The sequence below is a fragment of the Vidua macroura genome, chromosome 6 (genome assembly GCF_024509145.1).
Source record: "Vidua macroura isolate BioBank_ID:100142 chromosome 6, ASM2450914v1, whole genome shotgun sequence".
Taxonomy (NCBI): Eukaryota; Metazoa; Chordata; class Aves; order Passeriformes; family Viduidae; genus Vidua; species Vidua macroura.
The window spans coordinates 4,069,719-4,140,690 of NC_071576.1; the positions used below are offsets into that span (position 1 = coordinate 4,069,719).

General features: G+C 47.3%; 1 protein-coding gene across 2 annotated transcripts; it reads right to left on the reverse strand.

The window, feature by feature from the left end:
- Positions 1 to 6,304: 6,304 nt before the first annotated feature.
- Positions 6,305 to 14,248, reverse strand: OTX2 (orthodenticle homeobox 2). 2 transcript variants are annotated; one of them, XM_053980429.1, is made up of 5 exons: positions 14,158 to 14,248; positions 13,872 to 13,962; positions 10,051 to 10,269; positions 9,516 to 9,667; positions 6,305 to 8,248 (listed from the first exon to the last, which is right to left on the reverse strand). In XM_053980429.1, the coding sequence occupies exons 3-5, from the start codon at positions 10,145 to 10,147 to the stop codon at positions 7,628 to 7,630; spliced, it is 870 nt and encodes a 289-aa protein (XP_053836404.1). In that variant the 5' UTR covers positions 10,148 to 10,269; positions 13,872 to 13,962; positions 14,158 to 14,248; the 3' UTR covers positions 6,305 to 7,627. The 2 variants fall into 2 exon arrangements, with proteins under 2 accessions (XP_053836404.1, XP_053836405.1); XM_053980430.1 differs by lacking the exons at positions 13,872 to 13,962; positions 14,158 to 14,248 and adding an exon at positions 11,872 to 11,898.
- Between the last annotated feature and the right edge of the window lie 56,724 nt (positions 14,249 to 70,972).

The window sequence follows — 70,972 nt, forward strand, 5'->3', positions numbered from 1 at the left end:
TGCAGTCACCTCTGCCATTGGTATGGGACACCATGAGTCAGGAAGGACCTTTGGCAGCCTCCAGCAGGACCTGCCAAAGAAGGCAGAGAGTTTGCACACCTGGAATGGTTGGTACTGTGTCCTCAGCCCCTCTGGCAGGGGGGCAGAGGGAGAGAGGGGAGGAGGGGCAGAGAGAGGGAGAGCGGCCAAAGGAAACCAAAAAGAGCAGAGGTGCAGCACAGAGCTGAGCCACACTGCTCCAGGAGATATTTCCCCATGCTGGGTTACCTTACCTTACCAACGTTTTTCCTGGATGAGGATCAGCCTGGAGTCCTCCCAAAACACAGATCCCAGCAGCACAGGCCACCTGCAGCCCTGGTGCCCTGATCCCTGGTGCCCAGCTCTCAGCCCTCTCCTGCACCAGCTCCGTTTGATTTTCCGTGGCCAGACATGATCCAGAAGCAAATTTCCCCAGGAACCATCTGGTGAACAATCCATCCTCTGAAAAGTCCTGCACAAAGCCCTGAAACAGCAGAGCAGCCTGGATGGTTGCCATAAATGATGTGACGTGTTGTATTTTAAGTAATTATGGACGAGGACAAGTACCTCCTGCACAGCTTTTAGAAAGGCACATGGGTGCTTGACTGTTATACTTAAAAATGCAGAGCTTCCCTGCCCTAAGAGAACTTGTTTCAGCTTCTAATTTTTATTTTTCTCAGATGGCCAATTTGGATTAATCTTATTTTAACTTGTCCACCTGGATAATCCTATGAAATGGGTAAGGACATGCTTTTGTCTTGCAGGTAATATCCTGCGCTCACTAAATGTACTCACACCATTTCAACCTTCCCTTGGATAACTCATATATGGACAGAACACCCCCAGGCAGGTTTGTGCCTCCTGCAGTTGCTCTCCTGGCTCTCCCTGAACCCTTCCTAATCCTCCCCTTTCAGTTCCAAAGCCAGGTGCTGAGACTGGACAGCACCATTTCAGTAGAGGTCTCCTCTCCCACACGACTTGGGGTGGATTCCAGAGTTTCAGGGGCGACACTCCAGCCCTTATTCCCCACTGATCCAGGGCTGATGCTGTTTGGATTCCCAGCAGACTCCATCACTCTTCTCAGCATTCCATCACCCCAGATCCTGCAACCTCGCAGCTGTCAGGGGGCTCAGGGCTCCTGCCTCCTCTGCACAGCAATGAAGGAACCTCCTCACAACCCAACAAACACCCTTACAACCCAATGAACACCCTCACAACACCATGAACACCCTTACAACCCAATGAACACCCTCAAAATTCAATGAACACCTTCACAACTCAATGAACACTCTCACAACACCATGAACACCCTCACAACCCAACAAACACCCTTACAATGAACACCAATGAATACCCTCAAAATTCAATGAACACCCTCACAACCCAATGAATACCCTCAAAATTCAATGAACACCCCCAAAATCCAATGAACACCCTCACAACCCAACAAACACCCTCACAACACCATGAACAATCTCACAACACCATGAACAATCTCACAACACCATGAACACCTCACAACACCATGAACAATCTCACAACACCATGAACACCCTCACAACCCAATAAGCACCTTCACAACCCAACAAAAACCCTCACAACCCAACAAACACCCTCACAACTCACCACATTCATTGTTTTCAGTCCTTCTGCCCCTGGGCAAACACCCTCAGCTGAATCAGCCTGCAGTAACTCCCCAGCCACTCCCTGCAGTGTGGCTCTGCATATTTTTCCTAATGGAGAGGAGACTGAATATCCCAAGGGATAAAACCTGCAGCCCCACATCCTACAGAGGAGCCTGTGGGGTCTCCAAAAATCAGTGAGACAGAGGGCACAGTTACCTGTCCTTCCACACCCGTGGCAGGGAGGGACAAGCTTGAAGGGACTCAGGGACACTTTGCTTTTCACAGCAACATCAGGAGATAAATCAGCTTCACCTCTGCTTGACTCTGCCTGAAAGCAAAAGCGATTTGTCTCTTGTGAAGGGAGTGGGGATGCAGGAGGACCCAGCTTTGCTCTCCCCTCTGGCAGGAGAAGGTTGAGAAATGCAGCCCAGCATGGGCACCTTCCCTGCATCCCAAGGGAGGTGCTTGGAAACTCAAGGCACGTGCCAAGCCTTACCAAAAAGCCACAAGTGAATCACAGCAGGCCAGCAGGAAAGTTCTTCTGCTTGGCACTGATATCCTGACCTCACAACCTCCTTTAGGAAAGCCAAAAACGCTCCAGGTCTTGAAGACTTTACTCCAGCCAAGTGGAGGTTCATTCATGCCCCAGCAGGCTGTGAACTGGTGCCAGTGGTGATGGTGCCTGTTGGGAAGGTTACAGTCCAGAAGAGACTTTTAAAATCTATTTTTAAAGATGCCCTGCTTGCTCCCTCATGCCCTCTCCTCCCTGTCCAGCCTGATCCAGACCCTCCCAGTGCCCAGGGCTCCCAGACTGGGTTAGAGGATGCATTTTCATCAGCAGGTCTCATGACCAGCATCCACATAGGAATAAATACCAGGGTCCTGTGAGGAGAAGCACAGAGAGAACCACCTCCTCCTTGAAAACAGAAAACAGCAGATCTACAGTCCAGTTTTCCCAGGAACTGGCTCTGCAGGGAGCTCTGGTTTCTGGTCTCATGGAGGAACCTCCTCTCCTCTCTCTCTCTCTATAATGATGCTGCCTCAGCTCTCCAAATTTAATTACCAGGCAATTATATATCACATTCAGTGGTTTGGTCCTGGCAAGGGCTGAGTGTCACCAGTGCTGAGACCAAGAAAAGTGTTTGCTCTGTGCACTGAGAGCCTGAAACCCCTCTGGTACCTCCAGCTCTGCATCTCTCACAGGAAAACCCAGAAACCAGGGACAAGCCCCATGACAGAGTGGGGACATCATGGCCACAGGGCATCCTATGGTCCCCAGACCACGGGATGCCATTCCCAAACCTGTCTGAAGGAAGAATGGGGAAGGGACCACCTCGAGGAAGGCACTTTCTTTTGACACATCCCTCACTAAGAGGTATTTGCTGATAAGCTGATAATCAGGTGGCCTGGCCACCCCCAGGACGTTAGACCTTGGTGCTTAGAGAATATTTGATCATACAATATCTCCATTAGGAGTTTGTAATCCGCTATCACAGCATTGGAGAGCCATCTGAGTATAAGGAGATTTTTATTAATGATTCATGAGCCTAAAAGTCAAAACTGACTCTCAGAGCAGATTTTAACAGTTCGTGTGGGATTTATATATTTATCTATCTCTTCACCACCTCTTGTACCCCCACCCCTCCTCTGCCATCACTCGCTCTGCTCTGCCCCAGCACTGAGGTGCAGCAGCAGGAACGGCAGCAGGGAGAGAACAGGCAGCCCCAGCAGCAGGAAATGGCATTTCTCCTTCCCTTCCCTTCCCTTCCCTTCCCTTCCCTTCCCTTCCCTTCCCTTCCCTTCCCTTCCCTTCCCTTCCCTTCCCTTCCCTTCCCTTCCCTTCCCTTCCCTTCCCTTCCCTTCCCTTCCCTTCCCTTCCCTTCCCTTCCCTTCCCTTCCCTTCCCTTCCCTTCCCTTCCCTTCCCTTCCCTTCCCTTCCCTTCCCTTCCCTTCCCTTCCCTTCCCTTCCCTTCCCTTCCCTTCCCTTCCCTTCCCTTCCCTTCCCTTCCCTTCCCTTCTTTCATCCTTTTCTCCCTCCCTCCTCCTTTCCCTCTTTCCTTCTTTCCCTCCTTCTTTTCCTCCCCTCCTTCTCTCCCTCTTTACTTCCTTACTTCCCTTCTTTTCCTTCCCTTCCATTTCCTTCCTTCCCCTCCCGCACCTCCCATCCCTGACACCTCCCCACGCCCAGCCCAGCCCAGCCCAGCCCTCACACCACGCCCTGACCCTCGGGAATCCCATCCCTTCACCCCAGCACAGCCCCGCATCCCAATCCTCCCTTTCTAACCTTCCCAAACCCAAACCCATTCCCAACCCACCAGCCCTACCCCCAGCACACCCCAAATCCCAGGTAAAAGGCGGTGCCAGGGGTGGGAGTGGGAGGTTGGGGCGTTCCTGTGCCACTCCACCCAGCACCAGGTGGTGAAGCTCCACTGCCTGTCCCTAAATCCGGCTTTTGTCAGCAAATCTCCCCTGTCTCCTTGGAAACTGGCAGCGCTCCCCATCCCGGGCTCCTCCTGCAAATGCAGCACCCCAAAAGTTGTCCCCGTTTCGGGGCTCCCTGGGCTGGCTCGGGCTGGGGTGGCAGCAGGGATGCTCTGGATACTGGGGAGCACTGGGAAGTGCTGGTGCTGGTGGGGAGCAGGCAGGGAGTGGACAGGAATATTGGGCACGGTGTGGGCAGGCAAAAGGAGAGGGAATCAAACAAGGAAAGGAGCAGGAGCAGGAAGGGGCTGGGACAAGGATGAGCAGGGAGCAGGCAGAGGCGCTGGAACCGGCATTCCAGGCAGTTCCATTGTGGTTACACTCAAGATTTCCCTCCTGTTTTTCTGCTTTTCCAGTTTTAGGGATTTTTTTTTTTTTTTTTCCCCTCTGGTGGGAAATGTCACACTGCAGAGCAGGCAGAGGATTTGCTTGTGTGTGTATTTTGGGGGGCTGGGCAGGACACCTCAAATCAAACACCCTCCTAATCAGCTCTTTGCCCCTAAGTCCGGCTTTCCAAGGCTAAACCAACGTGGTGTCCCCAGCTTTTCCCCAGATTTTATTGGATCCAGGATTGCCTACCGCAGCCTGAGTTCAGAGGAAATGAATTCTACCAGGAGATGTAAAACATTAAAAATTAAAAAGGAGTTAAAACACTCTTTACAAAATATTTTGTGCTTGCCAGCTCACCTTGGGATTTTGCCCTTTGCCCACGCACGTGCCCATTTAAATTAAACTCAGAAACGAACAGGGAGAGAAAACGTGGAAAGTACAAAAAGCCAGGGAAAAATCAGAGAAACTCCTGCCATGAATTAGCTTTTTCTGATAAAAATGAGCACTAGCTGGAGGAGCTCATCCCTGACAGAGAGGGAAATACTCAGGAAAGAAAAGTAAAAGATAAGATGGGGAAAGCTAAATGCAAAAAGAGGTTTTAAAGAGGCTTTAAAAAAAAAAATAATAATCAAAAGCTCAGGAAACAAAGAGCTTTTCCAGGCAGGTGGGATGCTGTGCCCCAGTTCAGTAAGGACTTGGTTTTCTTGAGCACAATTTGCTCAAGTAGATTTTTTAGGGAGGGAGAAGTGAACTTTGTTGATTTGAAGCAAACCAGTGGAGAAACGAAACTTTCCACGCTGCTGCTTGGGAGATGCCAGCAGCAGGGACACGGCTGGAGCTTCCCAGACCTCCCCTGCACGGATCCTCCCGTTCCACAAAAATAAATGAGAAAATCACCGGCTGACACGCGCTAACTTGAGGCAACACAAAAGCTCTCAGTCCCCCGGAGTGGTTTATTTTAGAGGCTGCTCCCTGCCCTGGGGACACACATGGCACTGCAGGAAGGAGCAGTTTGGAAGGGGTGGTTTGGGACGGGGATGCAGAGCCCAGGGATGGATGGGGAGGCACCCTGGCTGCGTCATCGCTCGTGCTCCGCGGTCCTGGGGACCAAGGCGTGGTGCTGGTGGCCCTGGGTGGATCACAGGGTGCTGGTGACAAGCCTGGGGGACAGCAGGTGACAGGGTGTGGGATGGTGCCGGGGGTTTTTCCCCAGGTCTCTCCCTTTCCAGAGATCCATTATTTTGCTGTGCTAAATTTTTAATTTTTATTTTGCTGCGCTGGATTTAGCACAGTGTAGGGTTCCAGCAGCCCCAGCGCTGCACACAGGAAGGAGAGAGGGAGAAAGAAGGAGACAGACAGAGAAAGAGCCACCAAGAAGAGGGATGCGTGGGAAAGGCCTGATCCTGCATCCTGGGGCTTCAGCCCGTGAGATTGTAGCTCAAACACTTGTCCCTCTCCTTCCCCAGCACCTCTGCTCAGAGCATCCTGCCTGATGCAGGTTCTCCCTTCTCCTGCCTGGAAAGTTCTCCCCAAATACACAACTGGGGACTCCATGCCCTGGGAAGAAGCCACAGAGCAGCCGCATCCCTCCCTCCCTCCCCACGAAGAGATTTGGCAAAGCCAGAGTGGGAAAGGTCACGTTAGCCAAGCTCTGCTTCTAATGGAAGTTTTTTGATTAAAGATCTCAAAAATAAAATAACGCCCCTCCTGGATTTTTGCTTCCTTCACGTCGGGGAGCTGCCAGCAGAACCCCTTTTGTCTCAACCCTGCAGAAGCAGCCAGACCCTCCTGGTCTCCCGTGCCCCTTCTCCGTCACTCGCCGGCTGTGATTAAAATGGAAGACAACCATCAAGTGTGCTAGAACCATTTTAATATAATTATACATATCTGCCAAATCCAGGAAAAGAAGGTTTATGCATATATATCTTTTTTTTTCTTTTTTTTTTTCAGTTAACATCTGCAAGCATAAACGACAATGAATTTCTTGGTTTAAATTCATCCAGGTCAGAGCAACTGCCCAAAGTCCTGTCGGATTTGACGGTTACTGCCGGCGTGGCCAGCAGTAAGTGAGCTCCAGAGGAGTTAAATGTCCTCGGGTGGGGTATTTTCGGTCTTTCCTCTTTCATTCAGAGACAGTTTGTTGTAAAAAGTTTCAGTGCAGTTCACCTCGGGTGAAAGGCGATCGTGTTTTTTGCGTTTTTCTTTTTTTTTTTTTTTCTTTTTTATTATTTTTTAAATATATATTTTTAATTATTTTTTTTAAAGATGATAATAGGTAACTCAGTTGCTCTGAATTTCACTTATAATTATAACCTATTTAAATCACAGCAGAACTCCCGCTGGTGCAGAGTTCATAGTTGCATACAATACAGGAGATCACAGTTTTGAAGTCTAGCACAGATTAAAAACCACAGATGTACCATTTATATAAGACACACACTGATTGTCTCTTAAAAACTACATATTGACTCCTTATGAACATTATCTTTTTTTTTTTCTTAATCTTTAAATAAAGTAGTGCAGCTAGGACAATCAGTCACACAACCCACACAGCCCTGAACCAAGTTCTCCGGGTGCCAACTTCAGCAAGTTGGGCATGAAACAGTTGGATGAGCTCGAGAGAGAAAGAAAGAGGGAGGGACAAAAAGAGGGAGAAAAAGAGAGATGTTGTCCATTCTGAATATTTTAACCGAGGGTTGGCTAACACATTGGAAACCTCTGGGTGAAGGATCATCTTTCCACGCACACACAAAAAAAGAAATAAAAACCTAGACTCTTTTTTTTTTTTTTTTTTTTTTTTTTTAAACTGGCCCGCAGGTGGGAAGGTCTCCCACCTCTTCCAAACAAAGAAACCCAACAATTGGCTAAAACTAGAAAGAACACAGATGGGTCTGTCTGGTTTCTGCTCACTAGATGATCTGTCCGTTTAAGGCCTTCCTCCTCCGTTTTTCCTCTTTATTATTCCTTTTCCAGAGCGTCTGAGCAGGAGATGAGTCTGAACGGGATCACCAACACTGTCCCCCTCTTGTTGCTGTCAGTTTTTTTTTTTTGTTCATTTGTTTGTCCATGGAGTTATTTTTCTCTTTAATTTAACCAAGACCTGACTAAAACTGGAGCACTCAGCCCAGCCTGTTCGTTCTCGTCGCGATTTCTCTCGGTATCACAAAGGTTCTTCACAAAACCTGGAACTTCCATGACGATGTCTGGTCCTTATAATCCAAGCAGTCAGCATTGAAGTTTAACTTCCAGGAGGCGGTTTGGTCTTTATAATCCAAGCAATCGGTGGTGGAGTTAAAGCCCAAACTGGAGGCTCCATAGCCCTGGGTGGAGAGGGAGGCTGGAGACTGGTTGAGGTGGCTGGTGACCGCGTTGGCACCCATGGGACTCAGGGTGGCCCCCGGCCCGGGGAGCTGGTGGTGCATAGGGGTCAAGTAAGATCCACAGTCCATCCCTCCGAAATAGGAGGTCGATCCAGCGTATCCTTGGCTGTAGCCTGATGCCTGGGTGTAGGTCATGGGATAGGATCTCTGCATGCAGGAGGAAGAGGTGGACAGGGGGTCTGAGAGCGGGGAGATGGACGCTGGGCTCCAGATGGACACGGGGGCGCTGCTGCTGGAAATGGTGGGGACTGAGGTGCTGGAGGGGGGAGTGAACTGCCCGCTGGTCCCGCTCTCCGAACTCACTTCCCGGGCTGGCGAATTCTTCTTTTTAGCCGGCCGTACCTTGTTCTGGCCCCCGTTCTGCTGCTGCTGCTGCTGCTGCCGGCACTTGGCTCGGCGGTTTTTAAACCACACCTTCAGGCAGAGACACAAGGGAGGGAGAAAAAGCCTCGGGTTAGGGATGCACAGGCAAGAGGTGGTGGCAGGGAGACCTCGCCGGGGAGAGAGACCCTAAACTGTCCCCCAAGAGCAGAGGGTTGCGGGCTGCTGCGAAGAAAAGCTCCGGGGCTCCCCCTCCCTGAGATCATTAGCAGTAATAACAAGTGGAAATCACAAATCAAACTCCTTAATAAGGTCACTTTTGGGGAGAAGGCATTCCCTCTTTGCTGTTTGCCAGCCGGGGACCCCCAGGAATCACTGTGTAAGGCCCATTGAAGTCGAGCCCTTAATTAGAAACAATAGAACATCAGAAAAGGAGGGAACAATTAGGGAAGCAGCGGTTCGGGATGGGGAGGGGAGTAAAGATGTCTCATTTACCCTCCAAACAGGCTCTCTGCTCTCACCCCCTCGGCCAGAGTTGGCCCCTCAGCCCATCTCACCTTCCCTTAGCAGGGCCCAAGGGGGCTGGCTGGCTCTGGGGAGGTTTTGTGGGAAGGAGGATGGGGTTTGGCATGGGGGTATCCCAATCCCAGCCACCATGCTCCACGGGAACACCACACAGCCTCGGGAAGCCTCGTCAGGAGGCAAGTGGGAGGGATGGCTTTGGAGATGCCCTGCCCCTGCTGCTGGGGTGTCCTAGGTCCCAGAGCAGCCAGGACCCTCCTGCCCTGCCAGCAGCACCTCCAAAATGCTGCCGGGATGGGCTCTCTGCAGGCTCCTGCAGAGCAGACACAGCCCAGCCTCAGGAGAGGGGTTCCCTCCACCAAGGCAGCCCCTCTCTCATCAAAGTGCCCTCAGAGGGGGAGGAAGCCCCCAGTCTGTACTGGTTTGATCTGGGATCCCAGCCTGACCCAGCTCCGGGGATGTGGAGATCCCTGGGGAAGTGGGGATCCTTTGTGGCTTTTGCAGGGCCCCCAAATGTCCGCAGGACAGGCTGGGATTTGGGGTGCTGGGGATGGGTGTGGAAGGTCCAAGAGCTGGGATTCAGGAGCTGCACAACACCCCCTCAGTGCAGAGGGAGAAAGGGGGAGCACACCTGGGGTTGCAAAATGCCACCACATCCCCTCACTGAACCCCCACCCGTCTCTGAGCCTCCTTCACCCCACAAGGGCTTGATTTGGCTTCAGGACTGAATCCATCCCCTAAACCCGTCCCCTCGTGTCCCTCCCTGTCAGGCACAGGCCAGTCCAAGCCCTTCACGCGGTACGGAGGGGGAGGGCAGGTGGGGCTCTCCGCATCCTACCTGCACTCTGGACTCGGGCAGGTTGATTTTCAGGGCCACCTCCTCCCGCATGAAGATGTCGGGGTAGCGGGTCTTGGCGAAAAGAGCCTCCAGCACATCCAGCTGCGCCCGGGTGAAGGTCGTGCGCTCCCGCCGCTGCTTTCGCGGGGTGGCTGCGAACGGAGCCAGAGGCCCTGGCTGTCAGTCAGCGGCCCCTTAGACCCCGGTGTCCCCTCCAGCCCCCTCCCTAGAGGGGCACCCACATTCTCTCCCCTCTCCCGGGGGTCCCGCACCCCCAGGATCAGCCGCCACAGCGCGGCAATCCCAACTCCGCATCTCCCCTGCGTGCGTTCGGAGCATCCCCAGCACGGGGGTCTGCCCTGTTTGCAGCCCCTTTCGCCGATAAAAACTTGGGGGTCAGGAAGAAGGGAGACCCCACGCCCTCACCCACCCAAGCCAGCGTGATCCCTGGGCATGTTGCGCCTCCAAAATCCCAGCGGCTTCTCCTCCGTGGAGCAAAAAGGGGGAGGGAAGAGGGAAGAAAAACGTGGCTTACCGGGATAACCGACGGACGGATGCAACAAATCCATGCCCGAGGTTGTGAGACTCAGGCCATTGACTGCATAAGGTGGTTGCTTAAGATAAGACATCATGCTAAAGTTGTGGCGGGGAGGAGAGTTGGCCGAAATCCGGGCGAGGGGGAGCCGGCCGAGCGCCCTGCCTGCCCCGGGCGGTGCCTGGGGGAGCCGTCGGGCGTGGGGGGGCCGCCAGGTGCCTGCGCAGGAGGAAGAGGAGGGAGCAATGCAGGGATGAAGGGGGAGTCAGGCCAGATCGCTGCCCCCCCGCCCCCCCCCTTCTCTTTTATCCCCGCTGCCTTCCCCCCCACCCCACCCCCCCACCCCGCCCCGTCAATCCTCCCGCTCGGACCCCAACCGGATTTGGGAGCTGGGAGAGACTGACTAGATAAACGCATCTCTCCCCAAAAAGGGTGAGGAGGGGAGGGAAGGGGGGGCAAACCCCGCCAGTAATTACTACCCGAACAAAACCCCCCCATGCCTTCAACTGCCCGCATTGTACGGCGGCCGGGGGCATTTGCATAGGATTCCCGGCCGGGCACCGGCTAATTGTCTCAAGCAAAACTTGATTGGGGCCATTGGCAGACACAAAGAACCCCTCGGCTAAATAAATAATGCAGATAACAAAGCCCAAGGGTGAGAAACAAAGAAACAATTCAAGAAACCTATCTCTCCACTAGTCTCTTGCAAGGACTTTAATTATCCCAGGTTTGGGCAACATTCAAACCTTCCCCCCTTCTCCCCCTTTTCCCCTTCCCCCCGACGTTGCTGCATTTCAGAGCTCAAATGCCCGCTCGGGAAGAGCCAAACTTTTCTGCTCTCCCGCCATCAGTCCACGTCTGCAGTAATTTCCACCGGCCATTTGCACCTAATTAGTACTCCGGGTAATTAGATTTGGAGGCAAGTAACAGATTTATTAGGCTTTCAAGAAACTCTTGATGACGGAGCTGAAGCTAAACAAACACCTCAGTGGTGAGCGGCCCCGGGACAGCCCCGGCAGGCGAGCGGCTCTCCCGGTCACCGCTCGGGCTACCCCGGTCCCCTCTCGCTGCCCCGACGGGACCGGGATCTCTGCACCGGGGAACGAGGGGGGACCCAAACACGCGCTCCGCCAAAAAAAAAAACAAAAAAGAAAAAAAGAAAGAAAAAAAAAAAAAAGTACGGGCCAAACCGGGACTCCCAGAAAGGTTTAGGCTGTTTTTTCCCACAGAAAATATTTTTTAAAAAAATCTTTTTGAGCGAAAGCTCGCCCTTCCCTCCATTCCCAGCGGCCGTCGGGAAAACCAACTCCAGCAGAACTTTCTTCCCGAAACAGCCCAAAACTCCGTGTTTCAGCCCAGCCGACTCCCCGGGAGGGCCAAGCGCTGCCGGGGGGGCTCCTGCCCCGGTGCACCCCCCGCCAGCGCCGTCGGTGCGGGTTCTCCGCGGCGCGGAGTTTCCCCTTCTCCCCTCGGGGAAGGGATTTGCCGCGCACAAACGCGCTGAGAAGCGGAGGGAGCGCGCATCCAGCGCGGGGTGCGCAGGGTCGGGCCCCGCTTTTAGCATCACCCTCCCGGGGGAAGCCGAGCGGGGACGGTTCTACCGAGGGGGGAGCCCCGCTCCGCGGCCGCCGCTCTGTTCGCCGCGCAAGACGCGCGGGAGAGCAAGGCGGGGGCTGCTGCCCGCTTCAAAACGAGCGGAAATTTTTTTTTTTTTTTTAAAGACAAAAAAAAAAAAAAAAAATTATTAAAAATAAAATAACAAAAAAAAAAAAAAAAAAAAAAAAAAAAAGCACAAACACCTCCTCCCCCAGAAAAACCAACCCTAAAGCTCCGTTCGGTTAAATTCGGCGGCATCCCACCGAGGCGCCAGCCCGGCGCGGCCGCCCGCGGAGCCGCTCGGCCGCGGCCGCGCATCCCGGGGCCGCCCCGCAGCCCGCGGAGCAACGGCTCCACTCCGCAATCTGTCACCTTTCCCCCTCCTCCTGCTCCCCCCCCGCTCCGCATAGATCCCGGCTACCAGTTGCTCTGCCCTCGCTCAATAATAATTACCCCGTCCGAGAATTAATTATAATAAATGTTTTCTTGATAAACTAACGAGATAATCCGGGCGGCACACGCTCCCTAATTACGAGCCACCGGCCCCGGCTCCGCTGCTCGCCCCGGTGATTAATGCGGGGCAGCGATCCGCGCCCGGGCGCGCAGCCTGCGCCCCTGCCCCCGGCCGCGCTGCGGGGGGACGCGGGGCCGGGGGGGCTCGGCCGGGCCGCGGAGCAGCGCGGAGGGGCTCCCGCGGAGGGCGAGGGGAAAGGTGCCAAGGTAGAAAAGGGAATTTGTTTCCTTTTGTTTTGCAAACGAGAGCCGCGTTCCCTGCCCTCGCCGCGCCCCAACGAATTTCTGACATTTTGAAAATTCTCATTAATTTAATTTTTTTTTAATCAAAACCTTTTTATTTTTTCTTTTTTTTTTTCGCACTGGAGGGGCTGTTTGAGGTGATATTTCCCAACAATCGAATTTTGCCACGGTGCAAAGGCGGTGGGGATGGACCCGACACTGGCTCTGCCGGGCGGTCCCCAGCGCTTCGCCCTCCGAACCTCCGCGCTGCTCCGCGGCCGCGGCCCCTCTCCGGGACCGGGAGCGGCAGAGCCGGGCTCGGCGGGCAGCCACCTCCGCCGCAGGCCCGCCTGCCCCGTCCCTGCCGCCCAGCAACACCCGGCCGCATTTTTAAAGTGCTTTTTTTCCCCCACTTCTTTCTATTTTTTTTTTTTTTAACTACAGTTGCACCTTTTTCAAAATAAATAAATAATAAGCCTCAACTTCTCTAAGCAGCCGAAATCGAAATAAACCTCAGCAGCCAAGGAGGGTTTTAGTTCTAAAGAAACTTGTGCCGGTGCACAAGGACTTTTCCCGAGTTTCTCTTTGTCAGCGCGGTGCAAATTCAGAGGAGAGGCCGGGGCGCGTTACTCGCGGTCGGTGTCTTTAGGAAGCGCTTTCCCAAGGCATAAAAAAATAAAAATGAAATAAAATAAGGGAGGTGGATACCAGCTCCAGCACCTCTCCGAGCTGGATGCCATTTCTGCCATCCGTTTTGCCCACACCAAATCGTGAAGCTCCGGCCCTAAATGCCTTGAAGATTTCTCTCCCTGCGCTTTCCAGCCCGGTTCTCCCGGGCCGTGAGTGCCCAGAAACACCTTTGCAGAATTACTTCGCTGAGTCTCCGCATCGCGAGGAAGAGGAGGAGGATGAAAGGGTTCTCAGGTAGGAGTCGAAAGAGGGGAGAAATTCTTCCCCGTTTGTTTTTTGTTTGGGTTTTTTTTTTTTTTTTTCTTCCCTAATTTTAAAAGTCCAGGTTGAGGTCAAGAAATAACTACAGGCCAAAGGAACAGGCCGGAGAAAAATCATGCACCCAACGAAAAGGCGGTGAAGCCCCGCGCCTGCCCGCGGAGAGCGAGCGGCTCCGCGCCCGGCCGCGGGGGACGAGGCTCGGGGGGCTCGGGCGGCGATGGGGAGCGCCCACGGCTTCCCGGTTTTGCCCTTCGCCCTCTCATCCTGCAGCTCCCGGTCCCTGCCGAGCACCGACCCGGGGCCGCCGGCTGTCCCCGAGCCGCGGCCGCCTCCGCCCGGCCCGGCCCGGCCTCTCCCGGGCAGCTCCTGCGGGAGCCGCCTGCTCCCCGCACAGCGCACCCCCACCGCACACAGGCTATTTTAAAATAATCATAATTTTAAAAAAAAAAATATATATATATATAATTTTAATTCTCCCTGCGTTCCTGGCCGCCCAGCGATGCCCCCGAGGAAGGATGGAGCCAGCGGGTCGGACTTACCTGCGAGCCTCGCCGGAGCCGCGGGCAGGGCTGGGGGGCGAAGGGGGAAACCTGCTCCCGGATCCTCGCCAAATTCAGAGCTCGGGCTGAGCTGGGAGAGAAAGCACAAAGCGGGAGGTTAGAGAGCTCGCCGCATGCACATGCCCACGACATCGGGGGGAAAGGGGGGGGCGGAGGGGGGGTGGAGAAAAAATGTTTGAAAAAGGAGAATAAATGGGGAAAAAAGGGGAGGGGACGGTGCAGGAGAGGGATGCGGGGATGCTCGGGGTCTGGGCTCGGTACATACAGAGCTGGCCGGTGCTGGAGCTGGTCAAAGTGATTTTATTTTTAATAATAGTGGCAGGGTGCGTTGGAGCTGAAGGTCTCTACCTCTCTCGGGGAGCTTTGCTGAGAAAGCGCCTCTCTGGCAACTTTTTGACGCAAACTCTCCAACCAATGGCAGGGAGAGAGTGATTGACACATCTAAGCCAGGGGGAAAATAATAAAAACACACACAGGGGGAGGAAAAAACAGGCCGCTGCTGTACCGGGGGGACAATCCAGAGAGAAATAACAGCCACCGAAATGACACCAGAATATACATTAAAAGAACCTGCTCGGTTTAAAAATATACATTATGGAGTGGAGCGGATGAAGTCATTGTGGAAATTAATGTGATGGACAGCGGAGATGGAATTAGCGAACTGCCCGGGGAAGGCGAGGAAGGGGGGTCAGCAAAAGGCTGGGGGGTGGCTGTAATAATAACAACAACAACAAAAGATATTAGTGTATAGGAGTCAATATTTGTGAAGGGGGGACACGGAGCCTACCAGGAGCCCTGGGCTGAGCAGCAGGAGATGGGTGAGAGGAAACCCACGGGGAGCCAAGGGGAGAATCCCCCCCAGCACAGAGCGGGGTGCCCCCAGCCCCGGGTCCCCCCAGTCGCACCCACGGATCGACCACACCCCAATTCCACCTCCTCGGGGCCAAGTCACCCCTGGAAGAGGGGAAATGGAGTCACCTGGGGGACGACGTAAATGCACTTTAAATTGTATTTTCAAAGATATATAGCGATGAGGGTGTAGATTGGGACTTAGCGGCGTGGCATTGAATTTGCAAACAGGGACGTGCACTTGTTTTTAATCGAAATAATTTGGGAGCAGCGACGGGCTGAGGGTGAGGAGGGCCCGGGGGGTTCCCGCTGCGGGGCACAGCCCGGGCTGGCACACCGGAGCCGGGCACCGGGATGCTCCCCTCGCACCTCCCGTCCTCGCTCAACTTCTCCCGGGTCACAGCACCCCGAAAATAAAGCTCTGGCAAAAGGCAGGAGGATGGAGGCGGCCGAGGTCGGAGGGAGGGAGCGCTCCCAGACTTTCCTCACTTTGTGACAATGGGGGGAAAAAACTGCAGCGGCTCGATCATTTTAACGGGGTGACCTATGTTAATGAAGTTATAGCAATTAATTCGCTTCTTTGTGGCTCTCTCCGAGCCTGGCTGCGTGCGATCCAACGTGGTTGTCCTTGGACTTTAGCGCCGGCGGTGCAGCCCGGGCTGGAGGTTTGCAGGAGCAGGTTTGGGATGCTCGGGGCTGGGCTGGGCGGATGGGTGGTGTGGCTTGGTTTTGGGTTGTGGGTTTTTTTTTTTTTTTTTAATCCTTTCCTCCCAGAAAGGAGGAGGAAGGAGGCGGCAGAAGGGAAGGAGGGAGGGGAGAGGAGGGGAAATAAAACAAACAAACAAACAAACAAACAAACAAACAAAATACCCCCTCGCCCAGAACCGGCGCAGCCCTGCCCGCCGGAGCCGCTCCCACTTTGGCCGCTGGGTTGTATTTTTTGGGGTTTTTTGGTTGGTTTTGGTTTGGTGGTTTTTTTTTTGTTGTTGTTTGTTGTTTTTTTTTTTTTTTTTTTTTTTTTTTTGTTTTGGTTTGGTTTTTTTTTTTTTTTTTTTTTTTTTTTTTTGCGAGGCGACTTCGTGGAAAGCTGGTACCCGGGGTACCCCCGCAGGTACCCCCTGGCCCCACGGGACTCCCAACCCTGCCCTTCTTGGAGTTGTGTTTTGATTTATTTTTCTCTCCCAGACCCACGAGAGTCTTTTGTGGGGACTTTTTTTTTGTGGATTTGTTTGTCTAGTTGAGTTTGGTTTGTTTTTTTTATTATTATTGGTGGGGGGGAAGGAGGTGGGGGTAAGGGAGGGGCAGCTGCATCCACCGTCCCTTTGCAGCATCCCCCCCTCTCTCAACCCTTGCCCAGAGATCCGCGCCGGGCAAATCCTTCCCTCACCTCCCCGCATGTCGGCACGGCCACGCCACCCCTCAGCCTCTCCTTCAGCAGAGCACCAGGAATAAATATCCCGATTGAACCCTTCCCCCCCTCCGCCCCCTCCGCCTTTGCCATCGTCTCCCGCCCCCACATATTATTTAATAACCTTAATCCACCTCGGAAGAATGAGAGAGATAATTCGTTCCCGTGTATCCTGACCAGGAGGGTATTTTCGAAATCGATTAAAAATAAAGGGGGGGGGGGGGGAATTAAAAAAAAAAAAAAAGAAGGGGGAAAAAAGAGGGGGGGGGAAGGAAAAATGGGGTGTCTGGGGGCTGGAGGCAGCCGGGCAGGGCTGAGCAAGGTAGAGAAATAAAATCCAGTGCCTGAAGACAATATCTGGGAGAGCAGGAGGGGAAGCAGAGCCCAGCCCGGCTGGCAGCCCTGCCTGCAGCTCCTGGCCCTGGGCAGCGGCGGGCAGAGCTGCTGCCCTGCCTGCAGCCTGCCACGGGAGCAGGAGCATCCCAGCCTCTCCCTCTGCCCCCTCCAGCCCGACAAGTTGGGAATAATTCCCGCGGCCAATAAAACAAGTGGCAGAGATGGACAGTGTTACTTAAATAAACAAGGGTCTCTTTAAAATTCTCATCCACTTCAGATGTCTAAAGTAAGATTGTGATGATTTTGTCACGGTTTGGTAAATTTACCCCTTTAAGAGGCTTTCATAAATCCCAGAACACACCTTCAGCCAGATTTGAATATAGATTTAGGTTTTAAAACCCAGAAGCTGGGAACACCGCTTTATCAAAGAGAATTTCCCTTTAGCTTAGCAATGTGTCGGAATGGCTCTTGCAAAGATTGGATCTGAGAGGGGGAAAAAGGGGGAACCTTCTTTCCTGGAGCAATCCTGCACACACTTTGCAGCTGCCTCTGCCTTCAACCTTCTGCAGCTCGGGGAAAAGTTACAAAAAAAATTTGATAATCATTGTTGCAGCTGTAGGATCTCGTTTTTTTTTTTTTTTTAATATAATTTTTTACTAATTTTTTAAAAAACTTTCCCATCTCTTCTGGTCCGTTTGGAAATCGTTGCAGAGCAGGTACAGTCCCAGAGATCCAGACTAGCTGGGGCTAACGGGGAGTGAGTGGAGATGTGGGATTTTCTGCCCTCTGAGAACTTTATGCTCAGAGATCCAAAATCTGCTTCTGGGATGAAAAGAAACTGTAACTTCTGCTTCTCAGTAAGTTCTCCAACTTTCCGATGCCAGTCGGGTTGCAAAGCCATTTTCTCTCTCTGCATAGCTGTCTCTCTTCTCTCCTTTTCTTCTTCACCCTCTCCACTTCTCCTCCTGATTTAATTTCCGACTCTCCTCACTATCGCGACCGGTCCGCCCGGGGTTTTATCGCCGCGTGTGTCGCTCCCAGGGCTGAGCTGCTGCCCGCGGTTGTGATGACCAAGGGTGGGGGGAGGAAAATAAGAAATCATTTATTCAGGTCGGGTGAAAGTTAAGGGAAAAAGCGGAAAAAAAAAAAAAAAAAGAAAGGAAAAAAAAAAAAAAAAGAAAAGAAAAAGAAAAAGCCCACCCCAAAAAGAACTGATTTATAATTTGTCATCTTTGTATCTCTGATCGGCTCCGGAAAGCGATGCATGCTACGCGCTTTTAAGCTTTTCCCTCATCGGATTTGTGTCTAGTTAAAATATTCCAGACTTTCCTTGAAGTTTATCTGCAATTCAAGTGTCGGTTGGAGTTTATTTTAGTTTAGGGGGTTTTGTTTGTTTGTGGTTTTGTGGTTTTGGTTTGTGGGTTTATCTTAAGTTCTAAGCTCCCCCCCACCCCAAAATCTCCCTTTCTGGGGGTGCAAAGCCAGAGGCATTGGTAGAGCTGTGTCAACTTCGAGAAAGGGTCAGATTCGTTTTAAAATGCCAGAATGAGTAAAAAAATATATATTCCCTTCTTTTCCCAAGCGTCTTGGGAGGGGGATGGAGGAGCCGTCACCTCTTTTGGGGAAGGGAAATAAAATGGAAAGAATAAAAAAATATGAAGGCAGCATCTTTGCCTAGATGAAACCAAGTTTCATAATTGGGATGGGGGGCCGGGCGAAGGAGAGGAGGGGATGGTGGAGGGATTTTGGGGGGATCTGAAATTTGCCCAGCTCCTCTTGGAGCCGGGCAAGTCCTAAAAATGTCACCCCGAGAGCAGCGAAAGTGAGGTCAGGGCTTGCACCTGAGGGAACGTCTCATGTGCAACGAGGCGGGGGTGAAATAACCCCCTTAAAAAAAAAAAAAAAAAAAAACACCAAAAAAACCAAATAAATGAAAGAGAAAGAAATGATGGGTGTTAAATAAATAAAGCAGCACTGGGGGGAGGTTTTGCGGGGAGGGGGCGCGGGCGTGGGGCGGCCCCCGGGGGCCGGAGCGGGAGCTGGGGCAGGGCTGTGGCCGAGTGTGGGGGGTGTGTGGTGATGAAAGGCGCTAATGCTGCCGGTTTACATAATTTTTCTCTCCAGGCCATGAAGTTACCTTGATGAGCAGCTCGCTGCAGCAATCAGATTATAGCTCCCAACCCAGATATTAAAATAACAGTTACAGTCCCGCGTCCCGCGTGTTGGCAAACTTGGGAGAAATGAAGGGGTCGGGGGAGCGGGGGGAGGGAGAGAAAGAGCCAGAAAAGGGGTTTTGTAAGAAAGAAGAAAAGAAAACCGCAGAGAAGCTTTAAACTAGTCTTTCGTTTGTAACCTTTTACAACCTTTATTTCCCGTATATGAAAAGCTCCTTTTATTGAGACCCAGAAAGAACTTTTATTTTTTTTTCCCCTCCCCCCACCACCTTTGGATTTTTAATTAGAGCCCCTCAATTGCAGCCATATATATAGGAATCGATATAAAGTAATCCGTGGAGATGGGCTAAGGTTTTAATCGAAAATCTTCTTTGCCATTCTTTGCAGATCTCCTTTAGCCGCTGGCTGGTGGAGAAACAAATGTTCATTACAAAAATACCCCCCGAACCCCCCAGAGCAGCTTCCCCCCAACCAAACAAAGCCACAATGCAGAAAGCTTGCGAAAGATCCCAAACCAACTGTTGTTACCACGTGAATAAGAAATTACTCCTATGCTTAACTTCATTCTCCCTTGCAGGCAGGTATTTTTTTCATATTGAAAAAGTTTAAAACCAGCTCCGAATACTGCAGTTAAATTTTTTTTTTTTTCTTCTTTCTTAAAAGGTGTCTGGGTGATGGTATTTTCCGTGCGGGAAGGGTCTGGCTTGTGCCGCGGGTGTCTGTCTGTCTGTCTGTCCGGCAACAAAGATCCCACAGTATAACACTGCGCTGAAATCCACATCCCGTCCTCTTGCAGCTTCTCAGACCCACAAATATCGCACTTTCTTGAATTCTTTTTTTTTTTTTTCCCTTCCCTTTCCCCTTAGTGTTTGGCTTCTTTCCCCCTTCTTTTCTTTTCTTTTTTTTTTTTCCTTTCTTTTTTTTCTACAAGTGCTTTTTATTATATAAAATTTAACTCTTTGCTTCCCCGCCATGAAATATTTCTTTTCCGATGTAAAAAGAAAGGAAGAGAGAGAAAAAAAAAAATTCCCAACTTCCCCCAAAGCTCCCCCAAGCTTCCTTCTTTCTAAAGAACTAGGGCTGTTTTTCTCCAGGGGAAGGTGGGGGGTGGAAGCTAAATATGAAACAATGCAGGCAGCTTCGGGTTTATTTTGGTAAATTAATTGTGAGACTGTTCTGGCTCCTATGTGTTTCTGCATGATTAAACTGTGCTATTTGTTCCCCAAAGCTGCACATTAGCAGAAAGTGCAAGTCTGTTTTAAAGCATCATCCTCAGGTTTAATGTAAGCAAACTGGGCTAAGTGAAAAGTTTACCCGAGTAATTGCAACTAAGAGTCCGCTGTAGTTGTTTTAATCATTATTTTCTATCTGATAAGTGCTTTTTAAAGAACAGACCCCGCATTTTTTTAATCTGAAGGAAGCGAATCTGGCCGTATTTGTACCCCAACCTCGCGTCTTATCTGTATGAAATTTCAATTTATTTAAAAGCCTGGTATTTAATACACGACACGGGCCACATTTAGTTTAGACAAACCCCCTCTTGTACTTTCTCCGTAATCACGCCTAATGAAAACGTGGGATTTTCCCATTATTAAAAAAAAAAAAAAAAAAAAAAAAAAAAAAAAAAAAAAAAAAGTGAAAATATAATGCATCTTCATTAGGAAAATTGACTGCTGTGCTCAAGACAGTTCTTAATTGAAAAGGCAACCTATTTTAATGGTGTGGTTGAGGAGAAGATTACATACTTTATCCAAACACAAAGACAATTAATAATGAGGACCAGGCTGCTGCCATTAACTCTAATGTAGTTACATCAATGTCAATGCAAGTGCTCGTACCTGAGAGGTGCTGGGGGATGCGCCCGCGGCCCCTCCGCCCTGCCCGGCCCGGCTCAGCCCCTCCGCCGCCGCCAGCCCCGGGCACCGCCGCCCCGCTCCTCCGGCACGGCCCGCCAGCACCGGCCCCGTCCGGCTTAGCGTTATTTTTATTATTATTTTGAGTTTGAACGGCAGCTCGACCCCGAGGAGTTGTGCGAGCGCGGCTCGCCCTCGCCGCTTGCTTTAAAGGGACTTTTTCAGAGCTGCCTAATTCAGGATATTTAAGCGCAGGACAATGCGGGGTGGTGGGAGCGCTTAAGCCGCAGTTTGCAAACGAATCCGTGCCCCACAGCCAAGGGAAAAGTCCTGTCCCCCCCGCTCGTCCCCGGCGCTGCCAAGCGCCAGCGTTCGCCCGAGCGACGCCTCCACTTTAGGCATTTATTTGGACTTTAAAAAATTTTTTTAAAAAATAAAAATTCAACTTTCGGTCGCTCGCTGCGCCGATCAGGTGCGTTTATACCGAGCGCTGGCTGTGGATGTTTTGCCTGTTTTTTTTTTTTTTTTTTTTTTTTTCCCCTTTCCCTTTCCCAGGAGGAGCGGCTGGGTGGAAGCCCCGCTCCCCCGCAGCCCCGCGGTCTTTGCGCGGCCGCGGAGCCGCGGAGCGGAGGAGGAGGAGGAGGAGGAGGAGGAGGAGGAGGGATGCGCGGAGCGCTGCGCGCCCCTTGCCCGTGTTAAACAAAGTCCTCTTCAAAGCCCCTTCCTCGGCAGTGAAGTCGATTTGATAATTAAAAATAAAATAATGAAACCGGAGCAGCCCAATTTCTCCCCCCGCCAATTAAATAAATAAACATCCGATAACTGATCCCTCCCTCCCTCCCTCCCAAAATTGATTCCCCCCTCCCCCAGCGCCATCCCCGCCAGCAACTTTCCCGCAGATCTTTGTCCCGCACCGGGCAAAGCGCTGCCGGTACTCGGGGGGGTCCCGGCCGCGTTTATTTTGGGGGGCGAGGAGCAGGATTCCCGGCCTGGATCCCGCATCTCCGCGCGGCCGGGGCGGTGCGGGGTTGGGAGGAGGGTTCCTCCTCTCAGCCACCCCCCCCGGGTTAAATTGGCTTTTTGGGGTGTCTGGGTGGGTGCGCTGGCAGCGGGGACAATGCGGCCGGGGGTGGGGGGCTCCCGCAGCCCCGGGCCTAATCCCGGCCGTTCCCCCTCCGGCAGCTTTTAATCTCCGCCGGGGGGAGGAGAAGGAAGGGGAAGGTGGAGGGCGGGCGGCGGGGCCGGTGCCGGTGCCCAGCGGCGCGGGCTGCCCGCCCCGGGCGCGGTCCCTCCCCGGCCCCGCCGCCGCCGCAGCTGCCGCCCCCGGCAGGGAGGGAGGGAGGGAAGGGGGTGCGGCCCCGCACCGGGCACGGCGGGGGCCCCGGAGGGCGGGACAGTGCCCGGCATCTCCCACCGACAGACAGACAGACGGACAGGGCAGTGCCCAGCATCCCCCCACAGACAGACAGACAGACTGTGCCCGGCATCCCCCCGCAGACAGACTGATAGGGTAGTGCCCTGCATTCCCCCCCACAGACAGACAGACAGATGGACAGGGCTGTGCCCAGCATCTCCCACAGACAGACAGACAGAGCAGTGCCCGGTATCTCCCATCGACAGACAGACAGATGGACAGAGCAGTGCCCAGCATACCCCCACAGACAGACGTACAGAGCAGTGTCTGGCATCTCCCACAGACAGACAGACGGATGGACAGGGCTGTGCCCAGCATCCCCTCACAGACAGACAGATGGACGCATCCCAGCATCCCTCCAGACGGATGGACGGACAGACAGATGGACAGACAGGGCTGTGCCCAGCATCCCCACACAGCCAGCCATGGCAGTGTATAGCTGCCCTCCCAGACAGACAGACAGAGAGACAGACATGGAGGTCGGATGGGCAGAGCAATGCCCATCCATGTCTCCCAGACAGACGGACAGACGGACAGACAGCTGTGGCCCAGCAGCCCACACAGAAGAGAGCTGCTCCGGCTGGGGCCACCCTGGTGAGCAGAGCTGGGGGCAGCCCAGGTGGGGCCAGGCTAATCCCCAGGCAGACAGACAGACAGACAGACAGACTGCGCCCCCTCAGCCCGCCTGGCAAGGGGATGCCCCGTTAAATCCCAGGCAGAGCAGGTGGAGCATGGCTAATCCCTGGCAGAGCCGGGCAGTGCCAGGCAGGGCTGGCTGGCCAGGGTTTGTCCCGGGAGCACCTGGACGGACAAACAGCCCCAACACCTCCAGCCCGGGCACCGAGCCGGTCCCACAGGTGGAAAGGAGTTATCGGGTCCGTGACCATCCCGGTGGGGGATTTTCTACCTGTGAACAAACATATCGATGCGATTTCCCTGCCCGTACCGGCGGGGAGAGGCAGAGCAGCGGGGGCCAGGCTGGCTGTGGCCTTTAGGAGCTATCCTGACATCCGCAATCGGAGATAAAAAGAAAGTTCCTGCTGGTTCCCTTCCAGACAAATGAGCCTGGCCGGGTCTCTTTGCTCTTTAGCAGCATCTGCCCACCCTCTGCACCTGATTTCTCGCAGGAGCCTTTCATCTCCCTCCCCTGCCTGCTCCCGCAGCCCCGGCTGCTCTGCCCGCGGCTTTAATGGGACGGGAGGATGCGAGTCCCCCGGGACGGGGCTGTGGCCACCTCCTCCCTGTCACCGCCGCCCGCGCTGCTCTTCCCACAGCTCCCGCGCCTCCTCGGAAGGATGACTGCAAAGGGATTTTTGATGGGAGGAGAGGAATTTCCGGCACTTTTGGATTCCTGTCTGGAGACAGCCATGCTAGGGGTTGTCACCTCCTTTCTCGAAAGGCTGTCCCCGCAAAGGGGACATTGGTAACACACGGGTTTGTGCCTGTGGCTAGAAAGCAGGAATGTGAGCCAGATGCAGCGGGGTTTTCTGTGGAAATGTGTCTGTTTGTCTCCCTGCTGTTGGTGGAGGTAAATCTGATATCAACAGGTTGTTGAGAAGCAAAAAATCCCTCCTTTCATGTGCACTCACTGATAAACACTGGGGTGAGGTGCTTTGGTGGCAGGTTTCTCGGGAAAATAAATGCTTTCTGGGTGGAATTCTCAGCCGTGTCCTGTCCCCACACACTGCTGTGGCACAGGACTCAGATCACTTTGCCTGCACGAGGTTGCCACGAGCATCCAAAATGCCCTCAGGTCCCTGAGACCCCCACTCCAGAGGACTTGCAGGAGATCTGTGCCCCCCTGGCTCAGCAGCTGTCTGCCAGCAGGGACACCCAGAGACATCTCAGGTGACAGGGGACGCCTGTATTCAGGCAACAAAGCCACGTTCACTGTCTGAGCTGCTCCAGCCTGTGACAGGCAGTCCTTCAGGTCCCTTCTGGTGTGAGGTGACACCTCTGTCACAGCTTTTTGCATCCACAAGTGAAATGCAGGAGCCTGTAGGTAACACAACCCTGCCCTAATACTGCCCTGTGCTCACTGTCCATCTCTCAGTGCCTTGTTCAGGTGGACCGGTGATGATGTGGCAACTTGATCGACACAGCAAGAGAGGTCTGAGTTCAGGAGGTGCTGACAACCCAATTAGTGAGAGCAAAACCCTCCTGAGGTCCTTTGGCTTGGTCATCCAAAGTGTATTCCTGCTTGTTTGTGTCTGCCTGGGGAGTATTTTGGATGGATGGATGTACACAGATGAGATCTGGAGAATGTTCTCCAAACCCTGAGGTTCTTCCCTTCCTGTGTGCAAACCCAGGGCCATCAGGATGAGATAATAGATAATATATACAATATAACAGATAAAATATGGTGATGGTTGATTTGCAGCTTGCTATGGCACGGATGGGTAAGGGGGGGCAGGCTGCAGGTGTTCACTGGAGGGAGAGGTCCAGGGTCAAAGCTCTGGCTCAGATTTCTGTTTCAGTTCTCTGGGATCAGTAGCTTGTGGAAAGGCAAACTTCTGGGAGAAGGGAAAGGGCTGAAACTTCTTCAGCCCTGCCTGTGGCTGAGAGGAAGAGGAAGATGGGGCAGTGATGGGGCTGCCATGTGTGGGAGGGTGTGTGAGCAGGAGGATGGAGTTGGAGAGGTTCAGATTGGACATCAGGAAAATTTCCTTCATGGAAAGGGCTTTTAAGCAGAGGAAGGGGCTGCCCAGAGAGGTGGTGGAGTCCCCATCCCTGCAGGTGTCCAAGGAAAAACTGGAAGTGGCACTCAGTGCTCTGGGCTGGGTGACAAGGTGGTGACAGTCACAAGTTGGGCTTGATGATCTTGGGCATCTTTTCCACCCTCAGTAGTTCTGTGGTTATTTTCACTTTGTCACTTCATGCTCTTATCTCTGGTGAAGCAGAGGAAAGCTGCAGCTTCAGCCCCATTTTGGTTCTTGTAGGAATTTTCAGCCCTGGCATATTTTTCCCGTATTGTACTTTGCCTTTGGACTACCTGTCAGATTTTGGACCACTACTCCAGATTTCCTACCTGTGCATGCAGCTGGGAGTAGACTCCTGTAACTCCATAATTAGGATATTTGCTGTGATTTACTTTATAGAGTCCATAAATCCACGTCTGGTATCTGATGAGAAATTTGGAAGAAGCTGCAGCATGTCTTTATGTAACACAGACAGTCACAGCTATGTCAGCAGTTGAAGTATTTTATTGAAATGCAACTTTCCAACATTTTTTGACATAAGCGTTATCAAGAAATGCAAATTATAGCATAATAGTATAACAATATAATTGCTCAATTCCCCTTAACTCACTGCAGTTCTTTTCTGAAGGAACACTACAAAAGGAAGGAGGTCGATTCCTTTCATATAACTAAGGACTTTTAAACCTTTTTAAAGTGCGTTTTTAATAAAATATTTTATTTTCATGCTATCCTCCTGCACTGTAGATAGTTTCAACCTCTGTACTCGGATTAATTGTTACAGGAGTTATTATATAAAGCCTATTAGATTAAAAAAGAACTAATATAAACACCACTGGCTGTATTTTACCCTGCCCTTGCCATTCAAAAAAGCTTCCCAGTGGCTGATGTATGAATTATTATCAATGAAACACAGGACTTTTAACACTTCAGATTTTCTGCTTGCACTAAGATCACAAATCCAAGTCCATTTATTAAAGTAAATAGAACTCCAAGGTGTTTCTCAAGCAGAAAAGTTAATTTTAAAGCCCAAGTGGGTCTTTATTTTGAGGAAAAAATATTTCTGAGGAAAAAATCCCATGAATATGCTGGTTTTTGTTTTTTTTTTTTTTGGTGACACTGAGCCTTGGAAGTCTGTATAATTTTTACTTAAAATGTGACCATTTTGTCAAAGCTGCCCATTACTCAAAATCTGGAAGGAAAGATCAGTCTGGAATGGAAGTGACAAAATGGTTTTGAGAAATGCAGTTGGACACCTTAGAAAAATGTGGACAAGGATGTTATGGATTGGGGAAAAAAAAAGTTGACCAATAATCAGGCATTTATGGTTGAGCCAGTAAGAGAAGGTCATGCTGAATGAATCTCTAGTCATTACTCTGTATACGGTGAAAAACTTCAATTATCATCAATTATGAATTTAATCTGGCATTGGAACTTCCTGCCAGAACGAATGAATTAATTCTCACCACACCTGATGACACAGGGGTGTTTTCTCTCCAGTTTTCAGGGGAGGAACTGCCTCTTAAGTGAAGGTCAAGCAAAGAGCTTGTGGGAGGACTGGTCTGGTTCCTCCATCCCTTTCACAGACACACTGGCATCCCTTTCTCAGGCTTCAAAATCCACTGAAGTAACACCCACAGCATCTTCCAGAGGAGGAATTCCAAATGACACTTCTGCAGTTCTGGACAAAGCGTGATTTAGGTGGTTTAGAAACAAATGGGCAGCTCCACACGATGTCCCAGAGTGCTAAATTTCACTCAGGTTTAACCAAAGGATGTGTAAAAACTCATGTGGCTGCACAGCTGAGGCAGATCAGGAGTGCAAAGGTGTTGGAACCCTGGACGCTGAGAATTTTAGACTTCCTGTGCTGAAAGGCTTCCAAAATTAATGGATAGCACTCAGATTGCAGGTGTAAATAGAAATGTTTAAAATCACAAAGTAGAAAAATTAAAGGTTTTGGAATATAGCAATATATATAAGGTAAGATGGGAGTTTTAATGCAGTAGCTAGTTATTCTCCTTCACCTCCTTCTTCATAGGTTTGGGTAGTTTTATGTAATTAGACAGAAAAGTCTGCATTGCAGAACACGAATAAAAATAAAAATAATTTAAGTGTCATTTCTTAATTGGATAGTTTAGCCTTAAAAGACCTCGTAGAGAAAAATAGTTAACTCAAAGGTACTTGTTCCAAAAGCCAGCCTCACAAACATTGCCAAGAGCTGCTTTTGCAGGCATTGTGGGATTTTTGGGATTGTCCTGTGCAGGGCCAGGAGTTGAACTCGATGATCCTTGTGGGTCCCTTCCAGCTCAGGATATTCCACGTGTCCGTGGTGAGCCCGGATTTTGAGGGAGCTCTGCCACATGTCCAGACCATGCAGCTTCATTTGGCTTCATTTGGCCTTAATTAAGACCTCACTGGGAATCAAGCTGCAGATTTATACCCTGGAAATTTTTCACTTTGCAAAAGGTGGAGGAATATTGAGGGACCTGCCCAGATTTGTTCCTTAGGATAACTGGGCATCCTCCTGCCTTAGCACCTGGATCCAGCACACAGGATCCCTTGGGTCATAGGAATTAAGAGCCTTGTGCATTTTCTCCTTTCACTTAAATGTTTTCATTTTCCTTTTGTGCACTAAAATCATCCATGTCCCTGTGGGAAAGTGGAAAAAGGCCTGGCTGCTGGTTTCTCAGGGAATATGACAGCAGTGGCTGGAAGTGGCAGCCAAGTGGAAATTAACTTTTCTGCTTGAGAAACACCTTGGACTTCTATTTACTTTAATAAATGGACTTGGATTTGTGGTCTTAGTGGATGTGCCTTCCTCTTGGAGACAGTTTTTGCCCCTGTGTACGGCTTGGGAGAGAGAAGAGGTGAGACCAGATTCCAAATTTGTTAAAACCAACACAAACATTGCAACATAGATCACACAATTCCAGTTGTTTGTCCCAAAGGAATACTTATAAATCCATCAAATTTCAGTTGGCATTTTAATTATTCTGTGTTTCTTCACTCTTGTGGTAAAAGCAGCTTTTATACTTCCCTTTCCTTTTTGTTTTTTCCTTTTTAATTTTTATAGATATATATTTTAAAATTATTTTTTCCCCTTTAAGGCAGCAAACCCTCCCTACTGAATCCTTATAAAGACCTTAAACCACCTGGGAATGGTTCTCACTTACAAAATCCTCCTCATATGATGCCCCTACGTGGTCCCCTGGCTGACAGCTGGGAGTTCCCTTTTCTGGGATCACAACTTTCAGCCTGAACTTCTTCACCAACTCTCGTTTGGATCTTTCTTAGAAATCTCATCCAGTACCAACCCACTCATCCGCTCTAGACCTGAATTTCCACCTTTTTTCTCTGCAGTTGCAGAAGGGACTTGTCTGGCTGGTGGGAAGGTCGGTGCATTAATCCTAAATCCTTTGGTGGGGTTTTCAGCACCATGCACGTGGAGCTGGGGGGAAAATGTGTTTTCCTTTTGGTGACTGAAGCAGAAAACTGTCAGGATAAAAGTGGACTATACAGAGCTGAAAACAGATTTTTTTTTTTTTTCTCAGATTTTACAGGTAATCTAAAACCCCTTGGAAATGTGATTTTGAATCAGTCACAGACATTGTGCTTAGCTGACATGAAGTATTTTATTTTTAGGCTATTTAACTAGTTTAAAAACTCTCTATTTTTTTTTTTTTGGTAGGAAAGTGCTATTTTAAAATAATATTTTTAAAAAGTTAGTTTAGAAGAAGTAAAAAACCCACAGAACTAAATCAAAAAATCCACACACACAAACTATGGGCATTTTTGAAAGCAAGCCTTCCTTAAAAGAATACCCAAAGGAATGAAGACTTCTTTATTTCCCAAATTTCCCCCATACTCACAAATAGTTTTGAGTGGCATGACACTCAAATTTTCAGTGAACTTGCCCTCTATCAAGAAACAAAATAATAGCCTAGTTCTCCCCACCTGCTGTGACTTCCCTTAATTCCTTAATTGCTTTAATATGAGCAGGTTTAGGGTATGTTTATACTAAATTTTTTAAAAAAATGTTGAATATTGTGCAAGTTTGATTGTTTCACTGGTGTGGGGAGTGGGTCAAGGAGGGGGGGAGCTGTGTGAGTAAAACACCTCACCCCTGCTCAGAGCCTGGCATCCAGCAGCATCCCTGCAACCACCACCACCTGCAGCAGTGCAGGGAAGGAGGTATTTACCTTCCTCAGTGTGAACAGACACAGATTTTTGGGGAAAAAAATAAATCAGGGGATATTTTGATTAACTAAATATTCCTAGCAACACCTGTGTTAAACATCAGGCGGTTTTTTGCTAATGCAGCATCCTGATGCTCATCCTTAAATCCACAGGTACATCCCTTTGGGTCATCCTTCTGTGTGGGCCAGAGATGTGGAAAATTCAGAAATGCACTCATTTGATGGCAGCAGAAAGGGGGGAAGCACGGGCTAGTGGAGGCTACCAGCAGTGGGGTTTGGGAGGGACATTCACATCCCCTCAAAGGCAAACATAATTCAGACAAGGACAGAGCAAGCCAGACAGTGCCTGAGCCCTTTTCCCAGGTGACAAAGCCAGGGGTGACCCAGATGTGATCCATGATGCTGCTCCACTTGCCAGGGAGGCAGATGCTGCTGCTTGGAAAACCCTTGGCCACAGCTTGAGCTGGGCTCCTGTGATTGCTGTCCAAGGAGCAGTGGTGTGGTGGGCTGGGATGACTGGGCTCCCAGCTTCCCCCCATCATCTCTCCCCTCCTGATAAATTAAAGTGATAAAAAATAAAACCATCAAATACAGATTTTATGCAGCCTCTTGTTGTAATTAAATATCTTAAAAGCATAATAAAAGCCATTATAGCAGAATGAAAAAAAATGCTGCGAAATTTTGACATTGGAAGCCGCTCTCTGCAAACCCCAGACCTCTGTGCTTGTTCCTCTGGTGGCTGAACATCGAGATGAAACAGATCTTTTCTTTCTGATGGCAGCAGTCAGGACATGAGTAGCCATGTTAATTAATCAGTTAATGTAATAAACCCATCCTCAGGTTGGCTCTAATGGGGAGCCCCTGCTCATCACACTCCACTCAGTGGGACCACACAGAGAAAATCTCCAGTGTTTTCAGTTGCTGGAAAATGCTTGCAGAACAGTTTGACCTTGTGCATCCTTGACTAGAATTCTCTGGTTTCAGCTCGTGTGAAGTGACTTTTTGGCACTGTTGGGATTCTGGATGAGATCTGGCAACACGAAGTTGAGCGTAAATTTAACAGCTCTTTCAAAGCAAAGCTCTGGCTCCCTTTGGAAGGGGTTGTGTTTGGCACACCAGGTCCAGTTTTGCAGCAGCTGTGGAGTACACAGCCAAGACAGGTGGATCAGGCTCCACAACTGCTCTTCCATCACCTCAAATGTTATTTTTCCAGCTATGGAGAGCTCAGCTACTCCTGTGGCTGACACACCTTACCTTGCTCAGCCCTGGTTTTATTTTTAAGCTGAAATATACTTGCTGGGTGCTTGAAGAAAGGAAAGGAAAGGGGGAAAAAAGTTTGCTTGTGAGCAAGACAAGCTTAATTCCACTTAAAACCTTTTCCAAGACAGAATTGAAACTAAAGCACAACGTAAGGTGAAATTACTGCACTCATTAGATTTGCTGTTGTTGGGCTGCTACCTGCACACTCAGCCCTGCAGCTTTCTAAGCAATCAAGTGTTGCCCAATTTTGAATAAGCCCAGGATCCTTCCCTGTCATTATTTCTGCTGGGTTTGGTCATTGTTCAGCTCTGACTGTGCCTTTTGAAGTGCTGAACTCGTGGAAATGGCCAGTGTTGAACCTGACCTGTTGCCTATCTCCCTGCTGTAGACTAAGAGAAAAAAAGTGAAGGAGAATAAAACTCCAGCTGGCTTAGGAGGATTTGGAGTATTTAAATGGAAGGAAGTGGTGAAACCTCCACTGTTTTCACCTGGAAGAAGTGCAGAGGTAGCTGAAAGAGAAGGCAATGTTTATTTTTTTCAACTCTCTCTGCTTTGCAGGCAGGGGATGCTCCTTGCCAGGCTGATTTCTTTGGCACTGCAAGGTCTGTTCCCTGGGTTGTGACTTTTTTTTTGGGGTCTCCTAAGCTATGCTGGCCTGAGAAACTGCCTGGATTTATGGTGTTGTATTACACCAATACCCCTCTAGGTTCTATTTGTGTGGTAGATTTCAGCACCTGGTTAGTGAGGCAAAACCATGAAGAATGGGAGCTTTGGCATGGAGGGGGGGGGAATGCTGCACAAGGCACAGCTTTTCCATCCATATTTATTTATGATCAGATGTGGGATGGGAGTACTACATTTAAAAGGAAATGGTTTGTGCTTTTAATAAGGCTCTTCACTTACAGCTATTCTGATCCAACTCCTGCATTACCCACTGCTTTTTCCTTCCAGTGTTGTGGCTTTATGGTCTGCTGGCTCACAGACATATTCTTCATTACTTAAAAAACCTGATTGCTTCACAGCAATCTTTCTGCGGATAGAGAATGAATGTTATTTCCATTTGCTTTTATATTCCTATATATAGAATACAAAAAGCATTGCTGTTATTAATTTAATATGGAGAACCTCTTAAAATGGCCCAAGCATCATCTGTTTTATTAGTGCCTGCTTGATAAAGCTTCCACATCCTACAGTTACTTTGCTTCTGAGGATAAGACTTCACAATATGCACTGAGATTTTGATAAAATCTCATCAAAGCCTGCTAAAAGATCTTTATCTATTTTGATTGGCTTGATTACATTGATTAATGAAACACTGGAGGATTTTATGTGATGGGATTAAATAATGCAATTAGTTTTAATAATTTTTCTAAAAAATAGAATTAGGTGGGAACAAAAGGGAAAAAAGAGAGCAATGTTCTGCGTACTGTGTTCATGATAAGTTGTAATTCTTTGCTTTACCCCTTGGAACAGTGGCATTTCACAGACCTCAGATGCAGGAGTGCTCAGGAGGAAATATAAGTGAAGAGGTTAAAGCTGGGGTGAATCTTAACTCACCAGGATTTTCCAGGCTGGCTCTCGTGCCAGTGTTAGGGAGGAGTTGTTGGCACCCTGAAGGTGTTGTTTTCCTGCACTGGCCTCCTCCTTGTTCACCTCTGGTTGTTTACAGGAGAAATGGGGTTGTGGATGAAAAGAAAACATGTATCATTTTAGTGGGTTAAGAATATTCAGGAACTCGCAGCAAAAATCCGAGGTTCTGTGTAGAGGATCTACAGGGGAGCTGGAGAGGGACTTTGGGCAAGGGTGTGGAGTGACTGGACAGAGAAATGGCTTCACACTGCCAGAGGGCAGGAGTGGATGGGATATTGTGAGATATTAGGAAGAATTTCCTGGCTGTGAGGGTGGGGAGGGGCTGCCCAGAGAAGCTGTGGCTGTCCCTGGATCCCTGGGAGTGTCCAAGGCCAGGTTGGACAGAGCTTGGGGCATCCTGGGACGGTGGAAGGTGTCCCTGCCATGGCAGGGGATTGGAATGGGATAATCCTAAGGGTCCATTCCATGAGTCTGTGAGGGTGGATGGTAACTCCTCAGCCACACCAGTGTTGGCACAGACACACTTTGTTACCAAGATGGTGTCAAACAGTTCAGCCCCAAGCTGCCCGTGACAGCCAGCCCTTAGTTCCCAGTGCAAGGAACGGGGAGAGGAAGTGACAATTTAGAAAATGTCCTTTTCATGTCCTGTCTGAGGACAGTGCCCAGCTCCTCTGCCTTCACTGTGCTGGAGGTCTGAATTCCTTATCATGGTCTGGAACTTAAACCTTGTTGAAGGTGTTTAGGGAATAGAACCTCATAATGGTTTAGGTTAGAAGAGATCTTGAAGATCTCTTCTAAGATCTAAGATCTTGACGTCCAACCATTCTCCCAGCACTGCCAAGGCCACCACTAACCCAGGTCCCCAAGTGCCACGTGCACCTCCCTTTCAAAAATCCCTCCAGGATGGGGATTCCACCACTGCCCTGGGCAGCCTATTCCAATGCTTGACAACCCCTTTAGTGAAGAAATTTTTCTTAATATCCAATTTAAACCTCCCCTGGCACAACCTGAGGTGATTTCCCTTTGTCCTGTTCCTATCCTGGGAACACAGCCTGACCCCCCCGGCTGTCCCCTCCTGTCAGGAGCTGTGCAGATCCACAAGGTCCCCCCTGAGCCTCCTTTTCTCCAGGCTGAGCCCCTTCCCAGCTCCCTCAGCCTCTCCTGGTGCTCCAGACCCTTCCCCAGCTCTGTTCCCTTCTCTGGATAAGCTCCAGCTCCTCAACATCTTTATTGTCCTGAGGGTCCCAAAACTGCTCCCAGGACTGGAGGTGCCCCAGCAGTGCCCAGCACTGGGGACAATCCCTGCTCTGGTCCCTCTGGCCATGCTGCTGCTGACACAAGCCAGGACAACCCCAAGCATTGGCACAGGAGGTGTAATCAGGGCTCCCCTTCCTTTGTTCCTGGTTTCCCTGGCTCTACAGCAGCTGGGCTGATGTTTGCCTGGTGTTTAAAGGTTCAGAGTTGTCAAACTGCCTTTTGTGATCCATCCTGGACGTCTTGTGGGGCAGTGGCAACACAAAAGCAGAGTGTCATTGCTGGGGTTTGAGGTCTTACTGGCGTTTCCCTCACCTAGAATATCAATCCTAATTGCCATTTATTTTTCTTCTCATCTAGCTGTATCTCTATATCTTGTTTACTGTCACTCTGCACTAAGCTGTTACTTCAAAGCATTTGCCTTGAATAATCACAATCAGTAAACTGCATAACAGCTTTGTTAAATACACTGCCTCTTCCCTCATAGTGTCATTCCTGGGAAGAAAAGACAAGCAGGAGCTGTGCATGTTGAATCCAGATCTGATTTCAGAGATAGCAGGCAGCTAAATGTGTACACTCTGTGTGTAGAGAAATTTGGGACCACATTTTTGTATTTGGGATGGCCTTTGTTCAGAAGCATGTCCTGAGTGAATCAGTGCCTGAATCCTGGCACCAGGAGATACATAAAAACCTCACAATCCCTAAATAGGAGGGTTGAAAATGATGTGGAATTTCTTTTCATAAGCAAAAGTTCTCTCAGCATGTGAAAAATTTTCTCGGTGCTGCAAAACCCACCACTTGCAGACTGCTAGAACAGGCTGAGAACAGACTCTGCAAGTGTCATCACTTTAGGGCTGTCAGCAAAGAAAGATATTCATCCCCTGAGGCTCTGTCACAGAGCAAATATATTAACTAGCAAAAATAAATCATATTCTTTCTAATAAAATATTCAATTGCTTGTTTGTTCTAGCAAATGCAAGAAATGGAGATTTAATCAAGGAAAACAAGACTTTCCATCAGACCACAAGGTATTCTTGGCTAGAAGTCTGCTAATATGCTTGAATAATTCTGGTAATAGTAAAACTGAGCCATCCAGAAAGGGCAGCTCTTACGCTGATTTCGAGTCACAGCATTTGGGGAGACAAAGAAATAGCCAAATTAGCTCCTCGAAATTATAATTTATGGAAGTTTTGCTAATGTCTCATCTTGGAGCCCGATAGAGACGCGTTTCAGGTTTCTGCTCTGTTTATTTGTTTGGAAAAGCAGACGTGGTAATAAATTGGTCAGTAATCAAAGCAGAGAGAGGACTCAACCTGGCTGGGAGTTCTCCTGGTGATTGCTGTCTAGGAGAGCAATTTCCCTCCTTCCACATATCAGTGCTTCACATTTTCCCCATCTCACAGAATCCCTTTCATCCAGACAGACTAACACGGACTCTCAGGCTGGTAATTGGCACACACAGATGCAAACTCCCTGTGTCTTTCCCCCCCAAACCCCAATCCCCATGCCTTCCCCCTGCCAAACCCAGCATTGTTCCAACCCCTTGCTCGAACAGACTGGAAAGACTCCACCAAAGTTTCCATGAATAACATTGCAATTTTTGGAACCAATCCAGAGCCAGTTTGAAGATAATAGGAACACTGAGTACTAAATAACACACTGACAGAAGACATGACACCATGCTGGCAGAAGACATGTGTGCATGATTTTTATAGTAACCATGGCTTGGGAGTCAGAGAATAGCAAAGGAAACTATTGGAAAAAATGGCCAATATTTTATATCTCGTGACTTTAGCTGGAGAAGATCATGTGCATTACAGGAGAGAGCTGCTGTCCTTTGCCAAAAGCCTCTGTGCAGAAGCTGGAGCTGGGTCTCCCAGTTATTTGATATTCAGAAGTCACATGGAGATTCCTGGTATAGATATTGGATAGGAAATTCTAAAAGGACCAGCTCTGAAAATTAACAATGATGGATGGTGGATAAAGGCAATTGATAGGCTTCAGAGTCATCACATGATGGAAAGAGAACCTGACCATCTCCATCTCTTCAAGTTATTTACAGTGTCTGGTTTTCCCCTATTTGCTAGTCTTTGATCTGTAGTCCATGTGATTCTGCATGTCCCACTTCATAGCCAGAGAATATCCAAGCCATGTTCCAATGTTGTTAGCTCAACCGAAATTTCAAGTTAAAGTAATTGTCCTGAGGGGAGGGCGGGGGGGGGAAGACCTATCCATAGTGTTTTCTGGAATCTGTATCTCAACTCAGAAACCCTCAAGACTTTAGAGCAAGCCCTTCCCAAAGATGATGTATTTTAGGTACTTTCAGACTAAGGAGTTCAGCTGGAGGCAGTGGCAGGTCAGAGATTGAGGTCATGTTCTTGGATTATGGCCTGCTCAGCGATTGCTTAATATTGTGTCTTCATAGGTAGGAGTTAAACAAGAGGGAAAAAAAGGAAAAATATCTCAAAGTTGTGGACTGTCACTTCTGTAGGAAAAAACCTAGCACTGTGGCCAGGCTTGAAGCTGGGCATTGCACAAATACTTGGATGGATCTGGAGGGCTTCTCACGTTGCTAGGCCCAGACTAAACCAAGGGAAGGGCCTTGTTTTTAAACACCCCCAACTCCCAAACTCTGCATGCTGCCCTAGGAGAGGTGCTTTGTGATGTCCACCAGCTCATGGTGCCCATTGGGTTGTGATGGGCTGGGCCATGAGGAAGGATTGTGTCCCACTGGTGTCCCTTCACTGACACTGTGACGGTGAGGGGGAACACTTCATGGCGTGGAGCTGCTTTATCTTTTATTGCTTGTACAGGATCAAGCACTTTCACTTCAACAGGAGATTATTTCTGTTTGAAGCCTTAACCATACACTGTAACGCTTAGATACAAAAAGGGCACGGAAGGCAAAGCATGGAGGAATTAAATTATATATTATATATGCGTGCAACCGAACGAACCTTGCGTGAGCCCCATGTTAGCTGTGAATATCTGTTCCACTTCATGAAAGCCCTTTCCTCTATTTATCACTATTTTCTAGTGATATCAGTGGGTGTTTGTGCACACTGTCTGGAAGAGGACTGAATTCTGCAGCGTTTTCTCAGGCAAAACCCCCAGCCAGGAGCAAAGGCTCTGATGACAGTCGAGAAACGTCTCTATTCACAAGCACTCTTTACAGGTGATTGCTTATGTATTAGAGATGTAAATGAGGGGTTTGTTTCAAATGAGGTAAATCTAAGATTAAACTCCCATCGAAGAGTAAATGTTCCCTTTACCTTTCATGTGTAGTAGCTTGAAAGAGCCTACACAACAATAAATTGCATTACAGAAGCTCCCACTGACACGACCATATGTTAGCAGTCTCTGTTTTGAAGGGTTACAGCTCAGTTGTAAGAATTTGCTGTGGACTGAAATTTGGCAGTCTCTGCTGGGTAGTTAGATTTTAAAACAGAGCTACAAATGCATCCCAGCTCCTCACGAGTCATCCCAGAAAGGGCAGAGTAGGAAAGAGCAAAGCAGGTTGAACTTGAGTTTGGCGCTTACACAACTAAGAGCGATGTGTGGCGAAATGAAAATGTGTGTGGTGGTAACACCCACTCTGAGCTCCTCTGCCCTTCAGGAAAATGGTCAAAAATGAGCTGCAAGCCACAACGAGGGGAAGAGCTGCCCTCTGGCACTGCAGCCTCAGCAGGTTGCAGCTCCTGAGGCTGTGGGAAGACGATGACCTGTGGTATTTGGGAACATGATCAGCTTGCAACGAGAGCCCCGTGAAAAGAGGGGGGTGAAAAGAGGAAGGCTCAAAGTGGAGGAGCAGACAGTTGTTGCTTGATGTTGGCTTTTTTTCCATAAGTCCTGAGTCATGCTGCCTTCCCATTCTCTTGGCTGTGAGGAAAACTGACAGGCTTCCCATCAGCAGCAGCTCCTGTTGGATGTCCAGGGGAAGAAAGAATGGGGTAGAAGTTTGTAATAAAACTGCTTAAAGAGAGAGAGAGGATCAAGGAGCATCAACCTCTCTCTTTACTGCATTTATGTTCATTATGGGGTTTTAGTGCCTTTTTAGGTGACTGGGCCTTGCTGATTTGAGATCAGGGAAGCTCAGCCTCTCTGTGGCTCCATGGGACAGGATGAATATTCACATCTGCACGGTGGGAATCTGTGCCTAGCTGGATGTACTTATGAAATCATGGAAGATGGGGCCTGAAGGGATGTCAGGGGGTGCCTGATCCACCCTACTTACAGATCATAGAATCCTAGAAGGTTTGAGTTGGAAGGGATGTTAAAGACCATCTAAATCCAAGTCTCTTGTCATGGTGTACCTTCCACCATCCCAGGTTGCTCCAAGCCCTGTCCAGCCTGGCCTTGAACACTTCCAGGGATGGGTCAACCACAGCTTCTCTGGGCAACCTGTGCCAGGGCCTCACCACTCTCACAGGGAAGAATTCCTTCCCAATATTCCCTCCCTCCCAGGGAAGAATTCCTTCCTGATATCCCATCTGAACTTACTCTTTGTCAGTTTAAAGCCACTCCTCTTTGTCCTATCAATCAGTTTTGAATTTAGTCGGTGTTCTGGCAGGTATGAGTGAATATCTGGCAGGAAGGCTTCTTTCTTGACAACCTTCTGAAGATATAATTTATCTTGGTCTTGTTCCTGCTTTTGGCCCAGAAAATCTGATTACTTGGTGCCATTTGGATATTCCTATCGGGAAGGTTTTAAAAGCCTCACAAACCTTCAGGCATGTGACCAAGGCAGCAAATTTTGTTTGCATGGAATCCCAGTAGGCCACTTCAAACAAGGAACTGGAGAAAGATGTCTGTAAAATGTGTTTCAGGCCCTGAATAGGCTGATTTATCCTGTGGATGTGCTCCTTCCTGGTGCTGACTTCTCAGAGGATGCAGAGAGACTCCTGTGTGTCCTGCTTGGACAACTAAAACTGTGTTGGATGGGTCAAAGTGTGAGCAAATTCTCTGAATCTGTCTGGGAAGGCTGTACAGAGACATGAGCTGAAACTTTTGTGGCTGCCTTTACCACAAACCCTGCTTTCCTCTGCTGAGCAGTCTCCTGAGTTGCTTTGCAGGGCCGATCTAACGTGTTGTATGAAAAGTAAAGAAATCAAATAGCAAGTGTTCCACTTGACCAAAAGGTCAAAGTCTCGGCGATTAAAACGCTTTGTTATTTTAAGATCAGGGAATGTCACATAACCATTATATATAAATGGCAAAGCTGCTGTGTGTGCTGACTGCTGGAGAGCCTTCCTCACTCTGTCCTTGGGGTGCCAGATGAATCCTCTTTCCTGAAGCAGTTCCCACATCCTACAAGTAGTCCTGCATGGATGGCAGGCAAAGCAACCCGTACAGCCAGAGAGATTCCATTCACTTTGTAGAATCCCAGAATGGTCTGGGCTGGAAGGGGCCTTAAAGACCATCCAGTTCCAACCCCCTGCCATGGGCAGGGCCACCAGCCACAGCTTTCCTTTCCCAGTTCTATGCTGTAATTCTTGCACTGCTGTTCCTATAGTGTTGCGTGCTGTTTTCTCTTCTCGTTCCCTCTAAGTTAAAAAATACCAAAATTGACATAAAATAAATGGACTTCACAATGCAAATTTTTCTTCTGGAAATGCCCCACTCCTTTCAAGTGGATGACCAGTGGATGGGGCCATGCAGCTGTCGTGCTTTAGGAGTGGTACTCCCCAGTTCAGTGCCCCCACTCTCCAAACTACACCCTGCTCTCTCCTGCTCCCCCGTTTTTCCCTCCCTCTCTCCACTGCAGTGGGATGAGGAGGAGAATTGGAGGCACAAAAGTAACGATAATGGGTTGAGGTAAGAGCAATTTACTGGAAGCAGCAATGAGATTAGAAAACAAACATTAACAGCAACAATACTCAGGAGAGAGGGCATGAGAAAAGACAGGATTCACACAGAAACCCCTCTGACAATAAACAATCCTGGACAGTTTCCTCTGCCGCGAGAGAGAACCTGTTCTCCTTGGAAGAGAATCCCTTTCCCCTGGCCCCATCAATGAGTGAGGTGCTACAGAATAACCTCTGGATCCTGGCCATGCCCCTCCTGTCTACTGCCCAAAATTAACCCCGTCCTGGCCAGAACCAGGGCAACAACAAAGCCAGGACTGGTTTGCCTTAATTTTGACTGGACTTTGCAGATCTGCTGAGCAGGGACTGAAATGTCTCTGACCCACACAGTGCTGGGATACAACTGTGAGACATAAATAGATGCCCACAGAAAGCTGGGATGATATACTTAGCTTTTGCTTCTATCTTTCCACATCAGGGAAATAATAGGATGGGGTGTCAGTGGATTAATGAAGTATTTATTTTATTTGACAGTTTGCAAATATTGTTATACAAGTGGATCGTGCTGCTTCGGACTTTAGGTGGTGTTAGATTTGGCTTTAAATGAAGAAGTCCAGGACATTGATGGATGAGAATGAGAAAAGGTCAGGAAGGTCATCTACACTTAAAATAAATACCTTGAAGTTCAGATAATTCATAATCCTGGCCCTCAAATCCTGCCTGTTATAGAAATGTATTTAACAATAATACTGACCTGAAATAAACTCTTTGAATTAACTGCTTTTTTCAAGTGTGTCAGACAGAGCTGGAAATTCAGGGAGGATAAGGTTTGAGGTCCCAAGAAAACAGTCTCTCTCTGCTGGTATCCCCTAACACACCCTGGGATGTCTTCTTTTAATGATAAAATGCTTCTTTTTCAATTCTACATGCATTTCTTCTCCAATGGATTCTTGAAATTGAACTTAATCTTCTGCTGTGAAGAAGATATCAGAAAGGTCAAAGGAAAGAAGAGAAAAATTATATTTTCACATGATTTTTTTTTTTTTTTTAATATGAATAAACACGCACAAAGCTTTATAGCCTGGGCAGAATAGAGCTGGGGGGAGATGCTGAACTCTCCTCCTTTCTCTCTGCATTCCCATCCCACGCTTTATTTTCCCTTCTGCTTAGGGGGAAGAGATGCAAAAAGAGCAATTTGTCCTTTGCATGCTGTTTTGAGAGTTGAGGGAGTGTCTTGACTCGCTCACAAAATGATGAATTATAGATTCATTGAGCAATAGGGCTGGAAGATACCTCCGAGACCTCCAGTGCTGGAAATTGCACCGTCTCACCAGATAATCTGTTCCAGCGTGTCACCATCCATCTGTTAAGCAGAGGATCACAGCACCAGCTTTTGCCTTGGGCCTTCAGTGTTGGGCAGGCCAGGGCTGCTCTCTGCTGAACAGGAGATTGGTGAACCTGCTTTGCTCCTTGCACATGGATTATTTGTATTTTGGCACTTGTGCAGGGCAGAGGCTCCTGGCCAGACCCTTGGTATTCACAGCTGACATGAACAGAGCACAGAAAGTGTATTAGAGAGCCCTCTTCTTCCTCTTCCTCCTCGTGATGGGGCTCAGGAGATGTGGGTGGGATGTTTCAGTCTGATGAGGAGCAGCTGAGGGAGCTGGGAAGGGGCTCAGCCTGGAGAAAAGGAGGCTCAGGGGGGACCTTGTGGCTCTGCACAGCTCCTGACAGGAGGGGACAGCCGGGGGGGTCGGGCTCTGCTCCCAGGGAACAGGGACAGGAGGAGAAGAAACAGCCACACATTGTGCCAGAGGAGATTTAGACTGGATATGAAGGAAAATTTCTTCACCAGAAGGGTTGTCAGCCCCGACACAGCTGCCCAGGGCAGTGGTGGAGCCCCCATCCCTGGAGGGATTTAGATGCCGTGTGGATGTGGCACTTGGGGACATGAGCGAGCGGTGGCCTTGGCAGTGCTGGTTCAGCAGGTAGACCCGATGACCTGGGAGGTCTTTTCCAACCTAAATGATTCCTTGATTCCATTGTCTTTGTCCTTGGTGTCTGAGATGATGCTGCATGTGGAGCCAGGCAGGGAACACCTGTCCCCTGTGCTGTGTCACCTGGAGGGGCAGAAGCTGCCTGGGGCTGGGTCACTTGGAAGGTTGTAGCTCCTTCTGTGGTTTGTGCTCCCTCTTCTCTGGCTGCACCTCGTCACCATTTCCAAAGGAACACGGATTTCCATCTGCTTTATCTAGTAAGAAAATGTATCTTCACCAAGCTGCCCTCCATGGCGGCTCCACAACGGGACTGTTTAGAGCTCTGCAAAGAAAAGGCCTCTCCAGAAAAAGAGAATTTACCTTCCCTTATCGCCTTCTATCCCAATGCACAACAATATTCCAACACAGAACATGTGAGACTTAGCCCAGCTGCCTCCTCACCGTGCAGACTGTGCACTATTTATATATTATACACACATGCTATTTAACGTACTTTTCGTTTTTTTAAGAGCAGCCAAAGAATCTTTTGCTAACACAAATCTTATTTTCACATGTGGCTTTGTATAATGAATTTTTCAAAGATTTCCACACCTACTCTAAGTGAAATTATATCTTGAGGAAAGTATAGCTTGATTGTTTATTCTGAGCCATGTTGAAGCTCCTGCCTTTCCTGTTTTAATCTAAATTGCTCTTTTGAATGTGTTTTATATTAGAATTTGGAAACAGATATAGTTCTTTTATTTTTATTTGTTCTCCTTTTTTTCAATTATATTTTTTTCCTTACACACAAGCTTGAATGCACATATATTATTATGGCTGTCTTTTTGCCATTTACAAAGGAAATCTACACTCTGACAATATCGCGTGCACCAAATCAATGAAATATCCTGTGTTTTCTATTCATTAAGCCCCTAAAGCACTATGCACAAATTCCCTCACTTTAATTACACACCTCAGGGATGTGCAGGCCAAAAAGGAGGCAGTCAGACAAAAAAGCCTGGTCTCTGCCAAAAGGAAAAAAAAAAAAAAAATTACTGGTAAACATTTATTTTCAGCGGGGAAATCTGCTATTAATTCATATAGTGACTTTCCCCAGCTGAAATAATGAGGAAAGCCAAGTGAACCAAATGTTCACAGTGAGCAAACATGAACAGTAGGAAGTCAGCCCATCTTGTATTTACATGTTTATTCCATCAGCCTTTGAAGAACGTTTTCACAATTATTTTTTGTGTGTGTGTGTGTGTGTGTGGAGTGTCAACGTTTACTCACACTCCTGAGAGGGTGGGGGGGTGACTCATTAACAGTGAAAGGAGCTGGATCTCAAAAAGGTGCCTGGATTCAGCCTGTCCCATCTGGAACTGGGGGTTAAAATTGTGGTATAACAGAATAATAGAATGGTTTGCCTTGGAAGGGACCTTAAGACCCATCTTGTTTCAACTCCCTGCCATGGGCAGGGACACCTTCCACTAGACCAGGCTGTCCAACCTGGCCTTGGACAGTGCCAGGGATGGGGCAGCTTCTCTGGGCAAACTGTGCCAGGGCCTCAGCACCCTCACAGGGAAGAATTTCTTCCCAATATCCCATCTAGCCCTGCCCTCTGGCAATATGAAGCCATTCCCCCTTCTCCTGTCACTCCATGTCCTTGTCCAAAGTCCCTCTCCAGCTCTGTTGTGGCCCATTTGGGTGCTGGGAGGGACTCTCAGGCCTTCATCTTCTGCTGAAATACTCCAAGGATCTCCAAGTCTGAATGTGCCCATCTGAGCTGCAGGAATATCTGGTCACACACCAGGCTGGAGGCTTCTGGAGCTGCATGCCTCATGCATGTATTCCCTCTCCCTGCTGTGAGGACACTCCAGCAACCTTTATTTGGTTCCTTGATTGATAAAAGACTAAACCCAGACCTCACTTACACAAAGAAAGAGCCGTGTTTGCCAGTACATGAGCTAGACACAAGATGCTGCAGCCCATGTGTGCTTCAGCTCATCAATACTGAGCAGCAAGGCCTCTGTAGCTTTATAAAAGATGTGTGTGATGGTCACAGCCTGTTATAAAAACAAGAAGGAAACAAAGTTCATCATTATTTGGACTGTCACCTTCTTCAAGCAGCGAAAGATCTTTTCTTTACTGGAGTGTGCTAATAAAATATTTTCTTGATTCTTTGTTCCTCTTGGAAACCCCCAAGTACACCAGGCTATTTTCCATAGCACTTTTTGATATTGTATTCAGGCTGGGCAGAGATCCCTCAGATTGCAAAGGAAACCAGTTGTGTCTTCATTTTAAACTGCATTTTTAGTTTCACTGTGGCTCTTGATGGAGCTCTGGGTGATGTGGGTGATGCAGGCTGATGTGGCTGTTTATCCAGAGCAGGGAGGACAGTACTGGCATCCATGAGTTTTGTTTAGGCAGGGAGCATGTTCAGATATTTTCAGGACTTGTCATTAGTCATTTAAAAGACAGTGAAGCGACTTAAGCAAATGTCTTCACCTTTTTTATTTTTTAAACTGGGTGGGTAGGATTGTACAGTGGAGCAGAGAAAGTTTGTGCAAGTTCTCCTACAAAAAAACCAGGAACAGCAGAGAATATTCTGGCAGATATAGCTCAAGTGTCAGGTATCCAGAGGTAAAAGAGTCAAAAATCTCTTGCAGGCACTAAAGCAGAGTAAGTTTAACTATGGCTGATGGTAAACAAATCTGTTTATGGGTTAGTGCCTGTGGAGATCCCGAGTATTAATGGCATTCCACTGAAGTGGCACATTTTAAAATGAAAATTTTGGATTTAAATGAAAACCATCAGAAAGGGAAAGATGCATCTGGGCAGAGATGAAGGTGGGTAATGGTATCTCTGGGCTGAAATTTCCTCGTGGTGGGGTTTGAGATGATAGCAGGCTTTTTCTGCTATTACTGGGAGGTTTTTATCCCTTAACCCCAGCTAGCATCACTCCTTGAGTATTGCTTTTTCAGAATTAGCATCTACCAAAGCCCTCCCTAAATAAATTTTTAGCAGATACATCATTTTTGTTAGAGATGAATAAATGAATAAAATGTATGCGCGATCTCTCTCTTTTTCCTATTCTATAAGAAGAAGCAATGCCCTATTAATTTTGACAGACAACTTGGCATTAGCCACTTTAAAATCCAACATGGGATAAAGTTCTGCATTACTAGTCTTTCTACATTTTTGTCAAGAGATGAGCATTTTGCCAGATTTTTTAATAATACGCCAAGAGCTTTGTCAGTCAGTTTGTTTAGCTCTGCGTGGTTATGCCAGTATTTTTCAGCTCTCCTGCTGTGTGTGCCACTGCCCTTCACTGCTTTTCTAGCTCCTCCCCTGCAATTAGACAAAGTCAACACAGCAGAGTCAGGCTGAGCAGCCCCGAGGTACCTGCAGCTCTCAACCATCCAGATTCACAGTCCGGAGAACGGGCTTTGCTTATTCACTGCATCACTACCTCAATTAGGACTTTTTATTATATCTCAGCTATTTATCACAGGCACAACAGATGGAACAGATAACGCTAAACACGCTTTAAGTCCTCACCTAAGAAGAAGGAAGCGGGGGGAGAAATTATCCAGAAAGAAACAGGAGCAAATGCATAAGGCAGCTTGCAACCAGGAACCAGTTACCATGCCTACTGAAGCCTGTTCTAAAGAATGTGTTGGCTGACACACAGAACTCAATGAAAAGATGAAAAAAATGTGCAGGCAATACTAGTTTGGCAGGGATGGTGGGGAATCTGAGACAGAGCTGCTGGTATGGAAGGATCTCACTGCATGCAATTTGCAAACATGCCAATTCAATGGCATGTGATAGACACTAGATGGAATTTAAAGGTCTTAGGGTCTTAGAGAGCTGGAATCGCACAAGGAAACTGTGGGTATTAAAAATAGCAATCCTTTTCACCAAACCTTGTGCCTCAGATTTGAATTCAACGCTGCTGAGAGAAATCCCTGCCATCTCTCCCAGGCACGCTTGAAAAATTGCCTGGATGTACCTTAATTCTGCTGTATCTTTACATCCCAATAAACACACGGCACCAGCACTGCTGCATTTCCAAAGAAATTCCCAGGGCTTCCTTTGTGTGTTTGTGTATGTGTGTTTTGAAAGGGAACTGGCTACCTAACAGGACTTATACAGCAACTTCAGGCAGTCAACTTTTATGGGATTTCCGAATTTTTCCTGGTGGGTGAGGAAAAAGGGCAGTCAGGGGAAGGGGAAGGTAGAATTATGTGAGGGCTGAATTTTTGGAGGAGGGTGGTGCAGATGAATGGGTTCAAGTACTTCACTGTGAGTCCACTCTTTCCTCCAGATAAAAATCTCTACAAATTCCAGTGTACCATTTATAAAAGTCTTTAATGTTTTGTAACACTGCCCATGCATTTCTTTTTTTTTTTTTTTTAATATATATGTATGTGAGTGTGTGTGTGTATTATTTTATGGCGTGTGATAAAGATTTGAAAAGTTGGAGCATCTTGGAAAAGATTTCTGTAGAAGGGGAGCAGAGTACTCATTTCTCAGTGTCTACTTGGTGGCTTTTTTCAGCCCAGCCAAGATGTTGACTTGGTTGAGGGCCAACTCCCAATTTCACGGTTTGGATTTAGCAGCAATATTTTTGGGAGCCGTGGTGGTTGCAGGGGTTTAGGTCAGTCTGTTGCTGAGTAAGAGCCATACCACAATTTTTTGGTTTGTGCTGGATTTGAACTGGTAAAGCCATGTTTGCTTGGTCTGTGTTCATCTGTGCTGAAATTTGACAAAAACCAAAATTTCACATCAGCTCTGCTATCAGATCACATGGTGGGGCAAATTCCTGTGGGAAGAAGCCACATCCTCACCCAATCTCCTGCCATCCACATCAGGGGATGGATTTCCTTACAGGGAGGTTTCTGCCATCCCCTCTGCACTGTGTCCCCCTTCTCACAGGAGGAAGTTGAACATCCCCAGTTAGGAGATGCTCAGGCTGATGAGGAAAGCACAGCTCAGGCTTCATAAACACCAAGTTGTCCAGTTTATGTATTCATCACTGCCATCTTTTGAACCCAGATTGATGAACCTTTATCCACTTTTCCTTGCCCGTAAAAAGGGTGTGTGAGTCTCAGAGGCCAAGTGGGAGATACGGTGTCTTTTGGAGACCAGAGAAGGGTCTCAAGCCTTTCCTAACTGGCAGGCATCCCCTCCCAGCCAAAATGGACAACTTTCCATGCAACAGCACAGCTATTTGGGATCACGTTTCACTCTTCTTTTGCTGTAGGCAGCCAAAATTCCTAATCTGGCCTGAGGATGCCATCTGAACACTGTGTTTTGAAATGGTGAGCACTGATGCATGGAAGGACTGTGTCTTAAGTTCTAGGCTTAGTGGAGTCAAGTTTTCATATGCCTCCCATGGATGGGGAGACATGAGGTTGTCTGTGTGCTGCTAATGCTGCAAACCTGGTATTTTGGGAGATTTTGTGAAAAGGAATCTTTATGCCTGTGTTAGGTTGGGGTTACTCGCTGGGAGAGCGAGGCTCTGTGGTATCTGGGTAGGAAGGGACTCACAGATTTAAAAGCCAAAGGAACAACTGTTTTTGTTTAATCTGTCCTGCAATTTAATGCAGTCCAGAGGACTAATGTGTGTTTGGATTGGAGAATCTCACTTGGAAAATTGTCCAGTCTGGAGACTGAAATCTCCAGCAGTGGAAACACCATTGCAGCACTTGGCCACTTGTTTTGGTCATTAATTACTTTCCAATCTGAGCAACTTGGTGTAGTGGAAGGTGTCCCTGCCCATGGCAGGGGTTGGAATTAGATGGTCTTTAAGGTCCCTTCTAACCCAAACCCTTCTGTGATTCATTAATTTCCTCTTTGTCTCAATGGACCTTTTCCACCCCAGATCTTTAGCCTGGTGCCTTTGAGGGCCTTGAGCTATTCAGGGGGAAATTTAGAGAGGCTAAAGCAGCTCAATAAGTCTAAATTCAGTTTTTTAGGTACTGGATTCCATTATTCATCTCCAGCAGGGCCCTGATGGTCCCACTTCTTGTCATCTCCAACAGCACCTAGCCAAGGAGCTTCTAATGATGAGTGAAGTAAAAGCCATTTATTCCAAATTAATTTAAGAGTTTTAGATGGTCTGTGGAAGTACTTCAGCTGTGATAATAAACTGTGTTTCACAGCCTTCTCCTTCTTCCCCTGCTGGGTTTAAGGCATGATGCTGGTGCTGGTGGCTCCACACTCCTCAGGGTGGACCTGTCACGACTTCAAAATTGATCTTTCAGCTGAAAACAGCTATGAGATGTGACAAACCTTGACACCTCAAGAAGAGGGGTAGCTGGCTGGTCAAGGGTCTGGTCAAACATGTTATCCCAGTGTGCTGAGGGGTCTGTGGGATGGCTGCCTCCAGCTGGAGAGCAGTGACCCGGCACAGCCCTTTACAGTGTTTGACTGTTTATTGGAGTGCCTCATCTTCTTTGGGTTATTAATTCTTCCCTCATAGCCCACTGTTAGGTAGAAATTGCTTTCTTTTTTACAGATGGGGAATTCCCACCAGGGAAGTTGCAGGCTGTATGCACACTATCTAATTTAGGCACTAACTTAAGCCCCTGGTGTAGTTATTGGGTAGAAGCAGAGACTTTCAGAGAGCCTGAGGGAGGGAGTGCTTCCCCCAGCTGCCAAGCAGCATCATATGCATGCAGTCCTGTCTTCAGCATCCAATGAAATGGACAAATCTTCCCCAGAAGTTGCTGATTTTTCCTAGACCACACCTGACAGGACTGGCACATCCTAGACTGAAAGATGCACCATTTATTTTACCCTAAGAGCTATGGGTGAGTCTCCCTTTGGATTTATTTTCTACTGGTTTCAGGAGTGTCTTCTGTGATTGGGATCAGGCATTTTTTCAGCAGGGACTTCTTCTCTGAAATGCCAAAATCACAGGGTGGGACTGCTGGTGAGAATAAATAAAGAATGAGAGAATATAAATAAAATGCAATACAGTCAATGACAGCAGTGATTTGTCAAGAGCAGACAATTTCAAGTCTGTGAGCCAATTGTTCAAGGAAAATGCTGTAATTTGGATATAATATGGCTAGATAACCACTGTCAATAAGCCACCACTGTAATTAACGCTTGGACTCGATGATTTTGGAGGGGTTTCCCAATCTTTCCAATTCTGAGGAAAGAAGATTGTCCTACATGGAGGCCTTCAAGAGTCTGCCCTTGCTCCTGTACCCAATGGAAGAGGGAGTGGTTACAGGTCACACCAGTCTGGGGAGGCTGGACCAAAGCAGGGGATCAGAACTGAAAAAGTCTTGGTGAATTTGGAGCAGGGAGCCATGAAGGGAGAAGTGACAGGAGTGGCCAAACATCTCCAAAACTGTTGTGAGGGCGCTGGGTCTGCCCTCCATGTCCAGGGGGTGAGGGTGAGAAGGAAAGGGCAGTGGCTGAAGCCCTGAGGTTCAGCTTAGAGGTTAAGAAACACTTCCCACGAGGAGAGACAAAGCAAACTGCCTGGAGGGGCAGTGAAGGCTTTTAACTGCATGTTAGAGAAACATCAGCCTGAAAAATACAGGTGACCCTGCCCTGGAGCAGACAAATGCATGGGTGGCTTCTTGATGTCCTTTCCAGCCTTTTTTTTTTCTGTAGTTTCATCATATATTGTAAGATTATGAGGGTTTTGGATGTGCCTGCACAGAAATCTGCTTCATCCATTCCTTACATTCACCAATATTACCAAGGGAAAGTAAACAGAACTCTACAAATTCAGCCTGTTGTGCCTAAATGCAGCAAAATTTCATGGCTGAGATGTCAGGAGTTGCCTGTCAGAACTTGGGAGCAGGGGATGGAGGGTGTTGCAAGTTGGAGTTTGCAGGGCTCTATTTTCTTTCTAGTCTACTTCATGGCTAACCATAAAACTCCTGTCCCAGTCAGGTGAAGCCTGGCTCTATTTTAAACAAGGAAACGTGGCACAAAAAAGAAAGACTTTTTTTGGGGTGTATTCAATTGTAAGCTTTGATGAAAAGGGATGTTCTGATACAAATACATTCCAATAGCAGTCCTGGGCAGAAAAAAACCCATCAATACTAAAGTCACAATGGCAGAAATTCCCTTTTCCTTTCATGCAAGCCCTGATCCTCCATCTAGGGATGCTGATGTGGGGAACCAGCTAAGGTGAGAGGTGTGCATCAGATTAGCCCTGGCTAGAAGAAGACCACCACAGGGTGGATACCTCTGGGACATTTTTCTTAGCATGAAAAACACCCTACAGGGGTTTTGGTGTCAGGGAAGTGCATGAAAGCTCTGTTGTACCCCAGGTTTGAGGTGCCCAGAGGCCTCCCAGACCACACATCAAGTACAGGGAGCCACCAGCAGCTCTGTGCTGAACAACTGCATGAAGTGTGGCCGTGGTGGCACATGGCTGGGAAGGAGAATCAATCTCTGGGAGTTTTGGGACTCTTTTGGAAGAGATCAGGTTTTTGGTGGCCATCTCCTCCTTGCATCCAACTATTCACTGGGCCCCACACAACAATGTTGCTGTGGAGCCAGTGGGACCAGGGCAGTGACAATCCCCCTTTGCTGGGCACTGGTCAGGCTGTACCTTGAATCCTGTGGTTGGTTTTTGGTACCAAAATGGTGTTGGAGCACGTCCAGAGATGGGAAAGGAGCTGGGGAAGGGGCTGGAGCACCAGGAGGGGCTTAGGGAGCTGGGAAAGGGGCTCAGCCTGGAGAAAAGGAGGCTCAGGGGGGACCTTGTGGCTCTGCACAGCTCCTGCCAGGAGGGGACAGCCAGGGGGGTCGGGCTCTGCTCCCGGGAACAGGGACAGGACAAGGGGAAACCATCTCAACCATCTCAGGTTGTACCAGGGGAGGTTTAAATTGGGAATTAGGGGAGATTTCTTCAGGGAAAGGGTGGTCAGGCATTGGAACAGGGTGTCCAGGGCAGTGGTGGAGTCCCCATTTCTGGAGGGATTTCAAAGCTGTGTGGATGTGACACTTGGGGACAGGGGTTAGTGGTGTGCTTGGCAGTGCTGGGTTAATGGTGGGACTCGATCTCAGAGAGCTTTTCCAGCCTCAGTGATTCTATGAACTGTTTGCAGGCCAGTGATGTGAGCTGGGTTAGGGAGCCAGTCTGGGAATAAATGTTGCAGGAACATTCAGGATTGTGAATCCAGATCCTTAAAACAGTCCCATATGAGTGGAGCAACACAGAGGGAAAGTCACAGGACTCCTGAAATTTGTGTTGCCAGGCAAATGTGACCCTGTGTTTAAGGTTCGTGGATTGACTGGCTTGGCTGGTGGGTGCAGAGCCTGCCTGTGCAGTGGTATCTGCCACCAGACACCACTCTCTGTGTGGCATGGTAGAAAATGTCCCTGGAAATGGACATTTCCTTCCCTCTGACCACCTGGAGCATGTGCAGCCACCACCACTGGCCAACATTGGGAGCAGCTTCAAAGTGCCTCAGCCACTGAAGTGAATGTGAACAATGATGTTGACTTAAAAAAAAAAAAAAAAAACAGGATCAGACCCAGAGCCACTGGCTTTAAAAGCAGTTGGGATACAAAAAAAAAAAAAACAAAAAAAAAAAAAAAAAAAAAAAACCCAAAAAAAAAACCAACTTTGGGGAGAAGGTGGTGTCAAGAGGGCATTTTGAGTTAATTTCACATTTGTTTTATTGAGACCACAGCTGGGTGAGAACACTCCTTTGTGGAGAAACTGTACTTAAATTAACCTGCGACCGTAGCAGCAGATGTAGACGGGAAGGAAATGTATTAAACATCACTGCCTTGGACATCAGTTCTGAACCACCACTGATCACACTCCACTTCAAAGAGACCCTCTACCAGGGGCTTGGCTGGGAAGATAAAGCCCTGGCTATTTACCTTCTGACCTTGGTTCAAGACTAAATTGAGAATCTAAATGAAAGTAGTTTGGTGGTCTCAGCTCAATCCCTGGTAGACAGTTGTCCGTATCACAAAAGCGCCATCCCCAGTTTAACACAATTTGGCACGGCCGGTCCTCTCTGCTTAGGAGAGACCCTGGGCTAAATTAACACAGAGACTAAATTACAGCTCATGTGCCATCGTGGAGATGGCAGTCTTCGGAATGGTGCCTTAGAATAGCAGCCTGTGTGGACGCTCTCCAAACTGGCTCCTGGATAAAGAAATCTGCTTTCAGTGCTGCCACTTTCAAGCCTATTGCTTAAGCCAAAAAAAAAAACGAAAATAAAAGCAAATCACAACACAGGCTTTTTAGGAACTCCTACTTAGAACAAGGATGATGATCTTGGAGAGATTAAAACACACTTTCTGAGTTTTTATTGAAATAACTGAAATTTGACGGATTATTTTATCTTATTAAAGCACCTCATGAGCCACAACCATAAATTGCCTCATTTAAATATATTTTGCAATCTTTATTATTTCTTACTAGGAAAGCCAAAAGAAGAGATGCTGCCACACAAATGTGCAAGAAGGCATTTGCTAAGCATACATATTCATCATTTACTCCTATCTATCTAATCAATCAAATAGATTTAGTACCTGATACCATAAACAGCTACAGTCATGTTTAAATAGGAGTAATCAAAATATTTACATTAAAAATACCTGTAAATATTGGTAGGACATGATTACCCAGTGTATGCTAATGTAGGATGGATACTGTGATATAGACAGCATGGCATAAATATCAGATTTACAGCCTGCATGTGCTGTGTGCTGTGGAAGGTGCAGAAGCTCCAAGCAGAAAAAGCCCCACAAATCAATAACGAGGTCATTTCCACGAGGGCTGAATACAATGCAGGAAAACAATGTCATATCCTCAGTTTTACTCTAATTGTGGGATGCCTTCCGAGCGAGCTGAGGGGACAGATGGTGGAGCAGTTCCCATGCTCTGACTCCTGCTCACTTTCTGGCTCTTCCTCACTCTTTATGTCTGACTTTGCTTGCATTGCTTAGGCTGGATCTCAGTGTTTTTCAGTGCTTTGGGGCAGTAAAAATTAATAATTATAATTGTTGTTATTAGAGAGTCTGGCTGGGTGTTGAAAGTAGTCTGAAAACATCATTATAAGGCTCTTTATGCCTTTCAGCCTCCAAAAGCCTTTAAAATGTTTTATTTCTTATGGTGCCACTGGAAAACCAGAGGTATCACTGCACACATGATGTGCCTAGGGAAACTGAGGCACAAGGCTGTATTTGTAATTACAAGTAAATTACTCCACACATGGAGGTTGTGGCTCAGCCTTCTGCACTGACAATTAGAAAATCCTTCTTTTCCTCTTCCCAGAAATACCGTTGAAATAAGAGGGGGGAAAAGATTCTTCAGTGGTACAAGTAGTGAGGCAGCTGCTGTACTTAATCTGACAAGGTCAGGATGGGGTTGGAATAGGGGACGCTGGTAAAGGGCTGCACATGAAGAGATGATACAAATTCATCAGGAAGGAATAGAAAAAATCCAGCTTTTTTTTTTTTTTTTTTTAATTTTTACATCAGACCCAACACACAACATCCACCTCCTCTGCTCAGCTGTCACAACCCCTTGCTCCTGGAAGCAGTCTTTTGCACCAGGAATATTCAGGTTTTGGTCTCTCAAAGGCATAATTTCTCTCAGGACTGGGATCCCAGCTTGTGACAGAAATACTTCTCCTGCCACTGGAAGAAAGGCCTTGCTCCAAATCCCACTGAAGGCGACAGGAGGGCTCTCATGCCAAGGCTTTGGAGCAGCCCCTGCCTTGGTAGAGAAGCACGATGTATTATACACTTAATTTTCAAAACTTAAGTGCATCTCTGGGCCAGGCTGCCTGATGGCAGAGTTGAATGCCCAGGAAGGATCAAAATGGCCACAAGATGTAATTTCTGCACGTGGAGTTAACTTTGTGTGGAGGGACCGTTTTGTGTGGCTTATTTTGCTGAGAAATGGTTCTGGTGCACCCCTCACTGGCCCCCATATGCCGTTCTAGACTGGCGTGTCACAAAAATCCCCCCTCGTGCTCGCAGAAACAGTGACCCCCACATAAACATATGCTCCCCAGACAGCCCCAGACTTTGCAGCATAATAAATGTGTTTGGGGAGAAGCTGTGCCCGGGCTGGTGGGGAGGATGCTCAGCCCCGGGCAGGATTGGGTCTTTTTGTACACATGGTGCTTTCACTGACATCAGTGAGGGTTGGGAGCTTGAATCCAAAGACATACATGGGGCTGGCAGGAGGCCGGGGCAGGGGTCTAATCTCCCCTGACTGTGCATGTGAAACCGCTATTAATCTTAATGGGAGTGCCACACACTCATCAAGGGAAGAATAGATGAAAGGGAGAATCACAATAGATCATTAGATTAAGCAAATAAATATAAATGAATATTCGTTTGGCCTTTAAAAATATTTTCCTTGACGGGGTACTGCAAATATTGGGAATGTTCTTGCAAATATAAAGCCCCTTCGGATCGTCACCTTCCTCCTGTGAGTAACTGAGGAGTAAGAGGGAAATAACACTCGTGCTCGTGTCTCTCTTGGGGCGTTGAGGAAGACCCAGCTCTAAAGAGCTGAGGGCTTTTAACGCACCACAGAAAAAATATTTTTAATTTCTCCCAATATCCCATTTTAAAAAAATATTATATTCCTCTTTATGCCTTGCACAATTTTCCTTACAGAAAATGGATGACAGGATCCTTCCCCCGGTTTCTGTCACCGGGGCTGAGCCCTGCAGAAGGAGGAGGAGGAGGAGGATGAGGCATGGGGAGGTCTGGATGCATGGCGGCCGAGACTCTCTCCTCCAAGGGGTTTTCATCCCTTTTCCTCTCCACAAAATTAGCCAAAAAAGCTGGGGGGGGGGGGGGGGGATCCTCTGAGTGACCCCCATCATGGGGCAAACTGAGAATTTCCTCTCAGTTACCATCAGTCCTCTGTAATACAAAATGGGAGGGGGGACCTTTGCCTTTGCTTCGGCCTCTCTGAAACGATGTTAAGCACATAAATCAATACAAGAGGGTTTTCCAGCACCAAAGAATGGCCTGATCCTGTCTCTGGCTCTCTGGGATGGAGGCAGAAAGGAGCTGACTGCAGGCCTGGAGGGAATTGGGAATATTGTCCTGCGGGGACGTTGAATCTATTTGCTTCTAAATCCAGCAAAGAAGAGCAGGTCTCATTTCCAGCGCTGATAACCAGAAAGCAGCACGCGGGTTTTATAAGATTTCCGTTTCCTCAGAACTCAGGGGAAGGGCAGAAGTCCATTCCCAGCCTTTCACAGTGCCCTGATATTAAGAAGTTAGCCACCATGGGCTGGCTCATATGGCTATTTTTTTAAAGGAAAAAATCAATGAAGAACCCTGCCTAAAATCAATGGGATAATTTGCCACATTAATGTTGCTTTCGAGCTAACTCACAGCAGTCTATCAGGGCTTATTTCATTTAAAGACAACAACATTTTGGCCCAAGAAATGTTTATAAGTCCTCCCCTTTCTTCTCATGTCATGGCACAGAACAAATATGGTCTTTACTGGCTCAGAGGAAAGAAAACTCATGCAAAAATTTTAATGAATGGAAACGCTTTCCTGTGAGCAACGCTTTCCCCTTTGGATCCTCTACGATGAAGTGCAACAACTCTCTGCTGTGAATCATTTTCGCCTGGTCCGTCGTCTCTTCCAAATTATTTACTACATGCAAAGTCAGCCAGAAATCAGAAGAAATTGGGCTTGTTGTGACGTAAGGAGAGATGTGTGGGAACAAAAGGGCATTCCTTTATCCTTGCCTGCAACCCGAGCTCGGCGGCTTTGAAAGCTTCTCAAGTCTTCCACCAAACTCCTACTCCCTCTTTTTTCTTTTTTTTTTCTTCCCTCTTTTTTTTTTTTTTTTTTTTTTTTTTTTCCCTCCTCTCTTTTCTTCCTTCTTCTGAAAAGTAATTAATATAATCTCATCAGCGGCCCTTACGCAACTGCTCACCTCAGCTTCTCTCTTAGGGGTTCTGCCAGGGGTTGTCCTGGGAAGTCAGCAGAGCCTCCCCGAAACGCGGCGGCTGCCCCTGCCCCAGCCCCAGCCCGGGAGGATGTTTTTTAAAGGCGGATCAAGTTGTAAATGGCAGGGATTTCTTCCAGCGGCCCTTGTCGGGCTGGCAGACCCTGGATTTACGCCCGTCCTCACCGTCCTGCGTGGGGCTGGATGTTGGCGGCTGCCCTGAATAGGGCTTTTGCAGGAGACGGGATTACTCACACGAGTAACAGCTTGTGGGGATTTGGCCTCCCCTTCCTGCTCGGAACGCGGGATTTTTTTTTTTTTTTTTTTTTTTTTTTTAAGGATAATTAAAGTGCTGCTATAAGCACCGGCTATCTGGATGTGGCCTCTGGCATTTTCCACATTGCACGGGTAAAATAATATCTCCCGGTTAATTTGAGGGGAGGGTTTGTGGCTGGTTTGGAGTGTCCCTAATGAGGCTAAGCAGAGAAGGGGGAGAAAAAAAAAGAGAGGTTGTGGAAGAAGAAATTCAGGTTTCCTGTAGTTTCCTTTGGCCAGGATGACGTGGGGAATTCCCTCACCTTTTGGTAGAGCGTTAAAGGACGTGATAGGGAGCTGGTGTAATCCTTGTCAATAAATGCAATAGTCAGCGAGCAAAATTGCCACAGTGCACACAGAAATTCAGCCTTCACTCACCATATGGAACAGCTGGGAAGAGTTTCAAAACTTTTCCTCCTTCCCTCCCTTCTCTGTATTATGATTTTTCTTTTTTTCATCAGCACAGAAAACAAAAGAAATAAAACAACCTGACAACTTCGTGCGTTGTCTTGTGACTACAAAAAAAAAAAAAAAAAAAAAAAAGGAAAAAAAAAAGCCTGTGAAGTATCACTGCTATGTTTTAGTCTAATGCTACTTCTATCTTTTATCCTTTTTAATTAGAAGGCAAATTCTCAGACCGCCAGGCCTAATCCCTACACAGTGGAACAAAGCCCAGCAAAGTCTTTGAACACTGCCCAGCCAGGCAGCACAAACCCTAGTAACTGTTGGCAGTAGGGCTGGGACTCTGACCCTCATCTTAGCCATTCTCTTCCAGCCCCTGATGCTCCCTGCCCTTCGAAACCTTGTCTGTTGTTCTTCTGTTTGGACTGAAAAGACAAAAGGGGAAACAATGTGGGAAACCTAGAGGATTGGCTAGGTGGGATGCGGGGGAGCTGGTGACGGATAGGAGAAAGTAAATGGAGTTTCACGGGAATGGACACAGTGGGGAGAATTGGATCACCAGATTATGTCTTTAGGTTCAAGAAATTTCTTCATCCCTCACTAAATCTTTTCATGGACAATGCCACTTTTAAACAATTGTTGCATTTCCAATTACTACAGGAGTGTTCAAACAAATGGCAAAGCCCTTAATGAAAAGTTTGCTCATATTTTAAACTTTGGAGATCAAAATCCATAAAACAAATAGCTTTTACATGAGTTTCGCTCAGACACTTATGTCTCCAAATTATTTACACTTGTGATATTTCCAGTTGAGAGCATAATTTGTGCCTAGTCAAGCAAAACACACAAATACATATAGATACATGAATTTCCAGAGCTAGCGGGAGCACCGCAGAATAAACATTTTGTCTGAGATAGGCTCATGTCAAGCAAGCCAATATTAAAAAGCTCTGCCTGCTTTCTATTATTTTGGCTAACTGCAAATCATTAAGAGAGAAAACAACAGATGTGGCTACGAGCACTCAAATATCTTCCAAACTGTGACTGTTCACGTCAACATAAAAGCCTGAGTTACTGTGGTGTGCAGGGATGCTGCGAGCAGCAATGGGATTATTTCAATATATGGGGATCATATGGACCTACCATACCTAGGGAGGGACTGGAAAAATAAAACTTGGCCACAAAAAAAACAAACACAACAAAAACAAACAAAAAACTCTGAAAAATACCCTGAACGAACAACAACAAAAAAATAAGCCCCAAAAAACCAGAAAAAGCACAAGCCCCCTGAAACCTGGGGTTTCAAACAATTTTGCTTTCCGTTTAAAAATTTGAGGCAGGGCTTGGCGTTCCTCCAGCTGATGTAAAATGGGAGATATCTCTCTAATTTACTCCATGGAGAATCTGACCCTTTTCCCCCCACTTTTTTTTGGAGGGGGGAGACTTTTGGAGTAGCAGTTACAAAGGACAGTTTCTGATTTCGGAGAGCCTAAGTCTGTTTAGGGAAAAGGGGCATAAGCTCCTCAGATATTTAGGCACTTTTAAAGACATTTACCCTAAATCCTTACACTCGTAGGCACTCACTTTTGAAGGCTAAAGTGGCGGTGTGTTTTTAAAGCAATTTAGTTAAACCAGTGCAAAACTCTTTGTGGACATCATAAATCAATTTAAACCTGGCTTATACCGATTTAGCTTAGTTTAGCTACTAAGTGTCTTAAGCTAAATTGATAAGCCATTTTTAAACCCATTTAAGAATGTCTACACAGGGCTTTGTGCCAGTGAACTTAAATCAATTGAAAACCAATTTTAGCTGGTGCCATTTTGAGTGTAGGCAAGATTAGGCATCTTGAATGGGAATGTGTGCTGATCCCATGTTTTCCTTACAACACCTCTGATTCCCAGCACACGGGGCTGGGGCCGTGAGTGGCGCGACCAATTTTGTGCTGTGACTGTCGTGTGTGGCTTTGGCCGTGCTGCAGTGGTGGCACTGATCTGCTTGGTGGCCACAATTAAAGGTTTTGGCTTTCTGCTTGGCAAAGTGCTCGTTGCAGCCTCGCCCTTGTTGGGTTTTGGCTCTACAGGTGGATGCAGAGGGGTCAGTACTGTGCTGTAAGGCCATCCCAAGGGTCTCCTGACAGATGGGGTTGCTGCTTGCCTGGGCTCTGGGGTGCTCCCCACGGGCAGAATTGCCTGCACAAGGGGTTTGGTAGGCAGACAGGAGCAGGTATTTCCTTTGGAGTGGTAAAAGTGAGGATCTTGCCTCACAGAGGCCACCTTGGTGTGGAGGATCAAGAGTAGAAGACCCCCCTGTGTACAGGTCAGCTCAGAGGCAGAAACAAGAGGGTGCTGGGGTCAGCTTGGCCTGGCTGCTGCAGGTCTCCTCTAGTTTGAAGTATTCAAAACGAGGAGAAGAAGGGTATTTTAGTTCTCCTGTGAGCAGGACTGCTTGGGGATGCTTTCCCTAAGATGGTACCAAAAACCCACAGATGTGGAACACAAGAGCTGTTTTAGAATCACAAGAGCTGGGTCACAGAATCACAGAATCACAGAATCACAGAATCACAGAATCACAGAATGGTTTGGGTTGGAAGGGACATTAAAGACATCCAGCTCCAACCCCCTGCCATGGGCAGGGACACTTTCCACTATCCCAGGCTGTTCCAAGCCCCATCCAGCCTGGCCTGGAAAACTTTCAGAGATGGGGCAGCCACAGCTCCTGTGGGCACCTTGTGCTGGTGCAACCATGTCCTGCTGACATCTCACATGTGTGAGGTGCTCAGATGACTGCAGACACCCATGGGAAAGGTGTGGCAGACCTCTGACACCGCTCTCTCCATCTTTGTGTCCTGTGTGGATCAGACAGGGAGCACCACACGCAGGGCAAGAGCCGGATTCAGGAAGAAATGAGCACAGATTTTAAGCTGAAGTGCAGTGCCATGACTCGAATTTGAGCTTGCCTCTAGATACCTCCCTGAGCTGAATCCAGCTGGACTTCTACTCTTAAAAATGAGCACTGCGTGTTCAGGCAGGGGAGGTGTCAATAAAAAACACGGTTGTTATCAGCCACATGCCTGAAAACCTCTGGTTCAGCTCCTCTGGGGGTGGAAATCCAGTAAAACTGAGGATGCTGAGGGTGAGGTGGCTTTGGGAAGTGTGGCTGTGGCCATGATGACGTCGGGTGAGAGATTGTGCAGTGTGAGCAGCCATGCCCATCCCATACACCTCTGACTCCATGTTGCTTTCAGGTGCTAAAAAAGGATTTTTAAATAAAACCCAATCAAAGACTGGGGTGGTTTCGTGCCTGTCACCAAATGGAATTTTTTTTTAATTTTTTTTTTTTTTTTAATTTCTAATGAACCAACCAATTTAAGAAAAATCCTGCAAATTCTGACCAAATTCCAACCAGATTTAAACTCATGAAAAGAATTACTGCTTGTCCTACACTGGCCTGTTTTGTTCACTGCAGGTGGTGCTTTCGTGTCGTAAACAGGGTCTGTCACGTTGTCATCATGTGTTCAGTTTCTGTGTAGGTATAAACGAGCTGTTTGCCCAAGTGAAGGTGAATAGAGACATTTCCAGTGTCTTTCATTAAAAAAAAAAAAAAATCCTACGTGATGGATAAAACTGATGTGATATCCTACAATGTTTAACTTTTTTATCTTTCTATCAGAGGCAATTATATTCCTTCCCTCCTCTTAGCCTCGGCATGACACTTGGGCTGTGCCACTGTCCGTGCACACATGGTGGAGAGGAGCTGCAAGTCTCCCTCGTAATCTAACCAGACACAAATTTCCAAGTGTTTTTCCGTGCCATTAATCTTAATATCGAGTGCCCTAATCTGTTTATAGTGCACAATACGCGCTACGCCCTGATAAAAATCTTTTATACATGTCTGGGCAAACAGCATGAATAAATAATGGCCAATTTCCATACTGCCAAGCGAAAAGCTACTGTAAATTTATTTTTATTTCCAAGCCTCTCTGCATCCCTCATTGGGTGGAGTCTCCTCGCCCCGGAGTGAAAGGGATCAAAGATAACATTCTTCTCTGTCTGGGTGTACTTTGTGGACCTGCCTCCCAACCAAGGGATGAAAGGAACTTGCTAAACTGTTGCCATTTTGCAACATCTGCTATAATTCCCCTAAATCCAGATTTGTCTGACACAGAGAGCTCCTGTTCTTACATCACTGCCATGTGACAGTATAACACCAGTCACATCAAGCTTGAGGATTCCAGCTCCGGGCGATGATAATATGAAGAAAACCTTTTTTGCCTAGGGCAAAACACTTGTAGCAAAGTATTATTCATCTGGCCAATTTAAATCTTCTCTCAAAAAGGTACCCAGAAACATATGCAGCGTGCCTTTGTAAAAGGCTTGAGCTGCTCATAGGCAAATGACCTGAACCAAGAGTACAAAACCCAATGTCCTAATTAATTACTGCTAAGCAGCTCTGATACACAGAAAAGAAATGCTGGTACTAATCCTTAACCCCGTCCTACATTCTTAAAATAGCCAAAATATTGCTGACAGCTAGGAAAACAAAATTGCCTCTGATTTAAAGGTTTGGGACCCTGGCTGAAAAAGAAGATCAGAATAAAATATTTGAAAAGAGTGATTTTGGACAAGTCCTGTTGCAGCACATAGCCTGGCTCTGCAGTGGTGTGATCCCCTGTTTTGGGATGGAAACAGTGCCAGGAAAGCAAAGCCCAGCTAAAGCCTCTGGGTCTGTCTCCCCTCTTTGCTCTGCCCTGTGAGGTTCAGCTCCACAAGGTTGTGTTGTTTCTCCCAGTGAGTACACTTTGTCTGAACCCCACCCTCAACTTCTAATGGAGAAAAATAACATTAAAGTACATAAAATTTATTTATGCACTTTTATAATTATGCCATTAGCACCCCACTTGCTGAAGCAGACCCTTGGAGCACTTTTTGGGACTTAATCCTTCAGTTTGAAGGCAATGATGTTGAAAACGAGATTCAGCGTCCGCTAATGACAGCCACGTTTTCTTACCAGGTTTTTGGGAATCACAGCTTGCTTGCTCTAGCAATGGGAAAACCCACATTTTGGTAGATTTGGTAATTATGGGTCTCCTGGTGGAGCTGTTCAGTGTTGGGCAGAAAAGTGGACTTCTTCTGGCTTGGGGGACAGGCAGGAAAGAATCCATTTTAGGAAAGAAACAGAACATCAGCTGAAGGGTGTTGGCACCAAGAACTGGAAGTCCACGAATAAAGGCTGCACCTTCCATGGCATCAAGATATAAATTTCTCATGAAGAGAAAGGAAAATCTCTTTCTTAGCTGCATCCCCAATCCCTGTATGTCTAACCCTGCAAACTGAGCTGTGATCCCATGTGTCATATGTGAAGTGACTTGGTTAGTTCACATGAATTGCCTGGCGAGCAGGAATTGGGCTCTGAATTTTTTTCTCTGACAACCAGACCAGGAGACTCCAGTGGATTTACTGACTGGGAGGAAGCCCAAGCCATTTGCCCACCAGTGTTTTCCTCTTGCCCATGCCCTCTCCTTGCAGGATGTGGCTGTCCCAAAAGCCTTGGCTAAAGCTCAGTGTTCTTTGTCAATGAGGTGGTGTCAGCAGGGCTTTGTCACTTTGCTATTATGAACTTAATGTCTGAGTGATGTCCTCAGCTTAGTGATGACATTGAGTGGGTAAGTGCTCATTTAGGGACCTGCAGCAGCTCCACTTTGGGGGTAATTCCCTGCCTGGTTTGATTTTTCGTGCCATGTAGAGCACTGACTTCTGTTTCTGCGGGTGCATTTTAGAAGTAAGTGCCTGTGGACACTGAAATCCAGGGTGCTCTGGAGAAGGGAATGTTCCAGGGAGACTTCAGAGCCCTTTCCAGTGCCTAAAGGGGCTCCAAGAGAGCCAGAGAGGGACTTTGGATAAGGCCAAGGAGTGACAGGACATGGGGGAATGGCTTTAACTGCAGGGCAGACTTAGATGGGATATTGGGAAGGAATTTTTTTTCCTGTGAGGGTGCTGAGGCCCTGGAAATATTGCCCAGAGAAGCTGCGGCTGCTCCAACCCTGGAAGTGTCCAAGGCCAGCTTGGACAGGGCTTGGAGCAACTTGAGATAGTGGAAGGTGTCCCTGCCCATGGCAGGGGGATGGGAACAAGATGGTCTCAAAGCTCCCTTCCGACCCAAACCTTTTTGGGATTCTGTGAAACCTCTCCATGCAGGCATTAAATACGTAGCTGGCTTTGATAACCGGGGTGTGTAGGATTGACAGGGCTCTGCAGAAACCTTCCCATGGCTCTGCAGGTCACTGGGACTTCCAGCATCCCTGTCCTGCAAGACTGGCTCAGAGTGGAGCCTGCATGCAACAGCTCATGAAAGAGGATATTTTTATTTTTGGAGCAGTTGCATATTAAGGAAGTTATCAAGGCACGTGCTTGTTTCTGTAACCTGGATAATCGCATAACATCAGGATTTCTCTGTTCATTATTGGTATGATTTTAAAATTATTTGCAAGAAAATAAAAGTGGTGTCTGCAGTTGTGCTCATTTCCTAGACAAACATTCTTGTTAAATCCACACCCCCCATTTTAACTTCTCTTTTTCTTTTTTTTTTTTTTTTCTCTTTTCTTTAAGCACTGTTGCAATCTTCCTAAATTTGGCTGTGCCACCATTTCATTTTGCTAATACCCCTTGAAACTGTTAACACTTTTTCCTGAATACTTTCCTAGTGGATACGAAGCAAAAAGGAAGAAAGGCTACTGTCAAATTGATTAAGTGAAAGCTCATTAGAGAAAGTAACAAGAGGTAAAATCTGCATATGCATTGCAGAAATGTGTCTGATCTTGCTAAGTTGTGAAAAGACAAAATAAGCTCAAACCTCCTTGTGCTGTAAGTAGTTCTGGGGAGATGGGGGCTGGGGATGGGAAGGACTCCCAAATGTGTGTTACATTAAGGATTTCTCCTTAGAAAGAGGCTGTGGAGCAGCCCCTGCTAACACCACTTCACTGAAGGGTTTGCCAGTGTTTTAACGACCAGCCCTGATTTACAGGGGGCTGTGCCGTAAAAATTCTCAATTCCTTGAGCCCTGACAAACAAGACCCCAACACAAAACCCCTGAACAGCAATCCAGCAAAACTGCTTGAACGGTGGTTCCTTAAAAATGAAACACAATACAAAGTCAGCAGTAATTACTGTGTGTGTTCTCAGAGCTCAAAACCACCTTTCTATGTCCTTTTTTTAACCCCAAGTGTAGTTAGGTAATTTTTTTTTTTCTTGAAATAGGGAAGACATCCCTTTAGTTCTAACAAGCTAACTGTTTGAATTATTGATGTCTGAAAATGAGCCCTATCAGCTCATCCTGGGGAGGCTTGGAGGGACAGGCATGAGCTGGACACGTCCTCTGCTGGGAGCCCCTTGGATGGGATCCAAGTTTCTGAGCGTGTTTCTGCGTGTTTCATCATGGTTCTTCATCACATCCACTCTGGGCCCAGGATGCTGCAGGGTCTGCAGATGAATTCCATCTTTCCCCCATGGTTTGTCCCCCCATAACCTGGCTGCCCATGGGGATGCTTCTCTCCAGTGCCTCATTTTGGGCCATCTTTCCCAGCTTAGCTGAGCCCTTGTCAGAGGCTCAGACTGAGCACTGTGTGATGGCTGCAGATTAAATTGACCTTGATTTCTGAAAATATAGATCAAAATTCTAATGTGATTTTGAATATGGTCTGCACATCTTTTACAAGTTCTTTTGTGAGAGGCAGAAGGGGCCAGCACCTAACCCCTGCTGCCTGTAGTAAATGTGTTACTAAAACCTTAAATAACTTTTCTCTTACACACACAATGTAGAAGATTGTGTTTCTTCTACCTTAAAAAAATTTTACATATATATATATATATATATATATATATATATCCCAATTAAAAGAGGCCAAAGAAGAGGAATACCAAAGTACCAAGCTAAAGTAATGTGATAACTTTGAACTTAATCCATAAAAGACAGATATTTTACGGTTCAGGCTAAAACCCAAGGCTGACATCTAACCTGACACAAATATGCTGTTGCATGTGAGAGCCCTTGTTAAAAAAAAAAAAAAACAAAAAACCAACTGAGAATCTGCAGGCATAAGCCTGACAGTGCTAATTTAAATAGGAAAATGTGTCTGTTTGGGAGGTAGACCACACGTCTGAAAGTTATGAAAGCAAATGCCAGTAATAACCATCTAAGGCAGAGCACGTTCCTTGGAATGTGGAAATTACTGTATTACAACAAAGCTGTTGTTTCCACCAGGGTGTTTTGTAGCCTGGCTCATAATATTATGTATTTCGGCAGATCCTGGTAATTACAAATTTAAGTCTTAAATCCTCAGCTTTTCTTTATGTTCTCAAAGTACCCCTATAGGTATCCTCACTCCAAGCTTAAATCAGACCCAAAATACAAGGTGAAATGGGGCTGGTTGAATTCCTGCACTTTATAATGATATTTATTAAGCCAGTTTTGAAGGGAAATGTTGAGCCGAGCATTGTATTTAAATCCAATGGTACTCCAAAGCGCTCTGGAATTGTTTAATTAAAACCAAGGTGCACATTAATAAGAAAGGATATCATTTTGTCATTTATATATAATTTCTTGATTTTGTTAGGGGAATAAAAAATGAAGAAAGCCCCCCAAAATATAAAGAGAAGGAAGGACCAGTAAGCCTGATAATAGCCCTCCATGGAGAAGAAATAAGTATACAACAGAAGAAAGGCACAGTGAGGAACATAATGTTAGTAAAACACTCTTAATGCTACACAAGCTGTAGAAAATGCTACTTTGCATTTGGGCTGCAGCATCGTTAACTGTGGGCAATTGAGTAAAGAGTGCACCTTTTATACTAATTCCTTGTGCTGGAGACACAGCCACATCCAGGAGCCTACCTCATTAATATGCTATAGTGGTCAAATAGGAGATTAATAACAAAGTCACCTGCTAAACCTACAAGGAACCTGTTGATTAACAATAAGCTCCAAAAATAAGATACCAGCCTGCAAAGCAAAATCGAGTCCAAGGGCAACAAGTGCTTCTGTAATTTATTCCTTCTTTACACAAGGGCATAAAGCTCCCTTTATAACCGTGTTTTCAAGGCCCTGCTGTGAGCTGTAGGTGTGAGCTTTTCAGCTGATTTATTAATTTTAGTTTCAATCAAAGTGTCACCTGCAGACACAAAAATGTCGGCCTCACCACAGAAAATACAGGGAAAAAAAAAAAAAAAGCTGGGGGGGGGAAGGAAACAGAGACAGAGGAGAGAAAGAGCAAGACCAAAGGTTTTATTGTGAGAAACTCTGCCAGCAATTTTAATTTTTTTTTTTTCTCTTTTGGTCACGTGAACACTGGACAGCCTATTCTCCACGTAGCTCAAATAATTCCCAGCCACATAATTAAAAAAAAAAAAAAAAAAAAATTCCGAAATTAAACATTTTTGTCATACTTGGAAAGTCAGCCTCAGACCCGGGCAATGGCGCTAACCCGGCGGCTGCCAAAACAATCAGCCCCTGTTGTCAGTAGGGGGACATTCTCCCCAACCAACCGCCTGAACAACAAGTCCACTGAGCAAAATGTGCAAAAAATTCTCAATTAGTTGTCTTTATTTAGTGAACACTATGGGGTCCTCAACGGCGCTATAGAATTATGGCAGGAAAGCTGAGCTCTTCAGTGGCTTATTAGCATTCTCCGAGGGTTGGAGTGCTGCTGGTTGCAGACTGGTGCCTCCAGGAGCTGGTGGTGGGACCCCGGCACTCCTTGGGTTTTGTCCTTTTGTCCTTCCCAGCCAGCAGGAAGTACGGCCCCATGTCCAGGGTATTCTGGGATATCTTCATCTCATTCACCGCTCGTAGGCCCGTGCCTTTGTCAGTGGCCGTGAGCATCCTCCTAGTCTGGGAAGCAAAACCTCTGGGTTTGCCACTAAAAAAAAGTGACCAACCCACATGCAGAAAGTGGCTTTGCTCCCTCCTCCCTCCTCTCCCCAGCAGCTTTCCCAAAGGAACATCCCCATCAGTGGGCTGGGGCCAAAGGAGCTGAATGTTATGGTGCAGTCCTCTTAAATTACCTCAGATGTTATCGAGACCCGGCTTCCATGTTGGAGAAAAAGAAGGCAAATAGGGGTAAATGAAAGCAGCTCCTTGTCCAATTCTTATCTTAATTTAAAGTGAATGTCTTTTTTTTTTTTTTTTTTTAATAGAAGAGATGGGGAGCAAAAAAAAGTTGAGTAGCAAGTGCTAGAAATGTCTTTTCTGAGAAAGAGGGTATTTGCTGCTTTAGGGAAAACACTATCATTGACTAAATTAACAAGTTGTCTTATCAACTGCCATAAGCCTTGAAGTCTAATTAATTTAGTACTGATCAATAGCCTTGAATGAAGCATTGATTTCTGCAGCTTTCCAGGGCTGCAGAGAAACACATTCCCTGCTCCTTGCACACTCCTCTCATAGGAGCCAAGCATTTGTGATATTAACATTTATGTCCCCTCTCTTCAATGTCCAGCAAGCATTTTATGAATTAATTTCCATGAGACACTTGATTCTAAAAAATACTTTAAAGAAAGAAAGTGGCACAACAGGAGGTCCTGGGAAATCTCTGTTCTTGGAGTTATATTCTGCTTTAATAATCTCTACCTGAGAGGAAAAGGATTTGGTAGCAGATCAGGAAATGGTGGAAATCTTGGCAGAACTTAGAGGTATCCAGGGGGTTTTCCTCATTGATGTCCACCAAAGTGTCGACTTCCTGGACATATAAATGGGTTCAACAGGAGGATCTGCTCTGTTTTCAAGGTAGACACCACTGAAAAGAGCATTAAAAATGTTACAGAATCAACCCCCCACAGTCATTAGAAAAAGAGCAAAATCACTGAACACCAACAGATGGACCTGAAATTAATGTTGCTCAGCTGAGGTGGGAATATTCGAGCTGCCATCCAGACATGTGCCATGGGAAACACTTCCATGGGGACAGGGAAGATGTAGAAGACAGTGGCTTGGGAGGGACAAGGAGGCAGCAAAAGAGTGCATGGTGTTGGTGAAAAGGCTCTCAAGAGCCCCATCATGGTGGCTTCAGACCCCAAGTGCTGCTGTGCCCACACTGTGGCAAGATGTGCAGACCCAGGAGTCGAGGCCTCGCAGATGCAGGAGGCACCATCAGCTGCTCTTTTGTGCCAGCCTTGCCCCGGGTGGATGTGGGCTGATCTTCCCCAGGGAAAGGGGCTCATTATTTGTGTCTACGAGCCCGGGGGGGAGAGTTTCCCATCTGGTGGGATGGGGTTAAATTCTGCCCTGGGCTATGTCCTGGCATCACCCGCTGTGGATGATGCTCTGCCCTCTGCCTTTGGCATCCAGAGCCAGAGCGTGGGGCGTCCTTGCTTTGTCAGAATCACTCATGGCCAAATCCATCTGGATAAAATGAAGGAAAAAGATGAATTCGGAAGGCAGGAAGCATTTTGGCAGCACCAGCAGTTCTGCTGGGATGTAAGAGAGGTCAGAGTCAGGCCCTAAATGCTTACAAATTAGCCTAAATTCCAAACCTGTGCTAGCAGGAGTCAAGCATTGTGACAGGTCTCCTCCAAACCCTTCGCTTCTACCACCCTGCCTGTCTAAGGCACATCATTCATTTTATTTCTTTACTCCACATGTTCTCCTAGGGAAAAAACCATGCAAACCTGAATCCTGTGGAAAAAAAAAACAAAAGGAAAAAAAAAAAAAGGAATGACAATAGTAAAAATTTGACACCACAGGAGAATTACATTTAACCTTTACAAAATTTGGCCCTTTTAACTCCAGGCTAAAAAAAGAAACCAGAAAGCCCCACCACAAAAGTCCCTCTCCTAGTCTGTTTGGGGGCCTCCATGAGTTTCCATAGCACTTTACAAAAGATCTTTATTGAAGAAAAGATTGGACAAACTTTCCTTATATGTGTGGCCCTAGTCATTAATTGCCCCTGTCTTCTTTACCAAGGCCTTATTCCTATGTAAATACCCTTGCATAATGTTACAGGCCATTGTCAGGCCAGCGCCAGTCAGTCGCCACTTATATGCATTTTTATTTCAATCCGCTGCGCCGGAGAATGAAAAGATGTCTGGACTTAAGCTGTTTACCAACTGGGCCAAAGCTGCAGTGTGGAAGAACTGAAGAAAGCACCAGGCAACTGCAGGAACAGGCTTGGACAATGCAAGCAGCCATTTTCAGTTGAGTTATTAACCTACCCTGAAACTCTTCTAATCTACGCCTTTTTTAAAGAACAAATGTACTGAACCAAACATGAATGAGCCAGGACTATTAAGAGAGAAATCCTCTAAAGGACTATTGAGTGCAACATAGGTTTGTAATCATTTTGTCTCAGTTGCCTGCTACCAACATTATCAATGATGAAAATGCTTGCTCAGTTGTGGGGGATTGTCTCGTAATTAAACGACAGCGCCGTACTGTAAAAGAACATGCAGGAACACAGGAGATACCGAGGGCTTTCAAACGAGCCGCTCCCAGAAAGGACTGGGAATGGGCATGGATTACAATCCAACTTGAAAAACTGAATTAAGGACATCAGGGTCTTCCTTTTAAAACATAAGCACTTTTTTAGGCTCGCCGGGAAGGGAGAAGTCTCCAGAACGGGCTCTGGCATGCAGAATGCTTGGGATGAAAAGGAGCTAAAGCATGTAGAGGAAATTTTTCCTGCTTTAGGTTGGGGAAAAAAGTGCAAAAATGGAAAATCAAACCCTCACATGCGCTCGCAGGAAAAGGAAAGAAAAAAACTTATACGTTTGCTGCAGGCTACATCTTTGTAGTGACTTAATGGCACTACAATCTACATAGTGTAGTATTAGCCTTAAGAAACTCTTGACTATTTGCATGCATATTAGAATCCAATGAGAGCTTAATAAGTGCATATATATGACAGAGGAAACATCTCATTGCATAGTTAAAGCTACAAAAAAACATTGAGGGAGGCAAAGTCTCAAGTTAATTACCATTACAATGCAATCAAGTACAGCAGTCATAGCTGAAATCCTTTTCTATTAAGACTGCTAGGCTCAACCTTGTCTCTGCAGGTCAGCTCCAGCACAGATAACCTTTCCAGCAGACAAATACATGTAAAATTGGCTCATCTAATTAAAAGCTCAGGGAGGTGTAGAAAAATACCAGCACATTGAGGCTGAGCAAATCACAGAGTACCCCCTCCAGCTGGATGAAGCTACAATATGTGGCTGCTGTTTGTTCTGGAAGGAAACTGAGTCACTTACCATTTCAATAGGTTAATCAATTGACAATTAAATGGAGAAATTGGTTAACTCTGCAACAATTAACATGACACTCTATTAAGTACACTTTCTAATTGCCACAGCTGCAAGTGAAAATTAACGTCTGTGTCAAAGAGGCTGCATGAGGTTGGGCTGTTCCTGGTGGTGGCAAGGTAATAAATGTAGCTTTAAAAGCCTGTTGTTCATTTTAGACCCTCAAGCACAGTGGGGAAAGGGCCCTGTGCTGAGCTCTATGGTTAGATACAGAGCACCACATGGGTTTATTGAGAGTATGTGGACCCACAGGGTACTAAATACATTTGTGTGTGTGCACACACATTCCTAGAATAATGCTTATCCCTTTAAAACAACTTTTAAAATCCATTGTAAACTTCTTGGAGTGTGAAAAGTGTAGATATGCTCACATATCTGTGTGATATAGTTTGCTCACATAGTGAGCAAACTGTGTGTGTATCATTAAAGGTACACATGGAAGCAAATTCCCTGGAAGTGTTCCTGGCCAGGTTGGACAGGGCTTGAGGCAACCTGGTCCAGTGGAAGGTGTCCCTGCCCATGGAAAGGAGTGGAGCTGGATGGTCTTTATGGTCCTTTTCAACCCAGACCATTCAGGGATTCTATGGAAAGACACATAATTACACCCATCCTACTCCCCCCAGAAGGATAAGAAGGAAATAAAAGTAACCAAGTGTTGCCTGATGTCTCTGGAATTGGTAATTCGTGGCAGTCTGGAAAGGTTATGGTTTTGAAGAAATGTTTAGTCAGGAATCAGAGCAGACGCCAGCTGAGCCCTCCCAAAGTTGACGGAAACATTGTCTTTGCTTTTCGAGGGACAGAAATATTTGGCTTACAGCAAAAGGTGCTGAGCTGTGCAGGTTCAGCTCCCAACTCTTCCGTGCAGCTCCTGGGTGCTTTACTGGAAGCACAAGTGAGGTATAAAATGCAAGTACCTGGCATGGACAGTGCTCCTTGCTCCAGAACAATGGTGTGGATGCTTGCTCCTCCCACACTGTCCTACGGACTGCCAGTCCAGGGAAGATGTTCAGCAGTGGCCATTGAACACAGATCCCAGGTTGCTTTTCAATATAGATAATAACTGAATTTCTCACTTGGTGACCTTTGACCTCTGCTCATTCACATTACAAAAGTCCCCAGGTCCACCAGAACCCTTCTTCTGGTCAAAACACAGAGATCCAGGATCCGGAGGAGATGTTGTTCTGAAGGAGGGCAGCAAGCCCCATCTTCACTTTTCTGGTGCTCAGCAATCTGCAGGAGTGAGGTTGCATTTTTTGGGGTGTTTAGGGAAATCTGCTTTCTTGTGGATCCAGACTAGGATGAGCTGTGTCACACGTAGGTGATGGAGGACAAGAGTGTGACAGCGTTTCACTGCTGCCTTCTATGTTTTCTGCAGGTGTGGTGGGGTGGGAGGTGAATAGAATAGAATAGAATAGAATAGAATAGAATAGAATAGAATAGAATAGAAAATAGGAGTTCATGCTGGAACAATCTGTTATTTGGGACCGCCATACAAGAAGCCCTACAGAGACTTGCAAGGACATGGTCAGGTTTTCCCAGAGTAAATTCTATTACTTCCAAGCTCTGCTGTGAAAGAAGCAAAGCTGTAAATCCTCAAAGCTAATAGTGCTATAATAGTAATTATTCGGTTGAGTTTTTTGTTTGTTTGTGGGGTTTTTTTGACCAACAAAACCCAGGGAAAGACAAAAGGTTACATCAGTAGCTGTTGTTTAGAACCCAAACCATGAGAATTACAGATTTCTGCAATGAGATGAATTAAGCTAAAAGCCATATTAAGCAGTACTGCACATCTGCTGCGTTTTTTAATTCCTTATGTGCCCTTGCTGCTTATTGTTAAACTTGTTGGGCTGATTGATAACATCAAGCTCTAACATTTTAACCAGCCTGAATTCTCAACAGGCTGCAGAATTCCTTCCAGTTTGGCTTTCCAGAAATTCGTAGCTGCTGATGGGATTGAATTTTTCTGGGGACAGCCTATGAGCTGCTTTGTTTCATGGTGCTGGAGAATTTAGACTTGTAGCAGGCAGAAAAGTCAGAGGGCTGGTGACTGTTTTTTCCTTCCTGAACAAAGTCTGTTGCAGCAGCAGGGAGAGGAGAACGAGGTCTGCCAGGATCCACCATCCAGCCTTGGAGTACCTGCAGCCACAGGGGAGGACTCCATGGGACACGGTGTGGATGTCTGATGTGCACAGAAATGTGTCACTTGAAGGTGCTGCTCAGCTGGCAGCTTCCCAGAGAGCCCAGCAGAGCTGGTGGCAGCAGTTCAGGCTAAATAAATAGTGAGGAGTGAGAGATCAGGGTGAAATCCCAGCTTGGAGGGGACTGCTGCTGGCT

Excerpts from the sequence above, each read along its gene's own strand:
- OTX2 (XM_053980429.1), bottom strand. The coding sequence starts at position 10,147 with ATGATGTCTTATCTTAAGCAACCACCTTATGCAGTCAATGGCCTGAGT. Across the intron at positions 9,668-10,050 it reads TCCGTCCGTCGGTTATCCCG|CCACCCCGCGAAAGCAGCGG; the intron begins GTAAGCCACGTT and ends CTCCGTTCGCAG. Across the intron at positions 8,249-9,515 it reads TGCCCGAGTCCAGAGTGCAG|GTGTGGTTTAAAAACCGCCG; the intron begins GTAGGATGCGGA and ends CTCTGCCTGAAG.